We start from the raw sequence: 72,089 nt of genomic DNA on the forward strand, positions 1-72,089 counted from the left end.
GGACTACAGCGCATGGGTCCATGGACCGCAGACTCGATCCGTGGTGGACCGCATCCATTCCCTCTCTCTCTCCCTTTGGCCTATGGTGCAATGGGTGCACGTGGGTCTAGGTGGGGGCACAGCGGCTCCTTCTCTCTCGACGGCGCTCTCACCGATGGTGAGCTCACGCATTCTCACACTATGGTGGCTCGGCGGGGCTGCTAGAGGACTCTACGGCTTTGTGGACTCACGACGAGTTCACCAGTGGGCTAAAACCGGTGCCTTGGTGACCTTAGCACCCTACGTAGGCTCCATGGCGAGTGGCAGTGGCATGGGGTCGATGGCGTGGTTCCATGGTGCGTCAGGAAAGGCTCCAGTGAGCTTTGCTAGCTCCCTTATGCTTCGATGAACATGACTATAGCTCCAGACATGTCTATGGAGGCTCAACTAAGGCTGGCCATGGCAGCAGTGGTGAGCCAGTGGTGGTGGGCTATGGCGAGGCAGCCACGGCCTCACTTGGAGGGCTTCTTTCCTTCACTTGTGGCCATGGGTTAGGCGAACGACTCGATAATCAAGACCAAAGGACACGGTGGAGTCCGCACCATGGCAAGGTGCGTGGTGGAGCTCCGGCGAGATCATGGCTACGGTGAACTAGGGCAACGCAAGGGCTTTCCATCCATCTAGCTACATGACAGGGTGCGTGGGGTCATGACGAAGCTTGATGCCTAGATCTTGTCATGTGAGGCTGCCGGAACTGGGTGGAACACCCCCATCACGGTGGCGGCATAGGCGCACGACGGTCTACGAGGCAGACATGACCAGCAGCCCCTGGGGCTTCTCTTCTCCCATCTAGCATGTGATGTGTCCCTCGGTGAGGCAAAACTTACCGAGGGGCTCGTTCTACCTCTATCGGACTGAGGTTGCAGGAACGAAGCTACACCATGGCAGGGTCTGGCCATGGCGAGCACGGCGGTGCATCACGGTGGCACTAGTGTTCCTAAGCCCATATGGCTCAGCAAGGCTGAGCCTTGGCTTGTGTGCATGTGTGTGGTGCATCACAACAGTGAAAAAGGCCGGCCTTTGGCCCTCCCAAGGGGGAGAACATGGCGGTGCGCCCATGGCATGTCCATGATAGCGAGCAAGGGGCTTTGGGTGCTCACCAATGGTAGCAGGGTAGATAGGCTAGTGGTGTTGTGATGAGGTGAGGCCGTGTCGAGTTGGTACAGTGTCATGCCAAGCTGTTACACCGGTGTAGACAATCGGGGTGTCATCTTCTTCTTCAGCGAGCTCAGGCAACTCTGGCAGTCTCGGCTCCTTCCCTCCCTCCTTCCCTCCTCCCTTCTCCTTTCTTCTCTTAGTCTTGGCGTGCGGTTGGTGAAGCCACCAGTGGTGGTAGGGTCGATAAGGGAGGGCTAGCGCACCGGGTGTGCCCCCTTTATAGGGAGGCCACGGCCATGGCAAGCGGCGAATGGCGGGGAAGGGTAGAGGGGATACGTGTAGGGCTGATATGGCCTCTAGGCTAGGGTTTTGGGAGCATGGGGTGATCGTGTGGGCGCTGGCACTCCTAATTCGAGCGACGTCTGGTCAAAAAGGCAGACGGGGTGGTGTCATGGTGATGGGGCCACGGCAGCGATGTCATGTGGTGCGGTGTGGCTAGGGGAGGCATGGGGGTGCTGTGGATCACGAACATGGCATCCATCCATGCACCCTCGCACAATGGCTTAGAAACAGGTGGTGGAGATGTGAGGCATGGCCTTGGATACTCGTCGGCGAGGTGCTTTGCCTTGGCGGGAAAAGTAGAGGAGAGGGGGAAATAGAGGGGATGATAGGCGAGGCCCGCTCGTCAGCGACTGTGGGGAAGGTGACAGTGGCGGTGCGTCGCGACACTAGGCGTGGGCATGTGCCATTCCTAGGCCACGCGGCTACGCGCGCACAAGCGTGGGCACGGGCGGGGTGCTGGGCCGCATTGCTGGGCTAGCGGCGGTTCACACGTGGGAGCGGAGCTAGGCTACGGCGCTGGCTAGGGCTGGGCTGATCGTTGCTATTGGGCTGCTTTCCCTTTTCTATTTCTTTCCCCCTTTTCTAATTCCTTTTCTATTTCTATTTCCATTCTATGCTATACCATGGGATCCTATGCATGTATACATGTGTTTCCAAGCATGTACACATCCTTATGGGGTCCACTAGGTGTCAACTAGAGTATTAGGGTCAAAGCCAAGGGTTGGCAAAACACACATAAGTTATTTATAAAGGTTAAGTTGATTTTATTTCATCACATAAAATCAAGAAGATGGAACTCACATGTTGATTAATATGCAAATGCTCAACCATGCTAACTTGGGATCTACTTGTGCAACTACAAGGGTGGTTTCCTAGTATACACACTCACCATGCATGTGTTTTGTTAGAAAAATTTTTAAGTTGGTATTTTTGGTTATTGGAAAAACCTAGGTTGTTACAATTTGCTAATGTGGCGGTGTTAGTGTACAGCCATAGCTAGGTCATGCTCCAATGCGAGGGAAGTAAGGACCTAATCACGGATGGATCGTAAGCCAATCGGCAGTGTTAGTGTACACCATAGTTGGTCCTAGATGGCGACGATGAAGGCTATGACCATCACTATCGACAACTTAGTGCCGAGGCCAAAATTGGACTGCGATGTGGGTTATGACGTGGCTGTGAAAGGTGCGAGTGTAGTAGTGTCTTGTCCAATCTTGAGATGAATTTGGTTGAGAAGACTCACAAGATATAATTCCCATTCAATCCTCTTATCAATGCTTCTAATCTTGTGAATTCTTCCAACATAGCTTATCCAACTCAACCTCAAACTTTATTTTATTTAATCTCAGACTTTTGTTTCTTTGGCTTCTAGCAGCAACATCTTACTTTAGGTGAAGAGTAACCTTTAGGCTTGTGACTTATGCAATTAACCAAACATAACCTCTTCTTATTGATTTTCTATGCAAGCTCAACACAAGAAGGCATTAGTAACACAAGCACTAGTTTCTCATTTAGTAACCCTTTATGTGTGGAAGGCAAGTGGACTACCAAAATAGAGAAATCTCATAATATGAACTAAATCTCCCTTCATGCCTCATGCACACTCTTTTGAGTGGAATGGAAATGTGAATGTGCATGGTTGGTCAATTAAGTCCAAAGGGTAGATTTAAGCCATATTATGGTGACTGGCTAAAATAGATGAATCAAGGCCAAATTAACTAGAGAGAATACATCACATTGTTTTGGATTGATGGCCTTCATATGATAGCACACTCTATTTGAGAAACACATTCTCATTTAGTGAGACTACATAAATCATTTAGAGAAATGGTTAGTCTCACAACTCTAGTTATAGAGTAAATTCCCTTTTGGTAAGTGCTCTAAGTATTTGAATTTCTCACATAGCACTTTATTCATTTAAGAACTTGGGATTTCACTCTATGTCTAGGTCATGGTAACAATAGAGTAATCAAATTGAACTATGCCAAGAGATACTTACAACCATTATAGCATGTAGATGCCCATAAGATAAGACTAGAATTTGGCAATCTACCATAAGACAAGATTCCATCAAGTAGAGAGTTCTTGAATTGTGAGTGATAAGTGCCTCTACTTGAGCTTGATTCTTTATTCTTGTCTTTCTTGAAAATCTTGGTTTGAAATCCACAAAGGAAACTTAGGTCATCTATGTTGCTTGTTGTGGATGATCAATTCAATTCCAATCATACTTTTCTTTCATGACCAGCAACCAATGAATATCTCCAAGTGCTTCATTTATCCTAAGTGGCTACACAAGGCACAAAGGAGTAAATTTTGATAATATCATGCACTTGAGATTTAGTTGTTACCACCCCCTTTTGAATATAATGGACGAGGTGATCTCTTCATCTTCATTTTGCTCATCATCATGTTGTAGGTTTTGTCCATGACTTGGACTACTATCAGCTGTTGATGTCTGCAGGGGCACAATAGTGCTGCTCACCACATAGCAGTGCTGCCCTACGGTAGTGTTGCCTACCGAGCGGCACTACTGCTCGTACTTCAACAGCAGGTTGCAGATCAACTGCAACTTGAGGAGCCTCCACCTCTATAGCCTATACTTGTTGTAGTCTTATATCACCAATGGTCATTTGCTTGATTGCCTCACAAGGTGGTTCCTCATTACCTACAACATGAATAAGATCTTGCTCCACTAGAGAGCCATTAAAAGCATCATATGACAAATGATTCATTTAAACTTGAAGTACTCTAACTACTCCTAATAATTCACAAATACACACATTTATGAACTACTAGAGACTACACAAGTTAGTGGCTAGCTAGCAAGGGTTAGGTACTAGCTACCGAGGTAAGAAGAAGTTAGAAATATATCCATGATTCATCCTTGGGTCAATCTTGAGAGAATAGGCAATATGAATAAGATTGATAGCTTGAGATGATATTTTCAATAAACTTGCTCAAGCACCCCAAAGCTTCATATCACCTTAAAGTACCTACAACACTCATCAAGCATAACTTGGTACCCAAACTATGTTGGTCCATGAAGGTTAGTCATAAGAGACTTAGGCACCCAAATGGCCTTTGTGCTAGCACGTGGTGAACCAATCACCTTTCTAGCACAATTGTCATTTTTGGGCTTCCTAAGCAAATTTGAATTCATTAAAGAGTTGAGCTTAGGAGTGTTACCCATGGGACAATCCATACTTAGACGTCCCTTTCCTCGGCAAGTGTAGCAAATGCGATGCTTGATCTTGCAAGACATCTTTTCATCTTGCTTCTTGTTTGCTTCCTTGTTGATGAGCCTCTTTCTTGATGATGCCAAGCCTTCATCCTTCATGGAGGGGCATGATGCAATTTCATGACCCTTCTCATTGTATCCATAATACTTCCTCTTGCTTCTTCTTATCTTCTTATTGGGAAGTGTTGCTTGGTCATCAACCTTGTTGGAACACATAGAGGCATTATGTCCCATGTTGGAGCAATTGACATGAGCCATCTTCTTCTTTTTCTTGGATCTTGTTTATGCCATTCTCTTCTTTCTTCAAGGAGCAATCTCTTACATGGTGACCCTCCTTCTTGCACTTGAAGCAAGTAATGAGAGTCTTCTTTGGTTGAAGTTTCACCTTGGTGGCCTTGGGGACTTTGATGTTCTGTCTAGGTGCGGCACTACCGCTCTAGGATGCAGCACTGTCGTGTCCTAGAACCTCCGCACTCTTGAGCGAAACTGCTACATTCTAGACAGATTACACTTCTCCAAATTATCCCTTGACTTTGCCATTGTTGGACTTGTGACCTTGTCGATGGGGTTTCATGCATGCTTTGTTTGATCCCTTCTCAAGCTTCTTCACCATGTATTTACAGTTATCTTGAGAAGGTTGAGCATTGCACTTTCCCTTCAATTGAATTATGTCCCTTTTTAGACTCTCAACCTCTTCCTTGAGCTCTTTATTTTCTTTTGTAATGGAATCATCATAAGTTTCCATAAGTACATGCTCAACAGGGGGTTGGCTTGCTTGAGAGCAACAATTGTTAGCACATGATAAAATATATGCAACTTGTGTACATGTGCACTTATGAGTGTGAGGTGGGCATGATTTTACCACTGTTATCACAACCTCATGAGCTATTTCTAGCATGAGATGAGAATCAATAAGCTTCTCATGAGAGCATAAGAGCTCATCATGACTTTCTTGCAAAGTCTCATTCTCGCTAGTAAGCCTTTCCACTTTGTCCTTGAGCATATAATTCTCATCTTCTAATTGAGCAACATATGATAGAGAGTTAATGGTACAAGTTTGCTCAATTGACAAGTTTTCATACCTTTTGACCAAACTAGCATGAGAGCACTTAAGCTTTTCATGCTTTTTGGTCAACTTCTCCAAGCATTTGATCTTGTTAATGAGAAACTCTTCTTGGTCATTAAGTGCTTCTTTTTGCTCTTCAATTTTCTCTATGAGCTTGAGCACCATCAACTTGTCTTTCTTGCTTAGACGTGCCAAGTGTTGATTGAACTCATCATCACTTTCATCTTCACTCTCACTTTCACTCTCACTCTCACTTTCACTCTCACTCTTACTTTCACTTTCACTCTCACTCTTACTCTTTCTTTGCCATGAGACCCACATGTGAAGTGGCATAGAGAGTTGAGTTTCTTGGTGAGGTGGATTCATCATTTGGCCTCCACCGATCACAAGCTTCTTCTTCCTTTAAAATGTTAGTCTCACAAGAAATAGAGAAAGTAGAAATACCACATGTAAAAGCATTGTTCTCACCAACCATTTCATTACCTTCCATTAAGTCATATGTTGATGAGGAAGTGGATGGGGCATGATCACTTAGACCTTTTGGGAGAATCACTTGAGGCTCTTCATTTGTCGGTGAAGTTGAGCACTCCTCAAGTGGTTCCACCAATGAGAGCAACTTCTCATCACGTTTGGACTTGTCATATTTTTCTTTGAGTGTGCTCCAAATGATATGAGCATCATCAAGTGATTCACCATCTCCAAATATGATGGTATCAAAAATATCTTCACTTAAAGCACTAAATAAGACATTAGTAGCTTGAGCATTGTGTTGTAAGTATTTCACTTCCTCTTTAGATAAGATGGCCAAATCATCACTAGGATGTGAAATGCTCACATCTACAATCTGCTCGATATGAGGACATATGGCCCTAAAAACATCAAGCACACTAGTGGACCAAGATGCATAATTTGAACCATCTAAAATTAGAAGTTCTAGAGATACCTCATCACTTGTCGATATCGTCTCTCAAGGCGATTAAGCCTAAAATTGAGAGCCTAGCTCCAATACCAATTGAAAGGACCTTAATGTCATCTAGAGGGGGGTGAATAGGCGCTTCTAAAAAAATAACAACAAATAAAACTTGCAGCGGATTAGTAGAGTATGTGCTACACTGCCGCTCTAAAATTGCGGTACTGCCGTACTGTAGCACTGCCTCACTCAAAGTGCAGCACTGCCGTGCCTTTGCAGATAGCTCAACACAAGTTGTGCCTAGAACTCAAACTTGGATATGTGCTTGGAGATATCCAGTGGCAAGTCCACTAAGTACCTGCACTCACAAACACGCACAACCAAGTAGATCGAGTGGAATAGAGAATGCAATTCAAAACATAAAGGGACAAGACATAATATTTATCCCGTGGTTCAGCTCGCCACCAAGGCTTACCTATGTCCACGTTGTTGAGGAAGACACTAAGGCTTAGGCTTTGCAACCCTTATCCTCGTTCTCAAGTCAAGAGAGTGAACTCTTGAGATGAGGGGTTTCCACTAGATCAATGGATAATACAAACTTTCTTGTGGCTCACCACAAGCACAGGAGCTCGTCAGACGACGCCTAGCCGTCTAGGAGGCTTCACCTCCAAGAGTAACGAATACGCAACGAGAGTGTGATGTAGCCCAACAAGTGCTCAAGGATTGGCTTGCTCTTAATTGCTCTCTAACACTTAATCAAACACTAATCACTCATTCTCACAAAGACAGGGGTTAGAGAGAGCTCTCACAAGGCTTGAAATGGGTTGGGAATGATTTGAACATCAGCAACATCACTAGGAGGCGTGGGGTGGGTATTTATACCTACCCCACACAAACTAGCCGTTGCAGTTCAAAAACTAGCCGTTATGACCTATACAGGTGTGGCACTGCCGCGCCGACCTGCTGCACTGCCGCGACGCGGCACTACTGTAAAAATTCGTGGCACTGTCGCTGCTCCCAGAAACAGCACAGGTCATCTCACTGAAAACGCCATAACTTTTTACTCCAAACTCCGTTTTTAGTGATCTTGGACTTTTTAGAAAGCTTGTTTCGAGGGCTATCCAACCCTGCAGAGAAGAAACCCAAAGATCAACAAGTGTAGGTGCAGTGCTAAGTGTTTTCTCTCATGTTGCCATTTGGGTTCGGTTAGTTTGAGCACTTGAGACTTGTCTATGATTCATATTGCATCCCACTTGATAGTATGGTATATCTATACTCAAGATCAAGAGAATATAAACATTTCAACCACTTGAGTCTTCAATGTCTTCATATGCCATTTCTTCTCAATATCACTTCATAAAGGGTTACAATCATCTTTGTCTGATGTCTTCAAGCAAACATACCTTGAGCATGTGACTTAAACCACACATGTGAGTTCAATCTATGGCTTCAAGTCACTTTCACTAATGATTTGATTCTCAACACAATATGACTTCTCATAGCTTGATTAGTTCATCGACTCAATACAAGTATTCTCTTCTTTACCTTAACCATGGTACCTCGGTCCTCGAGCCATCGCTTGCCCTTCACCTCTACTTAGTCCCTCAAAGTCCTTTTCTTGTCATCTTCATCTTGTCAAGCCATACTCAAGTGCCTCTCAAAGCAGCCCGCACACTGCTAGGTGCTAGCCGGCCTCGCCCGCATGCATGAATTGCATACTGCATGGAGTAGGTGCCATCCGCCTGATTGCTGCTCCACGCGGCTCATATGCCAACCTGGATGTATATAGCCTTGCGGCCAGCACGCCATCTGATGATCGCACAGGTCATGGACATTGCCTGCAGCACAAAAGGCTACTAAGGCACATCGTGCCACACGAGGGCACTGCTACCCGGCCCGCATGCCGCCACAATCAGCTATGAAGAACGCTAGACCTTAGCCTAGACGATATTCGCACATGGAAGCCACTCACCAGCCGTTTGGCCTCATCTATGGCCCGCGGGCCATCATTACCATCTATGATCTGAACTTGCATGATGAGATCCAAGTTTCTATCCACGTACGGCTCGGAGCAAATCTTGTCGGCAAGCTTGCAGCTTGCACACCGTAGCTAGTGGTCCGCATGCCATTGCTGGGATGTCGCCACACCTTGCAGGCATGCAGCCAGCAAGTCGATGCTGTTCGTTCAGAATTTTTAGTTTTTACAGCAGTTTTGTGAATAATAAACCCTAGACCTGTATTTTCTTATACTTGCATGTATAAGAGTTTGTATACAACATTAAATCTGTGGTTTAATTGTTGTTTTGCCTAGCTTTATTTTTTGAATTAATAGCAGATTAATTATAAAAATATTTCTATGCTTTGAATTTAATTCTAAAAAATGCTAGTGCAACCTCGTAATGAATGGTATGCCATGTATTTGCAAGAGTAATTTTTTGAATGATTACACTAGAAACATGGTATAAGGTATATGGGCTCTCTAAATCCTGCAGACCTTAGACTTATCACCTTTGAGAGGTTCATATTTGTTTTTTCTTAGCATAATGAATTTTTGAGATGAATGAATGGTCGATATTAATTCTGAAAATTTGTATATACCATAATCCTAAAAAATGCTAGGATGCTTCTAAGAATATTTTGAATAACCATCTACTACTTTTTATCACCTCTACTTGTTTACTGTAATAAACTTATATGCACATGGTCCAGTTTATGTTGATATATGCATGCCTTAAAGGAAGAAGAAATATTTTGGAATTACTCTGAATAGTAGAATTATTTGTTATGGTCATTATTAAATCCATGTAGGATATTTGCTAATATTCAGGATATATATTTCCTAATTATTCTCTAGAATGAGTATATGGCCGAGAGAAATAACAAATGCATTGTGGGACTCACTGCATGAGAAAAATCCTAAATTATGATTATAGAAGAATATTGTATTCCATTGAAAGTTGGATTTTCAAGCTTGCATGCCTATAAATTGAGGTATAATGCTGATCTATAAACAATAGCTTGAAGCTTTGTATTAAATGTCTAGAAGACAAGATGATACATAAGATTTTATCAATATATATATTCTTGAAGAAATGTCTCTTATGTATAGAATATCAAAGAGTAATGTAATACATAAAGTATTTGAATTTATCATCGATATTACTTAAAAAGAAGTTGAGTTAGAATTTTTAGACAGCTCTATGAACCAGGATATATAACTTGCATATGTTACACTCCTAGAAGGATCATGATTACATATCACCATTATAAAATAAAGCATGCATGAAACTACTAAATATCAAGCATAGAAGCTAAGACATGTAAGAATGTATAAGAATTAGAATATTTAAAGTTTTTTTGAAGAAGAACTTAAACCATGTGCTTCTAGACTTGTTTTGTTTATGGAATAACTATCCTGAAGTATTGGTGGTGGCCGTGATTTAAGTTTTAATTCTCATTGAATTAAGTGGATTTTGTAAACTCATAAAAGAGTTAATGGTTACTTTATTAGCTTGAAGACTAATATGAAGCATTTAATATTCTTAGCTACAATTTTTGCTTGCAGTAATATGTGTTAATTTTGCATGGAATGAATTAGATTTATATCATATAAACAATTGCCTATTTTGCCTATCTAAATAAGTTTTGCATTATTTTTTATCCACAAAGAAGCCTTAATTAACCACGAATGTTATAGTTCTTTGTGCACCACTACCATGTAAGTAGAAGGGAAACTTAATTTTCTAGAAGCACATGAATAATTGGACTATACTGGCATATGAATTGATCTTAGAAGGACAAATTTAGCCAAGAAATGGTATAATCCTAAAACTAAATATCCTTCAGCCCAAAAACTAGAAGTGCCAAGTGAATATGTTGTTGTACACCGAATAATACATTGGATATGTGAATTTCATGCCAGAACAAATGAATACTAGAAGTATGATTGGCTTTTAAGGAACATTAGAAATGATTATTCATGGATGATGCATGAAGCAAATTACTACTTGAAGTAATTGTGGCATGAAAAGGGAGAGAAATTTTGGGTAAAGGCATAAGAAAATGTGGGTGATATATAATTAATAGGCATAGCCTTCCTAAATCTATCTTCAAGTGCATGTATTAGGACTTGAAGCCCTAGCCGCGTCCCTTCCGGACGAGTTAACTTTCTCTACATTGCACTAATTGCAAGTAAGCTTGTAGCTTCGTATTTTGTTGTTATCTATTACGTTAGATTAAATACCAACATTCCACATTACACTTGAATGTGTATTACTATGTTGTGCTCTCATTGAGCTACAACTACCTATACTCCTGCATGAATATTAGCATAGCAACTATATTTGTAGCTAGTAGCTACCTTTGCACTTCCCTCGTAATTGAATTGGCTAGCTAGCACGCTATGTCTATATGGTTCTCATTGAACTAAGGAATAATTTGCTTTCAATGCATCGTATTCATAAGCAATAGATTGGTTTAGGGCCAAGCAGCCTAAGATTAGGGGGAGTGAGTTAATATGAAATTTGCTCAATGGAGAGAAACCCAATTGATGGGACGAATAATTATGGAATTAAAATGGTGGATAACACACTATATGATTTGGGATTTACGAAGAAAATATATTTGGGAATTTTGCATTAATGGCAATTAGAAAGTCTAGAAGAAATTCCATGTGAGTTTAAATGTTGCGTATTCTATACTTTTGAAGTATATGGTCCATTTCTTATGTATGAGTACTTGGATCGATTGTTTTTGGCTTAACAATAAAGAGGCTAGACAATGAAATAATTTTTTAAACTATGATATGTGCAAATCAGGGGGAGAACACCATGGAGTTTATAGGAATGATGAACATTCTTTATTGCACTTTATGTATTCTAGCTCACTACATATAATGTATAATAACCCTCGTATTTAAATATGTATGTGAATATTTCCCATAAAATTTTATCATAGCATACATGAATGGACCTTCGCTTGTAGTCGGAGATACATAAATTTGAATTATTTTAAGCCCATGATAGTGGATATCTTTTGAAGTATGCTATTAAAGATCTAATATTGGCATTAGGGGGAGAAAAGCCTATTTTCAATGCCAAGTATTATTTTCATAGAAGGAAATGATCTTAAGAGAAAAATATTCCTTGAAGCTTGAAGCGGAAATAGTATCACGCACTAAATCAAACAATAGTTTGACTAATGCCCTTGTTAAGCATGAAGCGGAGCATATGCCAGATATTTTTTAAAAATAAGAGGAGTAACTTGAAGTTGTAAAGCAGAAGCTATGTTTACTAGTAGTAAACTAAATGTTGTATACTATCAAGCTAAAATCTATGGGGATACCTGTGGGTTCTAGTTTAGTGTATAGTTGTTAAATAGAAATAAAATAAAACTCCTCCAATCTCATGAAGAAAACACCTCATGAAGAAGGGTTTAAGCACCTCATGAAGAGGATCATCATGAAGATGAAATCCAACACACTTAGCGCGCGCATCATTAATGTTGGGTATGCAGAACAACAAACCATCTCTTGTTTGGGAAATAACAAAGAGATAAAATAATCTGATATTATAAGAATATTGGGAGAAAATAATAGTTGTCGACAACACTACCTCTATAATTGCAAATGTTTCTCTTATGAGAACCCGGATCCGGAAAACAAAGTCCATGGCAAAGTCGCCTATAGCGATAATATTAGGTCAATGAAGAAAACAACTGAGGTTGAATCTCCTACTAAGAAGAAATAAATGTTCTGCTCTAGCAAATGAAATGAATGAATATGAAATATGCAGTTGGTAAGTGGATAATGAAAATCCATATAGTTCATGAAGAATAGAAATCGCAACATATGGAAATTAAATCTCATACTAAGTATTAAAAAGTCTAAGGTAGAATATATATTCCTGTATGAATATTGAAGTCTCAAAAAGAGCATGTCCTAGAAGGAAAAGAGTCATCGAACGACTTTGTAGTGAATAACACTGTCTCATTGTGTATATCACATAATGACCTCTCTTGTAGTCGAGAATATATCTCATAGAAGAGAAATAGTATTCACAGAAAATGAGAACATCCTTGAAGGAGTTAATCCATGAAGGATTTATCAGTCAATTCTTGAATAAACATCAGTAATCCCTGAAGTGAATGTAGACCCAAGAGAAATAAAATGAGAAATTCTAAACACCATGAAGGTGTCATACAGACACTCAAAAAGTGTATCGTAAAGCTAGCAATGAAGTATTAATATCCTCTAAATACCATAGAAGGTATAAGAATAATAATGGTGATTTTGGCAATTGAATTATGCCCTAAATACCAAATGTAAGACTGGATTTATTATTTAGTGATACAATCAGAATCCTAAAGATTTATAGAACATATAATTTAAAAATCCACTGAGAAAGAATTATAAGTATTCAAACTCTAGTATAAGTTTGATGCACTATCTAGAAGATATTGAATATTGTAAATTATTTACCCCATAATCCTCTGAAAGGATTTATTATTCTGAAGGATAAATTTTATTTGTTTTACACAACTAATAAGTGATCATTTATGCATGAAGCATATTGCTCTTGTTTACTCATCATATTATAATCCATAGAAGAATTACGAGCCAACATTTTGAAAAATATAGTATGATATGGCATACCATTATTAAACACATATTTATGAAAAGTGTGGTTTGAACAATGATGTTCAAAGGATGGCTTTATGAGGGGGGAGCAATTTGATTGAATCCACTAATTAAAATCACTAGAACTACAAAGATTAAGTAGATCATATTTGCTAAAACATCGAAGTTTATGCGTAGATCATGAAGATCAATATCTCTATTTATAAAGAATAAAATATCCTGAAGAATACATGACCAAGAAGGTTAAATATTGTACTCTTTTTTCCTATTTGAGTTTTTACTCGAAGGTTTCTCACACAAGGTTTTTAATGAGACAACATATACAATGCAATTAACGAATGCGATGTGCTCTTTTCTTCAAGAACCGTTTTTCCACTGGGTTTTCGGATGGAGTTTTTAATGAGGCACGTGCATATCATGATAATCGTCCAAGGGGGAGTGTTGTAAAACATACGGACTCTATCCTTGAAGGAAAGGAGAATGAGTCGTTTATATGTGGGCTCTTACCAAACTCTTAGGCCTTGGCAGAACTATATATACATGGGAGCTCTATGTTGTAATCACCAATATTTAGAGAAATAAAGAATAGTCTCCCCTATCATGTCTATTTGTTCTCTACTTTTATCTCTTGTGTTGATTATGAGAACAGAGAGGGGAAGGTCCTAGCCACTGGCAACATGTTTTATATAACACTTGCTAGAGCGCAATCCCAACCACGGCACCACCCCCGTTCTCTTGCCTTCCACCGCTGCTCCTCCTCACTCCTCAATCCTCCCCAGCTCGTGCTACTGTATATCGAATAATGTATTGGCAGAAAACAATGCCAACATTTGTTTAAACCTACAGTATGCATCGACCAATGTAATCTTTGTTTGGTGTTTCATCTTTTCTAGTAATTCTTTTGTAAAAGCTATGTAGCTGAGATCATAATTCATCATAATCGCTTTGCTCTAGACATTCACATGCTGTGTCTTGCTTTGTAATCATTCATCTATATGAAAAAGGATAAGACGTTGCATCACATGTGAGATAACAACCGATGTGCCATTTGCGTTTGATGACCTAAGATAGTTTCGCGTTGACAGAGGAACATATACATTGGCTGATGGATCCTCCGGCATACACCTGCAAAACAACAAAACATGTCACGCGAACGAACACCTTGGAATCGAAAAACTCTTATTTAACATTTAAAGGGCCAGAGCTCATACCAATGAGAACCACCTCTTATGTTAGCCGGCCCGCAGCATAGCTCTCCTTGAGATTCTGCAGTGCTTCACGGATGTAGTCGCCTTGGTTTGAGTACTTCAGGCAGATAAGCCGCTGCACAACCTGGTACGTCATCTGAAGCGACCGGTACTCCTCGCAGTTGGCATCCATCCTTGTCATTTCCTGCAAGAGGAAACACGAAAATTTTACATGCAAAATTGAGACAGAGATCCCCCCACCCCCAATCAAGTGGAGTAAACAGGCAGCATTGGTAAATTCCTTAGTGGTTAGTTAAGGATAGTAATGCTATTGTCCATCCGTCTAGCAACTATTGTCCAATTATAGCAGTGTCAGTTAGGACTGGCCTGCCCTGTCTGCTTCCTCGATAGTAGAGAAGGAAGTAGAGAGGAGCCAGATTTCTATCAGCAAGTGCAAGCTCAGTTGTTTGTTTTGGGCACAAAGCCCTGCTCTCCCCAATCAAGGTATAATAGTTGGGCGGCTAGTGCTACAAGCAAGCAATCATCATTTTGTTCACTTAGTGAATATAGAACTGTGACTGGGAGCCATAGAAAGATGACGATATCTGGTTGCAAATGATCAGCAGTTGGGTACATCCCTACATATCATATAGGTGTCAGGTTACCTGCTCCGTGATCTGTGAAGTGATACTTGTTGAGGTGTCGATCACCGAAGTAGGGATACCAGCTACTCTGGCCAGCAGAAGCCCATAGTGCGGTACACGTCGGACGCCATCCTTTAGGCGGAACTGAAGCGGGAGTTGGTATAATGTTAATACAACAGACATGAAGGAGCAAATTCCTGAAATCGCTAGTATGACAGGTAACTGACCTTGAAATCCAAGCGGACATTTCTTAAGTCAACTTCAAAATGGAGGATCTTCACATTTGGATACATTGTTGCAAGTTCTGACAAGCGTCCCATGTGCATGGCAAAAACAGTGTATCTACATGGGTCAAACACACAATGTTACTGAGGAGCAATAACATATCACTTTCGACCCAAAAAACAGTACAATCACCTTTCTATATTTTTAATGAAATCTCCATTTACAATGAATTGAGTATTGCAGAAAATGAATTGTGTTAAGAGGCAGGCTTAAGACATGGCTAGTGCCTATGGCTTGATGTATAGCTACTTCTGATATCATCTAACCATGACAATACTAGTATAACTAGTTTAATTGACAACTATAATTTGAAACCCAACAGTGCAGAGCTTGTCAGGAAGACAAATACACACTCTTGATATGCTAGACTTATCAAAAGCTGTAAGCAGCCTAGAGGTTAGAAAGTACATTACATTATACATACTTGATCAAGAAGCCAGTTTACTATAGAAGGGTGCAGGAAATGCACCAAAAGTCAAGGATGAAGAACAAGGAAAACCATGCATTTACAGCAACAATGAACACATTTCCTGTGAATCCTGAGACCTAATAGGAGGTTACTAGTTCTTACGCTTTCACAGAAAGAAGGTATTCACAGCAGCTCCATGTGATTGCCAACCCATCTGAGGAAGATTTTGCTCTTCCAAGCTCATCCACAACAACCAAGCTCCTACAAGTTCATGAACATCAGAAGAAAACAAGAGTAATACAAGACATCGAATTTCAGTCTTCAGCAACGAGGTAGAAATACCTTGAAGAATCATTTTGCATGATGAAAGCAGTTTCTTTCATTTCTGCCATAAACTGTAAAGACACATTAAGGTACTTAGATACATCAAGAATAATATCATGCGTGACAAACAATAGCTGAACTCAATAGAAAATGGAAGCTGCTATGTACTAACTCCATTCAAATTATAGTTCACTTTGGTTTTGTCCTAAGTCAACTTTTCTAACTTTGATCAAATTTTTAGAAAAATATATTAGGATCTACAAATTTAAATAAATGCATTATCAATTCAAAACATAGTTCATGAAGAATTTAATGAAGCTAATTTGATGTTTTTTTTAGGGGAAAAGCTAATTTGATGTTGTAGTTGTCAGTGCATTTTTTCCTACAAACATGGTCTAAGTTAGAGAAGTTTGAATTAGGACAAAGCCAAAGTGAACTAGAGTACGTAGGAAATCTGTGTACTCACTAGTTATGAAAAGATATAAATAAATGACACGCTTTGCTAAATCATATCAGTTTGACAAGAATCAACTGTTGCAGACTACTGTACTGATAAGTGTGGCAAACAGACTACTGCCTAGTGCCTATTGATGAATAGTCTGGCCTCTGGAAGAAACAGTACATGTAAATTGCTTCTTCAAATAGTCCTATATAATAATCAGGTGCCATAAGGAAGCAGACTGCAATTGGTAAATAAGAACAAACTTAAACCATACCTCAGTCTAAATTTCGTAAAAAATACAAATACAAAACCTAGTCTCACCAACATACTATCCAACCAATTATTTTCCTCCTTCATAGTCCAGATGTGTATTGAATGTATGACCAATGAGCTTTTATACCGTTTCAAGAGTTTCATGCTCCAACCCAGTCTCACCAATGTACTATCCAGCTATTTTTTTTCTACTTCATATTCCAGATGTGTATTGAGAGTTGAGAGGTGGTAGCCAAGGAAAGAAATGTGAAGAATTCTAAGTAATTGTCAATGTCATTATCATGTTCATTTCAAAAAAAATGTCAATTATCATGGAAATATCATAGAAGTTAAATTTTTTGTGCATAGTTGTGGTATGTTAGATATAAGGACAGTACTATTCATGTATTTCCATAATACTTTGTAACTCCATGAACAGTTGCATAACAGGGCACAATAAACAAGGTTGATAACTTGATATCACGTAGAAGAGATCCGGCTTATCCACTTCAAACACATACCATACCGTACTCGAGTTGTTTTCAACATTGTCCCCGTTACCAATCCGAGTGAATATACGATCAACAACTCTTAAGGATGCAAACTGAGCTGGAACATAACAGCCAATTTGTGCAAGAATGACAATTAAACATATCTGTTGGAGATATGTGCTTTTCCCGCTCCTGCAACAGCAAACAATCAAGATATTAGATGAACTTCCACAGATTAATGAATAGCCTGCAGCATCAACTAAGGTCCAATATTATACCACTCACATATTTGGCCCCATGACAAGAACCATATTAGATACTTCAGAGAGAAAGATATCGTTAGGCTGTATAGCAGAAACAATACTTAGGCCATGGATATAATCCACATAATTAACAACGAAAGCGATTATGAAGTATACATGGAGAAAATCAACAAAAAAAAAGCAACTTACAACAAAATCAGTATGCAAGGTCTCAAGAATAGGATGTCGTCCAGCATTGATTGCCATTGGACCATCATCTGCTTAATTACAAAGAATCAAAATTCATGAACTAGAGATGGATACCTATAGCACTAAAATGAAATAATTCACACTTGCAGTAGATCTTTCCACTAAGTTTGTCCATAATCTTGGGAGTATTCATTTCAAATATTGTCCAGAGTTTAACTTTGGATGTCTTTTTGAGATTCTCCCTTTTATGCCTATCATAAAGTCCAGGGAACAGAAACTTTTTTTCAACAAACGTTTAATTCAAAATTACAGCACGCATGCATGTATAGAGCATTTAATTCGCCCATGCACAACGGTTGTCTTCAACAAATATATATTAGCGAAATGGATGGTCTAAGAAAACTACATGACAGGAGCTAAATTGCACACCTGTGAACTCTGGTCTTGTGTAGCGATCAACGGGCTTTGTAGATATTGTATGTGCAAAAGAATTTACAATCATGTCCAAAAGACATAATACTTCGGCGAGCAATGTAAGGATACCAATGTCTCCTGATTTCGTCAATAAGCCCTGAAATGATAAACAAGCAACTCAGGCAGCTTAAAGATACTTGCATCGTAGTCAAAATGTAGCATTGCATGAAACTCAAGTGCTCCAGTGCCCACAAGCTTCTTTTTAAAAAAAAAATGTTACAACACTGTAAATTGATTTGCATGGAATTTTTCATAAGATAATTACAAACAGCAACAGTGCATTCAATTTTGTACATCCAGCTGTTCATTGGCATGATCTGCAATGCTGAAAGGTATAGACATATGGTTTATGTAATCTTATTACCAAATTGCTGACTAAAGGTATCACTCCTAAATTGGAAGCATGGGAACAGAAACACAAATTCAGAATAATGGCATGCACTCTTTAGTAATGGTTAACTGCTGCCGTTTGCTTGGAGGATGACAACAAATATAAGATCTCTCTGGCTCTCTGCAATAGCAATATATGGAATAGGGCCTAAACTCGCTCATCATATTGGGTGCATGGATTTTGTCGAAACACAGAAATAAATGTGTTTAATGGTGCTACTCCGAACTTATTTACAGTCTTATCTATCACTGGGGAAGAATCACAGCTCTGGGGTATGGCAGGAGCTAAGGGGCTCTCCTGGGTAGCTAAGTTTCTAGGTCGGGTCGTTCTCTTACTCATTTGGATAGGCGCTAATGTAATTGTTTTTTCATTGGGGTGTGTATGTTGTAACTCTCTTCTATTAATGCACTGATACACACCTGTGCGTTCCAGAAAAAAAATGGAACATGTTATATAGCAGTAAGTAGAAGCTTATAATTTTATTTCCTCAGAAAAAAAACTAAGTTTTAATTAAGTTGAAGAACTGCTTGATCCTTGTGTTTTTAAAGTCAACCAAAAAAAGTAACAGAACACTACAGATGACTAAGATCAAGAACTAAATGAAATAAAAATATCAGTGCTTAATTGCTACAGAAACCTTCCAAACAAAGTTCCGTGTGTGAGAAGCACTCAGCAGCAGCCGACTTGTTCCTAACATTCAGCTGCAAAATTGGATAGAAAGTACTTGATCATAAAGCTATCTTTTCCAATAGAATTGTGCTTGCCAGGGTTATGTGTCAATTGATAAAAGGGAAGTGTAGCTTTTGAAAGAAAAAAAAAGTAGTAGTGATCCCAAAGCTATGTAGCCAACAAGCACATTCTCAGTTACAGAACAATGTAAGGGAAATGGATAAAGTATACGGGGTAACGGGGGTAATCATGTACTCTTGACTAACATTTATCACACTGGAAATTTGAGGGTCAGCAGAAAAACTTTCGTGGTCAATATTAAGATGTCTAAGAATAATGCAGGGAAGTTAAACTTACTGAAGCAAGCTCCAAAATTGAGCAATGGATATTCTTCCCATGTCTAACAACCTAATTCATCATCAAGAATTCAGAAATACTGGTTAGCATATTACAGCTAACAAGCTGATTTTGGAAGATCATGTTCATATTACCTGGATAAATTTATTAGGAAGCCTATCGGTGATGTCCTTTTGGGGTATAATAAAGTAAAATCCTTGCCTAATATTATAGGGCATCTTCAAATTTGGCATATTATATTCTTCCCTGTACTTTTTGGCGAGGTTATGTATGGCTGCAACACAATTTGTTAAGAATGTGAATAATACGAATTAGAATGATGTACATAAGAAGCATCACCTTCACTGGTATCACAGAAAGATCGATGAGCAACATCAAGCAGCCCATCAATTCCTGCCTTAACAGCAAAACATTCCTGAGTGCAGGCTACAAATGGAGCCCTTGAATGAACCACATCCTCGTCAATGACATCTCCAATTCTAGGACCACAAAAGGAAACATAAGAACATTAATATGTACATGACTGTGTAGCAATAATTATAAGCAATACCAAGGAATATAACTGTGGTCAGCGAACACTGAAATACAGGCATTCTGGCCAAGAACTAGAAATCTTACGAACCTGATCTAAGGATGCTTCTGCAAGGTGAAACAGTAGAACTACAAGCAGAATTTGGAACAAACTGGTACAAATCTTGTTTCGAAATTTAGTTTAATCCATAGAAGAGCCCTTGCTTTAATCATTAATACTTGGAGGAAATATAGCAAGATATATTAGTGAAAATTATTTATTCGTTATTCACTATTAAAACTCCAAATCTGTTTTCAAGTGTAAAGTTACAGAAAAGGATTTGTGAAATTCTGAAGGTAACCGAATTCTTCGTGTAATTTACTTATCATGGTGCTACTGGATGATAGTCGCTACATATTCCGTGGATTGAAAAGATCATATAACTTTCTCTTTGAAGCAGGAGGTCATAAAACTACCTCTTTCTCATATTCGCATACCTGGGGTTTTCACATACAGTTTGATAAATGTTGTGAAGAAGAAAACTTTTTGCCCCCTTCAAAACCTGGATGATGGAAAGAGTACACATTAAACACACTGATAAGTAGTTACAATTCCAGTGATGATGTGCATTTCTTTTTACAGAAGGAAAATGAAATGGTTTATCAGACCTTGGATAAGAATGGTATGGCGTCCAGAGCAGTTTTAAGAACAATAATATCAGAAATCAACATCTGGCTCTTTCTACCATTGGCAGGCTTCAATACCTCATATGTAACCTTTTTGGGCTTGAAGCAGAAATGACAGAGAACCTTATCTAATGTAAAGCAACAATAGTACAGAATTTTTTGTGTCAGTGAGAACTAAAAGAGTCGTATTTATTTACAGAGCAGGATAACCAGAGAGCACTTTATTACCTGATTCTTTTGGAAATTTCCGTAGACCTTGAATCAAACCAAAAAACAGCTCCTCATTGCTCATTAGCTCATCCTGGAAACAATTGATATTTTAGATCAGGAAACATGGTGCTAGTGTAACATATCATTGTCTGCTTCTGGGTCTTAACATAAATGATAAGCGAATACTTATGAGATCCCAGATTTCAATTTAATTGCACAATCATTGTTATGGGCTTGGGCCTGTGCAGCGGCGGCGGCATGGCCAGGGAGCAGCAATGGCAAGACCTAACAGCAGCAGACCGTGGTGTGTGTAGCAGTTAGCACATTGCAGTCTATAACTTCTAGATGCATAAATTAGTTAGCTAGTAGCCGCATGCAGATTAGCTTTGTTCAATGGCTAGCCTGTTAGATGCTTAGAGATAGAGTTTCTTAGTTGGACTTTCAGCATGCTGCTTATTTAGGGGCAGCTGTGCATCTATCTTGCTAAATGCTAAGCAATAACTAGCCGTGGTTTATGGCCTTTTCTTGACCCTGCAGAAGAGAATCTTCTACCTTTCAGTCAATGCGGCAGGGGAGGTTACCCCTAGGGGTCGAGTTTTTTTAGTATTCGCTTATCAAAGCCATAGGTAAATCAAGTCTGACATACTCAAAACTCATTGCTATTCACATCAAGACTCAAAAACTTCAGCTACAAGCCAATGCAGATGTATGGGAATGGGACAGTATTGAATTATGCTTACACAACAAGAGAGTATTTCTGACAATTGTTTAGAAACAAAGCTTAAGAAAAAGGGGAAGACAATATGCTTCAGACTTAAGCAATCTGAAACGTCTAAACTGCATTCAGACATCCGTTAGTTATATGACAATTAAATTTAGCCCTCAGAACACAATGCTGCATTCAGATGATTTTCAAAGAAACCGACCTATGGATTCAGTCAAGAGCTAAGCGTCTCGCCGTGCTGGGATGACCGATCGATTGGCTGCAGGGGTTACATATTCTAGATAGTAATCACAGTACTAGGCTCAAGCATGCGTGCACCATTTTGGCCCATGTTATAAACAGTAAACTATTTTCTTCCTAACGAAAAGATACACATGTCTCCTGCGTATTCTCAGGGGAAAAAAAGAACACAGCACCACAAGTAAAGCCAATGGGAGTATGGGACCAAGCACGTGATACATATTCCAACATTAACTTAACAACATACAAATCAGAAGCTTTTACTATACTTCGATTGTTTTAAATGTTAAGCAATGATGAACCATAAATAAGCCACAGGTATTCTTCCATAAATACATCTTAAATCTACTTACCAAGCAGTCTAGATGAGCATTGATGGTCTGAATATCTTTTAATGGTTGTAATAAGTTTGCTCTCAGCAATCTAGCCCTGGAATAAGCACGCCAAAGAGCTTCATGTTCTCCAATGTACAAGTAAAATAAAAAAATGATTGGTGAATAGCTTACACTAGAATGATTTCTAGAGTACACAAGATAAAAGTAGTTCTAAATTGAAAATTAGCATGATTGACCCTACTAGAAAACTATCAAGTGTCAACAAGTGTAAGAGGGAGTAATTGGTAGTCTGAAGGCATACCCTCCTGTAGTCTTTGTAGTCTTCAGCATCTGAAAGAGGCTTTTCTTTTTGTTGCTAGTGCCCCATAGTTCAGTATGGAGAGGATCAATAATTTCCAATGTTTGAACACTGTTGAGTGCATATAAAACAATTAAGGCAATTCAGGTCCATGCACAAGTTTTTGAGTATATTTTATTCTTTCTCATTCAGTCATTTGGTGCAGGATATTGAGCAAAACGGCATTGATACAACTTTATTTGACTCAAAGGTGCATTATCCCAAAAGAATTACCTAGTTGAGTCGATACTCATATGGTCAAATGACCCACTGAATGTAACCTGACAATAAAGAGAGATTTTCAATAATGATGAATATGGTTCTAATAGATAGAAAAGGGAGAACAATGTAAAAGCAATCCGCTGCCCTCCCTGTAGCTGCAGCAGGGGCAGGCGCCGAAAGGCTCTCCTGCCGCACTGTAGCCACAGCAGGGGCAGGCGCCAAAGTCAGCCCTGCTGTCACATCTAGTCACTGTAACAATATGGCAGCCTGACATGTCTGTGCAATAGGATTAGATGGGTAGAGTTGTATATATAGCTTCCTACTATAAAGAGAGCGAGTTTAGTTTTGTCATCTCCTCTGCAGAGCTCCGACCAACGTTGATGCTTGTATTGTGTGTGTGTGCTCTGTTCTCCTTCCCTTCTTCTACCTCTAGCCATAGTGTGTGGTCGGCAACGCAGGGGAGTGGTCGGCTCACCCGTTCCGAAGATCCAGAGGCCAATAAGTGGTATCAGAGCCGTACAAGAGCTGTCACCGGACTAACCGCTGGCGATGACGAACGGTTTGGAGATGGGCGACAGCAGCGGCGCTGTTGTGACTGCCCAGCCACGACAAGAGGTCGTCGTGCGCAAAGTGCGGGAGGTCAGCGGCACCAGTTGGCCGACGCTGACTCGCACCAACTATGGCGAGTGGGCGGTGACCATGAAGGTCAAGTTCAGAGCCCGACGGCTCTGGAATACTATTGACAAGGGCACCAACAACGAAGAAGACGACGTGTCAGCATTGGAGACTATTCTCGTGGCTGTGCCAGCGGAGTACATGGAGCCGTTGGGGGCAAAGAACTCTGCTAAGGAGGTGTGGGAGGCCATTGCAGCGATGCGCGTCGGTTCCGACAGCGCAAAGAAGGCGACGGCCCAGCTGCTGAAGCAGGAGTACGCCACCCTCAAGTTCAAGGATGGTGAATCGGTGGAGGACTTCTCCCTCCGCCTGCAGTCGCTTATCAGCAAGCTGAGAAGCCACGGTGTCACCATCGATGAAGAAGAGGCGGTCTCTAAGTACCTCCACTCCGTGCCAATGAAGTACATCCAGATCGCTCTTTCCATAAAGACGATGCTGGACCTGTCCACCCTCACCATTGAGAATGTGACAGGTCGTCTGCGGGCGGTGGACGAGCGCATAGAGCAGGCCACAGCAACGACGGACAGCGGCAAGCTGCTGCTGACAGAGGAGGAGTGGGCTGCCCGGAGGAAGAAGTCCGGGGAAGCCTCCTCCAGCCGCGGTGGCGATGGCAAGTGCCGCTGGAAGGCTTTTTCGGAGATGAAGAAGAAGGTCGACCCCAACGCCTGCCGGCGCTGTGGGAAGACGGGTCATTGGGCAAAGGAGTGCCCAAATCGCAAGCAGGAGAAGAAGGCTGAGGCTCATCTGACGCAGGCTGATGATGATGATAAGGCCACTCTCCTGATGGCAACGTTCTGTGCACTGCACGATATTGAGGCCAAGGAGAAAGGAGAGGGGATGGCGGTGGAAGGGCCTGGGAAGGCTCTGAAGGCTGTCTACCTCGACAAACCGCGGGCGCAAGTCCACCTCGGACGTGTGGGCGGCGGACAGGAGCAGCGGTGGTACCTGGACTCCGGCGTCAGCAACCACATGACGGGTTCCAAGGAAGCCTTCTCCGAGTTCGACAGCAACGTGACCGGCACGGTGAAGTTCAGTGGCGGCTCAAGGGTGGTGATCCGAGGGCGCGGCACCATCATCTTCAGGTACCAGAACGGTGAGCACCGCGCGCTGACGGATGTGCACTACATCCTGCAGCTGCGTTCAAGCATCATCCGTATTGGCCAGCTAGATGAGCGAGGCAGCAAGGTACTAATCAAGGACGCCGTCCTCAGGATCAGGGATCGGGAGCAACGGCTTCTTGCCAAGGTGAAGAGGTCCCGGAATCGGCTGTACCTGCTCGACCTCCTATCTGCTTGGCTGCACGGCGCACGGAGGAGCCATGGCTGTGGCATGCCTAGTATGGACATCTCAGCTTCGACGCTCTTGATCGGCTGGAGAAGATGGTGACTGGGCTGCCTCACATTGAGCACGCAGGCGAGCTGTGTGACAGCTGCCTGGCCAGGAAGCAAAGAAGGCTATCGTTCCCGAAGACGGCGAAGTACCGCGCGGCATAGACCCTCGAGCTGGTCCATGGTGACCTCTGCGGGCCGATCACACCGGCGACGCTCGGCGGGCGCAAGTACTTCATCTTGTTGATGGATGACTGCAGCTGGTACATGTGGCTGCAGCTTCTGACCGCAAGACCGAGGCGGCGGAAGCGGTAAAAAAGTTCAAGGCGCGCGCTGAGGCGGAGAGCGGCAAGAAGCTACGCGTGCTGAGGACTGATCACGGCAGCAAATTCACTTTGGTGGAATTCACTATGTACTGCGCGGATCAGGGTGTGGTGCGACACTACACCGCGCCGTACTCGCCATAGCAGAATGGCGTGGTGGAGCGGCGGAACCAGACGGTGGTCGGCATGGCTCGATCCATGATGAAGGCAAAGGGCATACCGGCAAGGTTCTAGGGTGAGACGGTGACCACAGCGGTGTTCATCCTCAACCGTGCGCCCACCAAGGCCCTGAAGGGTAAGACGCCATTTGAAGATTGGAATGGGAGCAAGCCGAGCGTGTCCTTTCTCCGGACATTCGGCTGCATCGGCCATGTCGGGAAGACGAAGTCGGTCCTCACCAAGCTGGAGGACAGGAACACACCGATGGTGCCACTGGGCTACGAGGAAGGTACCAAGGCATACCGGCTCTACGACCCACGCGGAGGCAAGGTGGTTGTCTCGCGCGACATCGTGTTCGACGAGAAGGTGCCCTGGGATTGAGACAGTCCGGGCACGGGGAAAGTTGACGGCTTCACCAGCACCTTCGTCGTCGAGCACTTGGTCATCCACGATGGTGGAGACACTGGAGAGGAGGTGCCGACCACTCCAGCAACGGAGCCGAGCACTCCTGGGGTGGTGTCGAGCACTCCAGGAGGGGTGCCGAGCACTCCAGAAGTGGTGCCGAGCAATCCTGCAGTGGTGCCGACTAATCCAGGATGGGTGCCGAATGCTCCCGTAGAGGAGCCGAGGAGCCTTGCAGTGGTGCCGACCACTCCAAGACTGGTGTCGAGCACTCCTACAGTGGTGCCAACCACTCCGGGAGTGGTGACGAGCTGTGCAGGAGTAGTGCCGAGCACTACAGCCGGGGTGCCATGCACTCCGGGTGTTGTGCTGACCACTCCAGCAGAACAGGGAACTCCATCGACGCCGATCGAGTTTGCCTCACCTCCAAGCGACATCACAGAGTTCGTGGATGCTTTCCACGACTGTGAGGAGGTGCGGCTTCACAGGCTGGATGACATCGTCGGTGGCACAAGGTCCTCAGGCCTGGCGGGTCGGCTGCTCAATGACCTAGAGCTGCTTCTCATCAGTGTAGAAGAACCACCCACGTTCACGCTGGCCGAGCGCGATGCAAATTGGCGATGGATGATGCTGGAGGAGATGAAGGTGATCGAGGAAAACGAGACTTGGGAGCTCGTCGATCCACCTCCAGGATATCGTCCGATCGGCCTGAAGTGGGTGTACAAGGTCAAGCGGGACGAGGACGGCACCATTGTCAAGCACAAGGCGCGCCTCATCGCCCGAGGCTTTGTCCAGCGCGAGTGCATCGACTTCGAGGAAGTCTTTGCGCTGGTAGCGTGCATGGAGTCTATCTGACTGCTGCTGGCTTTGGCAACAGCGAAGGACTGGCGCGTCCATCATCTGGACGTAAAATCGGCCTTCTTCAACGACGAACTGGCGGAGATGGTCTTCGTCAGGCAACCTTCGGGTTTCGCCGTCAAGGGAGTGGAGCACATAGTGCTCCAATTGCGCAAGGCGCTCTACGGGTTGCGGCAAGCCCCGCGAGCGTGCAATGCCAAGCTTGACGCCACGCTGGGCGAGCTTGGGTTCACGCGGTGCGCAACCGAGCACGCTCTCTACACGCGGCGACGGGGGAAGGAGGAGCTCGTCATCCTCGTGTATGTGGATGACTTGATCGTCACCGGTGCGCGTGCGGAGGACATCGACAGCTTCAAGCGTGAGATGGCGGCTCGTTTTTTAATAAGCGATCTCGGCGCGCTCTCCTACTAGCTCGGCATCGAGGTGAGACAGGGGAAGGAGGTGCTCACGCTCGGTCAGAGCGCGTACGCCTCGAAGCTGTTGGAGTAGAGCGGCATGGCTGAGTGCAAGCCGTGCGCGACTCCGATGGAGGAGCGGCTGAAGCTGACGAAGGCCAGTATCGAGGCAAAGGTAGATGCAACACTCTACCGGAACATCATCAGTGGTCTGCGCTACCTACTCCACACGAGGCCGGATATTGCTTTCGCCGTAGGCTACGTCAACCGCTTCGTGAAGGATCTCTGAGAGGATCACTGGGTTGTAGTGAAGCGGCTGCTGCGCTACGTCAAGGGGACGGTGGAACATGGGATCATCTTCCCCAAGACCGGCAAAAGCAGGCTACAGCTCACTGTGTTCAGCGATGCAGACATGACGGGGGACATCGATGGACGACGGAGCACCTCTGGCGTGCTTGTCTTCCTCGGGTCAGCTCCAATCTCATGGCTGTAGCTGAAACAGAAGGTGGTGGCGCTGTCCACATGGGAGGCAGAGTACGTGGCGGCAGCCACAGCGGCGTGCCAAGCTGTGTGGCTACGCCGACTGCTGGGCGAGCTGACTAGTGTGGAAGCTCACCCACCAGCACTGATGGTGGACAACCAGCCCGCCATCGTCCTCGCAAAGAATCTAGTTCTCTACGACCGGAGCAAGCACATCGACATCAAGTTCCACTTCCTCAGGGACTATGTCGATGGAGGACAAATCGTCATCGAGTTCGTCGAAACTGGTCGGCAACTCGCGAACGTCCTCACCAAGCCGCTCGACCGTCTTCGATTCACGGAGTTGAAGAAGATGATCGGCATGGTGGAGGTTCTAGGGTTAGCAGCAGAATTAGGGGAACAATTATAAAAGTAATTTGCTGCCCTCCCTGTAGCTTCTGTAGGGGCAGGCGCCGAAAGGCTCTCCTACCGCACTGTAGCCACAACAGAGGCAGATGCCAAAGTTAGCCCTGCTCTGTGCAATAGGATTAGATGGGTAGAGTTATATATATAGCTTCCCACTATAACTTAGTAAAGAGAGCGAGTTCAGTTTTGTCATCTCCTCTGCAGAGCTCCGGCCAACGCTGGTGCTTGTGTTGTGTGTGTGCGCGCTCTATTCTCCCTCCCTTCTTCTACCTCTAGCCATAGTGTGTGGTCAGCAACACAGAGGAGTGGTCGGCTCACCCGTTCCGAAAATCTAGGGGCCAACAAACAACAACTTCCAACTCTCAGTTTCCTAGTTTAGTAGTAGGACACATGATTTAACGGGCACACCAAAAGTTGTAGGAAACAAATAAATCTTTGAGAGCATGTTAGTTTTGAATGGTTTAGATTCATTGAATCGTGTTGTATTCTGCTTCTAAGTCTTGGAAACAAAATAATAAAGGGCATTGAAGTAACAAAATAATATGTCTGCTTATTTTTTCTAAAAAAATTGCTCCCTAAAGCAAACATCAAAATCCCAATGCATACAGAATGTAATGCATCAACAATCACTAGAATAATTGTTAGGAATTGAAACATCATAAAAGATACACATAATTAACAATCTGTTGCCAATAGCAACCGGGATTCCACGTAGAGTGAGAACTTTCTGGAGACAGTGCATATACAAAGAAGGGGTCATCCATGGGAACAAATAGTGTGCATCAAATTTCTGCCTGTTCATAATAATGAATAAAAAAAATAATGAACATCAAGGTGAAACAACAGTTCTCTTCTTAATGAAATGACACACAGCTCTCCTGCATCATTCGAGAAAAAAAAAGGTGAAACAACAGCTTCAAAATAAGACCTTCCTGCCTAAGAACTTACTGATAATGAGTGATTGGTAATGAATACGCCCTTTTCTGATTCTATCCTGTAACAAAGTTTAAAAAGTTCGACATAAGATTCATGTAATAGTAGATAGACTTGTAATTGCAAATGAACTGAATTCCAGAAAAAGGTGATATGACCATATCAACATCAGAGCGTAAGTGAATTTTTTATTCAAAGGGAGATTCAACTTGAAACAGTTATTAAAAAGGGAATGATGGAACAGAAAAAGAAACAATGGCTGAGAAATACAATTAAATTAGTAAGCAAATGGACAATAAGACCAACTTACAATATAAAGGTAATCAACTGTAAATGTATGAAAAATCAAACCAAGTATTGGAACAACACCATCTTTTTCAAGCTTATAATAGATTACTAGGACTACTGTTCCTGAGATATTCTCTCCACAAAAAGACTCGTAGTTATCTACTCCCTCCGTTTCAAATTATAAGTAGCTTTAACTTTTTTGGTACATCCATTTTGCTATGTATCTAGATATAATAATATGTCTAGATACGTAGCAAAATGGATGAACCAAAAAAGTCAAAGTGACTTATAATTTGGAACGGAGGTAGTATAACTTAAACTAAAGAGAAGATAAGGTGATATAACTTGAAGTACACCTTTATGTTGAAATTTTCTAGATGAAGCCATGTGGGAAGCCCCTTCCTGGAGTTCAGAACTTAAACTTAAATCTGGCCCTTCAAACAGACCAAGTAAGAATGAATGTACAGGAACATTACTAAATTGGTTATCGTCAATATCAAATGGAAGTGCTTAGATATGAGTATGATCCTTGTGTTATGGACGGAACAGTAAAGAGCATGATTTTATGGGTTTATTACGATATTTCAACAACAAGAAAGCCTTTTTGTGTTATCGTATTCAAATCCGATCCAAATAAATATGGCAACACAGAAAACATCTCTATTGCATGGCCTAAAAATGAGTTGATTTTTCATGGAGTTGCAGTAACTTTTATGCTCCAGTAACCATTGGAACAATTGGAAAGTGGAAACCAGGCCTAACTTGGTAATTGGCAGCATGAACAGATACTGAAGCAGTATTGCATTATACGCACAGGAGATATATTACAGTAAATAAACATGCAGTTACTTCAAAAGTTATTACTATTCCTTAACAACCACAAAAGTTCCTGATGCTGTCATAGTGTGTTGAGCACACATACCATTTAATTGTTGCAGTGGCAGCCGCAAGACAAAGATAAACCAAGTGCAGATGGGTCTCTAGCTGAAAGACTTTTCACAATGACAGCACCCTTAAAAAAAGAGGAACATGTACGGTCTTAAGGGGAAGTTATTCAGCCTCAACAATAGAAAGAAAGAGAGTGGGGTGGGGTAAAAGAGGAGAAAATGTACCTTTGTGTCATCAAAGCAACCACGTGCCATAGTGACCTATAAAATTCTCTGTTATACTAGAACACAATAGTATTACTGAAAAAATATAGATAATAAATCCAAGTTAATATCAAATACCTTTTTGTTTGCTGGGTAATGTTTATCGATCAGTTCTGAAACTCCAACCATACCATCTGCTGCTGTTTTGTTCGGGGGCACAATGACAACCATGGGATCATAGAAATGAAGTAGTGTCTTTGTATTGTGGTATGAGCAACTTGTCTCGATATACTGATATAGGTGCAATGAGGCTGATCTTAAATCAAAGGCTGCAACACCAACCTATAACAGTATGTCGTCTTCTATAATTAATAGATCATACTTGGTTTCTTCAAAAAAGGATGACCAAATCATTAAAAGGATAAATCATTTCACAAGATAATTCTCTATCTACGTATACTTTGAATTGAATTATTTTGTTTATCATCATAATACATATCAGCTTATGCGTGAAGGCATGTAAACAGAAACAACAGTACATGTCTATATTCATAACCACAATATTAACAGGCTACAAAAATAATTATTTCCAAAACTGTCAGTCTGTCACAACAAAGAATTGATACAATACAACATGGGATGGGAGTCATGGGACGCACAAATTCAGATGCAACTTAAGAAAAGACAAATTAAATATAGAATTCTAAATACTAGGTTTGATGTTTCCCATGAAAACTTATTGCATATTCCTCTTTCCTGCTTCCTGCAACCCCCGCTGAGATGCGGCCCTTTCGCTCACTAGCATGCCATCTCAACAGGGTTAAAAAAAGTGTTCATGACATTTGTGCTTTTTCCCAGCTAATGAAGAGCTTGTAATCCATTATCAAAGTATAGTTACTGTAGGCAACCTTCTCCTATAGGACTTTCTGCTTAACCGTAGTTATGGTGCTGCCCCCTTGTAATAAAATGGCAATGAAACTTGTGCTATGTACTACTAGGAAGCAGAATAAACTCTGAGACAACGAAAATTGGAATATCTGACCAATTAGCGAACCATTCAACTGCAGGGTACTGAAATAGTTTTGCCCTCCTCGACAGTTGTGTTCATCTCAGACACAATTCGACTGTACAACAGCTGGATCAGCCCGAGGAAAATCGTACACCGATAAACCAAAGGCCAATCCTCAAAACCCCTAAACCCTAGAAGAATAACTCAAGCAAAATGGAATGCGACGCTTGAACCGAATAACTAACTGCAAAAGTCCTACTCGAACCAATTGAAGCAAGCAATCGGACGAAGCAACAGCAGCGAACCAATGGAAGCAAGCAATTAGACGAAGCAGGTACATCAGCGAACCAATCGAAGCAAGCAATCCGACGAAGCAGCAGCTCACACAGTTGGAGCGCCCCGACACGCAAGCGAATGACGAACTGGGAGAGCGCGCGGAGGATAACGGGGTCACGAGACGAATCAACCCAATTCGCGCGGATTGATCGAACAACCGAGGAAATGCGGAGGGGACTTTAGAGCGTGACTGACCTCCTTGGCACGGTTCTCGATGAGGACGATCACGAAGCTAGACCGCTCTCCGCCTCCTCCTCCGTCAGCTCCGGCGGCGTCGCCCTCCATCTCCGCCGCGCTGAACCAGGCACCGCAGCTGCGCCCGCGAGTGTGCGCGAATGCCGGCTATTCTCGGGGGATATGTGCCGGAATGCAATGCAAGCTTGGCGCTTGACCGTTATATAGTGTGGGCCAGTCCAGGCTCATGAGGCAGAGGCCTCATATAGGATGGCCCGTTCTAAATCGAGCCAGCGGCCCAGCCCAACAGAATCCCGGAAAGAAAAGGCAGCCCTAGGACGCTAGGCAGCGGAGCTGCTATGCGCCGGATGCTCGGACGGAAGTAAATCGCCGATAAACTAAGAAAAAAACTCCATATTACCTTAATTTTTACAAGTCTACTTTTTCTCCCTGGACTTTAAAACCAGCTAAATCATCTCCATGAACTTTTAAAACCGTTCAATTTTACCTCCCTGATCGGTTATAAGCTGTTTTCAAAAGTGCTTTTGTCTTTTTCTTTTTTATTTATTTTGGCTGAATCTTTGAAAAATCATAGTAAATCATAGAAAAATCATAAAATAAAAATTCCAAATTTTTTGGACTTCACATGAGTATATCTACACAGTGAACATATAATATGGTATGTTTTAGTACAAATTTTTTATTATAGTTTTAGATTTATTTTATTTTTGTGATTAATTCATATCTGCAGTTTCTATGGTCTAATTATGGTGAAATTTTTATGGTGGACTAATTATCATATACTTGAACTATAATAAAAATGTCATGTTCATTAAACCATGTATAACTTAGTTATATATTTATAAATACTTTTTAACAAGCATACATCTAACTATAGTAAGAATTTTATACAGACTTTTTTCGGAAATATCCCATGCGGCCACGTCCTCACAAGCCCAGGCCCAAGAGTCAATCGGAGTCCACGAGCCCAGCTCTCCTCCAGTCCTTGAAACCAAACTCTCGAATCCAACGGGATTTTTAACTTTTTGCCATCCAATGGCACTTCTTTGTTTGTCAGTTTTGTACATGCTCCTACATAATTACCATCATAAACAGTGAACCTCCTACGTTTTTGCCACTTTTGCTGATGTGGCACGCCAGGTGGACATGCCAGCGTGACAGCGAGGCTGGGAGTCCTAACTTGGCATGGAAAATAACCTATTTCCCCATGGTGCTTCTCTCCCTCTACTCTGTGACATGTGGGTCCCATATGTTAGCTTCATCTTCAACCTCCAACCATCACCACGCAGCGAAGGGAGTGGAGGAGCTCGTGCGGAGTCCCACGTAGCGAGGGGAGGGGAGGAGCTTGTCGGGGACCAATACTAGGGTACCCGAAGAGGAGGAGCTAATAACCATCAACATTGACACGTCCAAACAGTAAAGAGCGCGACTACAGCTCCAACCGACCTCCAGGTGCGCAAGCTTCGCCTCGCCCGACCTCTAAGGGCTGGTTCTGTCTCGCCCGACCCCAAAGTCGTGGGCTCCGCCTCACCCGAGCCTTGGGTCTACGCTCCGCCTCGTGCCAGCCTCTGGGGGAGGACTCCGCCTTGCCTGACCCTAAGGCTACGGGCTCTGCCTCGCCCGACCCTTGGGTCTACGCTCTGTCTCGCCCGGCCTCTAGGGGAAGGCTCCACCTCGCTCCGTCTCTAGGGGAGGACTCCACCTCGCCCAACCCTTGGGTTTGTGCTCCACCTCGCCCAGCCTCTAGGGAAGGACTTCGCCTCACCTGACCCTAAGGTCGTGGGCTCCGCCTTGTTCGACGAAGACTCATACCACCGCCAACCACTCCAGGTCTAAGCGAATAGGCCTGGGTCAAAGCTCTAACACTAGGGAGGTGACCGGCACACCCTGATATAACTCGTGGCCGTGACGGGCCATACCTAGGGATTCACATCAAGAACAGCGTCGGGCGTACCGGTGTGTTCTGCATAACCCTCGTACGGGCACTAACAGGCTCGTTAGTTCACCATGACGTTTGTCGGGATGGAGTGGAACGCCACGACCGGAAGACGATGCCTGCGTGTGGCGCTAGTGACGAATAGGGCCACAACGTGGAGCTATCCCTATTGACGTCTACAGGGTCGGCGGGACCCACGTGAAGAAAAAGAAGGACCCGGCGATCCTGGAGGACTTCTTCTCCTTCTAGTTCTCTCCTTTTTCCTCGACTGTAATCCATGCTTTCCTTTGCCCTATAAAAGAAAAGGCAGAGCGTTCCATGAAGGGGACTCAAATGAATCGCATCGCAACACATCACACCGATTCGGACTCGAACCCCGAACCAATTAGAACACACAAGCACATAGCAGAGAAGCGATCGAGCCTTCAGCGCCCGTTCGCTCCTCTCACCAGAGACTTGGGACATGTCCCTTTCTCGACCATTTATAACCCCTACTATGAACTTTTAGTGCTAGTAATACGAGCAGCAGCAACGAATTAGATGTAGAGACATTCTGCCCAAACTAGTATAAACCTCATGTCCTCTTAGCACACTATCTAGGCCAGACGCGCAATATTAGGAATTTACTAGCCGGTGGCAACTCGAAACATCGATAGAGCTCGTGCGGAGTCCCGGCCGTAGCCTGGCCTCCTATGCCTCCGTAGCCTGGGCTGGAGTGCGCCTGAGCCTGCGACTCAAGCGAGCTCAAGTCGGCGAAGGCGTTCAGACTCAGAGCGTGGCCTACAACTCCAGCACGAGAGGCGACATGGTGCGCTATCTCCTTGAACATGTGAAAGGTCCTAATGGCTAGGAGGGGCGTGAATAGCCTATTAAAAAATTTCTACAACAACACTTAACAAACCAGTTAGACAATTAAGAGGCGAAGCAAGTGTTGTGCTAGCCTACTATACTAGCAAGCCACCTATCACAATTCTAGTTTATATAGTTTCTATTCACACAATAGCTATGACACCACTAAGTTAGTGTGCTCTCAAAAGCTAACTAAAGAGCCACACTAACCAAACTAATAAGCTCTCACAACTAGCTACACTAAAGAGCTTAATAACTAGTTTACGGTAATATAATGAGAGTGAGCAAGAAGGTTATACCGCCGTGTCGAGGAAGGAGCCAATCAATCACAAGAATGAATAACAATGAAGACCAATCACCTCGGAATCAAATGATGAACACAATGATTTTTTATCGAGGTTCACTTGCTTGCCGGCAAGCTAGTCCTCGTTGTGACGATTCACTCATTTGGAGGTTCACGAGCTAATTGGCATCACACGCCAAACTCTCAATAGGGTGCCACACAACCAACACACGATGAGGATCACACAAGCCACAAGCAATCCACTAGAGTACCTTTTGGCTCTCCGCTAGGGAAAGGTCAAGAACCCCTCACAATCACCATGATTAGAGCTAGAGACAATCACCAACCTCCGCTCGACGATCCTCGCTGCTCCAAGCCATCTAGGTGGCGGCAACCACTAAGAGTAACAAGCGAATCCCACAGCGAAACACGAACACCAAGTGCCTCTAGATGCAAACACTCAAGCAATGCACTTGGATTCTCTCCCAATCTCACAAAGATGATGAATCAATGATGGAGATGAGTGGGAGGTCTTTGGCTAAGCTCACAAGGTTGTTATGTCAATGAAAATGGCCAAGAGAGTGAGCTTGAGCCAGCCATAGGGCTTAAATAGAAGCCCCTATGAAATAGAGCTGTTGTACCCCTTCACTAGGCTGAACACGGGCCAACCGGATGCACCGGTCAGATCGACCGAACGCTGGACCTCAGCGTTTGGTCATGCGATGCACGCCACGTGTCCCTCTCTTCAAATGTTGTGTGCCCAATCTCAATGGTCAGAAGACCACCGGATGCAGCAGGTAACAGTAACTGGATGTTGAACCCCCAGTGTCCGGTCGTTTCTAGTAAGCTTCCAGAAATGATTTTTCCCGACCAGACACGTCTGGTCATGCTTGACCAGACACAGCCAGCATTCGGTCACATGGTGTCTTCCTCTATGCTGCCACGTCAGCATGACCAGACGCAGCCTTCCAGCGTCCGGTCGCTGAGCGACCCAGCGTCCGGTCATGAGACCAAAACGCATGCCCTCTGCTGCCACTGATCGGACGCGCCGGTCCAACCAAGGCCAGCGTCCGGTCACTTACAGTGACCTCCATCTTTTCTGTCTAGGGTGCCGGTGGCACCGTCGGACTGTCCGCACTCTACAGGCGGACACTCCACCGGTGAAGTTCCTAACCCTTGCTCAAATATGCCAACCACCAAGTGTATCACCTTGTGCACATGTGTTAGCATATTTTCACAAACATTTTCAAGGGTGTTAGCACTCCACTAGATCCTAAATGCATATGCAATGAGTTAGAGCATCTAGTGGCACTTTGATAACTGTACTTCGATACGAGTTTCACCTCTCTTAATAGTACAGCTATCGAACCTAAATATGATCACAATCTCTAAGTGTCTTGATCACTAAAACAAAATAGCTCCTACCATTTATACCTTTGCCTTGAGCCTTTTGTTTTTCTCTTTCTTCTTTTCATGTCCAAGCACTTAATCATCACTATGGCATCACCATCATCATGTCATGATCTTCATTTGCTTCACCACTTGAAATGTGCTACCTATCTCATGATCACTTGATAAACTAGGTTAGCACTTAGGGTTTCATCAATTCACCAAAACCAAACTAGAGTTTTCAACATGTTGAATCGACAGAGCTTCTCCATGGGGTCGTGTTCTACATTGTAGCGCGTACCCCACCACTGGTAAAGCCCCCACAGTGACGCCTTGGAGTTGAGGTCATCGGTGGTGAACTTTACGCTGGTGGTGGCGGCCAGCTTCAACAGAGCTAATAGTGCTAGCAATGCCACCATGCCTGCTAGCTTGATAAACTGCTGCTTCATCATGGTCATCTCGGTGGAGCTAGCGATTGGCCTGCTTGCACTACTACTCTCTGGTTTATTTGGCGATAGATATTCTATGAGCTAGCTAGCTACGTACATACATGTTTGTGTTGTGGAAGAAGCGATGGATCGAAGTGATAGATATGGGTCGGATGGTGTCGCGGTGCCTCCTTTTATAGATGAGCAGCCAGCCAGCGGTGCGCCACGCAAGTCGAACCTCGTAGAAGATGCAGGTGCGCTGCGGCAAGCTAGGGATCGGACGAGCTAGCTGTCTAGCTACTTGTTTGCATTGGCGTTGTTTGGGTAGCTGATCTAACAACCGGTGGTTAGGCTAGCTGCTTCGGTCAGTTCAGTGTACGCCGACCAGATCTAACACGACCAACTCACTCCCGAGACAGCTCATGCGCACATGTCGAGATGGTACTCGCCGCTCATACATGGCCAACTGGCCTGCTGCGGGCTGCGCGAACCCGCAAGTTATTGGTTGCCGTTGTCTCAAGATAAGAAGGGTGGCCGAGATTAACATGGATCGAATCGAAGCACCTCGAGCGGCCCGATTGGCGGCATGCAGTTTTCACGAGCTCCTCCCCTCCCCTCGCTATGTGGTGATGACCGAAGGTTGAGGATGAAGCTAACATGTGGAGCCCACATGTTAGAGAGTAGAGGGAGGGCAGTAGCATGGGTAAATAGGTCATTTCCCATGCTAAGTGAGGGCTTTGAGGCTCGCTGCCACGCTGGTATGCTCACCTGACGTGTGACATCAGCGAAAGTGACAAATGCTTATGAATTTCATTGACCACAGTTACATAGGAGCGTGATTTTTTTTAATTTTAACATTTTTTGAAAACTAATTTTAAATCTAACATGGTCGGTTTTTTTAAAACTAACACTTTTGGTCGCGCCTATTGCCCTGGCGTGGCCAAATGCCTATGCCACGCCATGCATGGTGGCGCGGCAGAGGGCTGACATGTCAGCGACCAGAATCGCTGACCGCTGACGGGGCAGGGCCTGCCGCGCCACCGATCTTGGCGCGGCAGTGCCACACCATGGCACATGGCGCGGCGGTACCTAGACGGTTTACCGCCTCCACCATGCCTCGTGCTTGGAACTGTGCCACTCGCCACGGCCACGCGCCCATCCACCTATTGTGGCCACTACCGAGGCCTATGCCGCCAATGAACTTCACACCGGTGACCACCCCGTCACTCCATGGCATCAAACTCTGCGCCGACGTCAAGCTTTGTGTTGACGAGCCTTTTGTAATCGGATGTTTCACGCGTTTTAGATGTATGTTTCATGTGTTTTCCATTTCAACAGCCGTCCATATTAACCACCGTAATGACTGGTCTTCATTTCCCCCTTACACGCCTCTCACATTAATTATAGGTGAATCAATCGATCACAAGCACTCGTGGACTCGTGGTGTTGCTCCTTAACAACTCATAGGATATATACGTACGCACTCATCGTGGAAGTTCATCAGATGCTTTCGACTTCTGGCCTCCTCCTCCCTGTCTATCTTTTCAACTCCATAGAATAGATAGAAATGCAACTATAAAGCTGCGATCCCCAATTGTTATTCGGTGCTCATCTGTTGTGTAGTATCTTGGGATGCCAGGAAAGCTAATCATGACGGCAGTGCTGCCGCAACGCATAGAAACGAATATGAAGCAAATAAATAAAGTTCGTGCGCAAGTTGACCACATAACATTTTCATTGTTTGACATAAGTTTGGCATAACATAACCAAATAACCCCATAAGTTTCAGACGTCAATATTCGTTTGACCTAACAAACTAAGACCTAGGAGTGTAAGGATCCCTCGGACGCCTCTGTCCCTTTGGATTTGTTGGCAACACATTGGGAGTGTAGCCAACGTCGGTATGGTCGCATCAACGGTGCGTACGACTCGTACCCTACAAGTATATGATACGCATGATTACTTATAATTCTTTATGATCGTTAGTTCATGGAGCATACATATTTAAAGAAACTACCTTTGTTAGTACCTGTGAGGCTCCTTGGGTACCGAGCGGGGCACCACCTAGCTGAGACATGCTGATCTCATCCTGCACCCAATTGTCCCACTGGTCGTGCTGTCTGCGGAAGCCCGAGGGGTTGTCGTCGTCGTCATCGTTGTCCTCGTCGTCCTCGGTTGTAGGGTCCTTCCTAGCGCTATGATGTGGTGGTGTACGCACCGTGGAAGTGGCACCTATCATCTACTGAGAAGAGCCAGCTGGTGTCCTCAAAGAGGCTGAAGATATGCCACCCGACCGCGCTAGGAGTGGCGGTTCCTCATAAAAAGTGTCCATGCAGCTCAGCTTCTTAGCTAGCTTCCTACAGCTCTTCTTCACCTTTTACATAAATAGACATTAAAGTTAGTACATTTCCCAAACACATATACACTGAACAAACATTTTCGAAACAGATAAGTTTATGTTTACCTCCACAAAAGCCGCGAGAACGCCTGGCCCTAGCCCTCTAGACTCGTGAAGCCAAAACGATGCTTCGTTGGATAGCCTTGACAATTGTGTCGCCTGGGTACAGAAACGCGGTTGGACGATTTTAGTACACATACTTAATACCAAAAGGATTTCAAATTATACCATTCAAGTATCTTACCACGTATCTTTGAAGTGGGGCTCTCTGTAGCTGTGTGTCCTCCCTAGTGGTAATGTCATACACATCTTCGATGACATCTTCCTCTAAGTCCTCATCAATCGCCTCCTCAGTGTACAGGGGTTTGATATGTGTCCTCATAGACCTGTGAAGCCACCGTAGGTACTCGTTGAAGGTGTGCTGGTTGTGTGGAGGAACCACATGGATCGGATGTCGTACCCTATTCTGCCACAAATGGATGTGTGCGCTATGTGTCATGTGCTAATCCTTGGTCTTGTACCTCTTCCTATGGTCATACCTACAACAAAACGATGTTAGTTGTACCACACACCTCTGAATTATAGCTTTGTTATTAATCGATAACACACCTGTACAATGCTTGGTTGGTGGAGTAAAGCGGTGGTGGGCAGCCTGTCATTCTTCCAAACTGTCTATAGACCCTGATGGGTAAGTGAATCTCGACCACATGGAAGAAAATAAGAGGGACGTCGCAGCGATACTCGTTTGACTCATCCCTAGTGACAGGACTGAGATAGTACTAGAGCTCCAGAGCATCCCAAGGACACCAATGCACCTAAAAATTCATAATTGAGTTAGGTTGTGATATAGTGTACATCGAACAAGACACAGGTATGATAGTAAAGAGGGCGTAACCTGGTGCTATGTCAGGACATCGAGACCGTCCGTGTACTCCCTGTACTTGCGCCTCGTATTCCCTCTAACTAACTCTGCTTCCGTCTAGATATACAAAGCTGTAGGGAGTGTATCCTGTCTGTTTCATTGCTGCATTGAACACGATAATGAATTAGCCATTAATAATCTCATCATATGTAACTGCCTTGAAGAATATAGTGAACCGAAATACTTACTGGTAAACTATTATTAAGGGGCCTCCCAATGGGCCATCGTTCCCAACACTAAACCTGGAGTAGGTAGGAGCAACCCCAAGGTTCATATATCCCGAGGTGCGACGGCAGGCAATGCATAGCTGTCGATACGTCCATGCCAGGACTACACTGCCCTAGCTGTACGCCGCTATGTTCTCCCATGGCTGACGTAGTATGTCAAGGAAGATCCAGCTGATGGTGTTGCCCGAGGCATCTGGGAAGAGGAAAGCACCAAGAAAGTGCTAGAGCCACACTCGAGTAAACCTATCGATCAGAGCCTCCACAGCCTATGGGTCTAAGTAATCAAAGCGCTCTATGATCTAGGACGACGAAACACAGGAATTTTCCCGAAAATTGACCAAAGAAAATGAGATCCGATGGCTGCAGGAAAGCAATGCAAGTATTACATAGGCTTGAATGACTCACTTATTTTTCTTGAAAGCCTCATCGTCTGGTGGAAGAAAGCTAGTAAACTGAGCCACCAGCTCCTTCCAGTGATCGTTGTCAACTATTCCTGTCACTGGAAGTCCCCCCAACTGAAGGCCAAAAATAGCCTTCACGTCCTACATGGTCAAGGTCATCTCGCCACAAGGTAGGTGGAACGTGTGGGTCTTAGGGCTCCACCTGTTATAAGAATAGAACGACTGTTAGTTGCCTCAAATTTGTTACAAGAAAGTTTACGTACAAAGAATGCACTCGCACCTGTCTACAGCTGCAGTAAGTAGTGCTGGGTCAAGGAGCGGAAGACCATGATTGACAACACGGACAAGCTCGAGGAAGCCGGCACGCCGTATGTATGGTGCGTAATGCTCGTCCCACTGGTGCGCCCTGGTGTGCGTGTGTGGGGGTATTAACCCCTATACCCTTACGACTATGCTTGGGTCGGCCCAGATCAGAGGGTCTGGCCCACTAGAAGACGATGCGTGGTCCGGACAACCTGTTCAGAATCCCGCATAAGGAATCAAGGCAGATTTGGAGGTCAAGCAAGATCCTGGTCGGTTAGAATAGGAATCCTTATCCGGCCACCTATGGCAATTGTAATTGACTAGGATTAGTTTCCAGATCTGTAACCCTGCCCCGGACTATATAAGGCAAGGGGGACCCCTCTAAAAAACATCTCTCATTGACATACAACAATACAATCAGACGCAGGACGTAGGTATTACGCCTCTACGGCGGCCAAACCTGGATAAAATCTTGTGTCTGTCTTATGTCACCATCTTGTTTGTAGCTTGCACATCTATCTACCGATAATCTACTACCTTGGGCATACCCCTAGGTAGACTACCGACCATATTTCGTCGACAGTGGCATGCCAGGTAGGGGGTATGCGTACTGCTCTCCAGGTGAACAAGATGGTCATCATCCTCGGTTCCATGGCTACGCCGAATGGCCTCACGTTCACCATCGGCCACATCACCTGGACCATCGGCTCTGACGACTTCATCGCCATGACCCTGGAGGAGGTGCGGGTTCAATCTACGCCGACCACTGCTTCACCTGCATCGGCTACGGCTCCGACCATGCCAGCGTTGTCTTCAGCCACACCGACAACCCGTCGTCCGCTTCCTCGCTACAAAAGGAGGCAGATCGACAACACCGACTTGCTCGACTCCATCGATCGGGTCGGCACCAAACTTGTCGAAACCCTGGCTCTGGTAAGTTCAGTTCAAAGTCAATCTAATGAGCAGGTAACTACGACCCATAATAGATCTACCCGACCAGCTCAGGCTAGTCGTCCTGCACGACTCGGTACGGATCTCGTGGTCACATCTACTCCTGAAGGGCGCTCCATTTGTTGCCGGCCAGCCCCTGTGACGGGTCTTCGGCTCTCTGAGTATGAAGCCTCGATGGAGAACCACTAGGTCCAGCCCTACGGCCTACGCAACTTCGTCAACATGGTCCGAATTGAGGATTATCAAGAAGGATCGGTCCACATAGTTCAAGAGGGTGGCTCAAGCTCCTCGTCCGGCATCGCATCTAATGCCTTTGTTCACACCGAGCTCCAACATCATGACAATGAAGGCGTTGAATACAATCTGGATATCCTAGACCACGCCCTGGGATTCCCACGATTCCCATCCTTCCTACCAAGGTGAGGAGACTTGGTCAATGTCGTTAGTAATGACGAACCACCAGCAGTCGGTGAAACAGAACAAGAAAGGCTAGCACGCGAAGCACGCAATATTGACCAGTTTAATCGCCGATAAATTGAAGCCAAGGCAGAAGAGGAGGCCCGACGCATAAGGGTCTAGCCACGCGACCTTAACAATGCTTTTGATAGGGTGGGGGACAAGCAAGTCTTCAAGACTCCAAGCACCAACGTAGTTGTTGCTATGGCGATAATGCAACGACTACCCAATACCCCGGAAACACAGGTAGTTCATGATGACATACAAGCTTACCTGACGGCTGCTATGGCCCAGACCATAGAGATTGTAAATCAAGCCCGAGCTCCATCCGTCTCAGTCGAATCAAGCCATAGCTGCCAGTACTCAAGTCGCTCACAGCCACCCAACCAACGTGGCTCGCGCAACAATGACCCATCAGACAACCGTCAAGGCAGAAACGGTGGCCATGGTGGTGGTTGGGACGACAACCACCGTCGGGATGACAATCACCGTGACTTTCAGGACAACAACCGCCGAGACAACCGTGATAATCGCCACGATAACCACGGTCGCAGGGTTAATCAGGATGGCAACCAAGATCACCGTGATGGCAATAGCGATCTCTGCCATTACCTCGGAGGACGCGATCTACGTGATCGCATCAACCAAAGAGCCAACGATCATGCATCCCACGAAACCTATCACCATATGGAATATGATACTACCCATGGCCCTTTGGGTTTGAAGCAGTTCACTCCGCACCTTCGCCAAGTCATATGGCCCAAGAACTTCAAGCTCAAAAAACTTTAGAAGTACGACGACAAAGAGAACCCCAAGTTATGGGTCATGCTCTACGAAACTGCGTGCGGATCAGCCATGGCTGATGAGCACGTCGTGTCTAACTACTTCCCAGTCGCTGTTGGCCATGCAGGTCACCAATGGCTGGTCAGCTTGTCGGCGAACTACTTTGATTCTTGGCAAGAGCTCAAGCAAGCTTTCATCGACAACTTCATTGCTACTTGCGAGCAACCCGGCAACAAATATGATCTGCAGCGGATTCGAGACCGGAAAGATGAGCCACTATGCGAGTACGTTTGGCGTTTCTTGGAGATGCGCATCAAGGTCCCATCAATCTCCGACAACGAGGCAATCGAGGCTTTCATTACTAGTCTCCGCTTCCACGATGCCCTACGGGACAAGCTCCTTCGCAAGAGACCTAAATTAGTCACAGCGCTCCTAGCCACTGCTAAGAAATATGTAGATGCCGATGATGCTAAAAAAGATAATCATTGAAGAAGCAGCAAGGGTGCCACACTCCGACCACCCCCCACACCGCGATGACTACCGTGGCAACCGTGGTCGGAACGACAATTTTGATCACCGCAACCAGCGCAACGACCCTCGCGACCACCGCGACCAGCGTAATCAGTGGCATAATCGCTGTGACGATTACAGGGGCAAGCGTGCTTGGGAAGACGACGGCGAGGTCAACACTGTTAAGAAAGGTGGCGGACGTCGCAACTACGATGAAGACTACGCCAAAGCATTGATAGGACCCTCCCAGCTCCACCCCAAGTCAAACCATACCATGGAGAATTGCCATGTTCTCAAGTCTATCTACACGCATCAATAGGCTCCGGATATATCCGACAAGCCTAACAACACAGGGGAACAGCACAACGAAGACAACGATGATGAAGATGTAGATCCCCGTCAGAAGTACGTCAAGCCAACCAATCGTGTCCACACCATCATTGGAGGCAAAGTGTCCATCGAGACCAAACGAGAACGCAAGCTCCTTGCCCACGCCTGTTTGAATGTGGCCAACATCGACAACCTCATCGTTGATCCGTGGCTCCCTCCTTGGTCTTACCGCGAGATCTCCTTCAGTAGGAAGGACCAATGGGCAGCAATACCTGGGCCAGGATGTTTTCCCCTGGTCCTTGATCCTTGTATCAACAAGGTTCAGTTTGATAGAGTGCTGATTGACGGCGGCAGTTCCATCGATATACTGTTCAAGAATAGTCTGCCAGCCCTGAAGATAACCCAGGTGGATCTCAAACCATACGAGGCACAATTCTGGGGTGTTCTCCCCGGTCAGAGCTCTACACCTCTTGGGCAGATCACGCTACCTATGCAGTTTGGTACCCTGGACCACTTCCACACCGACTACATCAACTTTGTGGTCGCTGACTTCGATGGCACCTACCATGCTATCCTTGGTCGACCATCGCTCACCAAATTCATAGCCATACCTCACTACAGGTATTTGGTGCTCAAGATGCCTACCGAGAAAGGGGTTCTAACTCTCAGGGGCAATGTATATGCAGCTTATACCTGCGAGGACGACAGCTTCAAAATAGCAGAGGCTCACGACCTCTCTATTCATAAGGCTGAGACTATGCTCGACGCCAAGAAGACCTTGGCCGACCACCTGGAGATCCCAGAGCTCGAGGCTCCATGCAAGAACATCAAGTCCAAGGAGCACAAGGTGATCCAGCTGGTCGATGGTGATCCCAGCAAAAACGGCCCTTATCGGGGCCAACCTGGATCCTAAATAGGAAGACGCGCTCGTCAGGTTCTTGAGGAGCAACGTGAGTGTGTTCGCATGGAAACCTGCTGACATGCCCGGTGTACCTCAAAACTTGATCAAGCACTCCTTGAATGTCAATGGCAAGGCCAAACCTATCAAGCAGAAGCTACGATGGTTCGCTCGCGACAAAAAGGAGGCAATTAGGGTAGAAGTTACATGACTTTTGGCAGCTGGATTTATTAAAGAAGTGTATCATCTAGAGTGGTTAGCCAACCCAGTTCTTGTACGCAAAAAAATAATGAATGGATAATGTGCGTTGATTACACTGATCTCAACAAACACTGCCCTAAAGACCCCTTCGGCTTACCTTGCATAGACGAGGTCATGGATTGCTACTCTGGTTATCACCAGATCGCTCTCAAAAAGGATGACCAGATCAAGACATCTTTCATCATGCCTTTCGGTGCCTACTGCTACATGACCATGTCGTTCGGGCTCAAGAACGCCAGGGCTACCTATCAACGCGCCATATAGGCCTGCCTCAAAGACGAGATAAAAGATGACCTCATCGAGGCTTATGTTGATGATGTAGTTGTCAAGACCAAGGAAGCACATACCCTTGTTGACAACCTGGAACGCACCTTTGCAGCCCTTAATACATTCCAATGGAAATTAAACCCAAAGAAGTGCATCTTTGGTGTTCCTTCTGGTATACTGCTTGGCAACGTCATCAGTCATGATGGCATACGCCCTAACCCGGAGAAAGTCAAAGCTGTCTTAGACATGAAGCCACCCAAAAAGGTGAAGGATGTCCAGAAGCTTACCGGATGCATGGCTGCTCTTAGTCGTTTCATATCAAGATTAGGCGAAAAAGGACTACTGTTTTTCAAGCTGCTCAAAACATCCAAGAAGTTCAAGTGGTCGGAGGAAGCAAACGCTGCCTTCACACAGCTGAAACAATTCCTTACATCACCTTCGGTCCTCACTGCTCCCAGAGAAGACAAAACCCTCCTACTTTACATTGCGGCAACTAATCGAGTGGTCTCCACTGCCATGGTGGTCGAGCGCGACGAGCCTAGCCACGCCTATAAGGTACAACGACCAATCTATTTTATCAGTGAGGTACTCAATGAATCCAAGACTAGGTACCCATAGATTCAGAAACTGATCTACGCCATACTGATAACATCTCGAAAGTTGAAACATTACTTCGACGGATATCGTATGGTGGTCATGACCGAGTACCCTCTAGGAGACATCATTCGCAATAAGGATGCGAATAGGCGCATCGTCAAATGGGCAATGGAGCTATGCCCTTTCTCCTTAGAATTTGCAAGCCGTACTACAATCAAGTCTCAGGCACTCGTCGATTTCATCGTCGAGTGGACAGACTTAAGCACACCTGCTTCTCAGGGGCTCGATGAGTATTGGAAGATGTACTTCGACGACTCTCTCAACATCGACGATGCGGGAGTAGGAGTCCTTTTCATGTCACCATCCAAGGAGCAGCTCCGGTATGTCCTCAGGATTTATTTCCCAGCATCTAATAACGCCGCCGAGTACGAAGCATGCCTACATGGTTTGCGCATTGCGATTGAGCTCGGTGTCAAACGTCTCTATGTCTACAAAGACTCGTCTCTGGTCATCAACCAACTCAACAAGGACTGGGACACGACTAGCGAAAAGATGGATGCATACTGCAAATCAATCAGAAAGCTGGAAGGCAAGTTCTATGGCATCGAGTACACACACGTGGTCCAGGACAAAAATCAAGCAGCAGATGCACTGTCAAAGTTAGGATCATCTCGAGCTAATGTCCCACATGGCGTATTTGTTCAAGACCTGCTCATGCCTTCCATCGAAGAGGAAGATCCCACGGTCAACAAGCCTCCAGACCAGCCATTGGTGGCTACGGTTCCAGCGTCAAGCACCACCGAGCCACCTCCGACCACTAATTAGCCCGACTGGAGAGTACCTTTCATCAAATACCTGACAGATGGTAGCGGTTACACTGATCGGACAGAAAACGAATGCCTGATGCATCGTAGTAAGCAGTATCTGCTCGTCGATGGCAAATTATGGCGCAAGAACGCAAAGGAGGAAATCTTGATGAAGTGTATAACCCCAGAGGATGGCGAACAACTCCTGGACCAAATCCACTCTGGCTCCTGTGGCAACCACGCGGCTTCGAGAACGCTGGTTTGCAAGGCTTTCTAAGTAGGGTTCTATTGGCCGTCAGCTATAGCCGATGCAGAGAAGCTAGTCCGCCATTGTGAGGGTTGTCAGTTCTTCGCCAAGAGAATCCACGTACCAGCACACGAGATCAAGACAATACTAGCCTCTTGGCCCTTCATGTGCTGGGGACTGGATATGATCGGGCCCTTCAAACCGGCTCCTGGGAAATTTACATGTGTCTTTGTGCTGATCGACAAATTTTCTAAGTGGATAGAGTACATGCCTCTGGTACATGCATCTTCAGAAAAGGCTGTCACGTTCATCGACCAAGTCATCCACCGCTTCGGCATACCCAACATCATTATCACTGATTTGGGTACTCAGTTCACCGGGAACGCTTTTTGGGACTTCTGCGATGAAAGGAGCATAGTAGTAAAATATGTCTTGGTGGCGCACCCTAGAGCTAATGGATAGGTCGAGCGGGCAAATGGTATGATATTGGACGCACTTAAGAAGAGGATGTACAGAGAAAATGACAAGGCACCCAGAAGATGGCTCAAAGAGTTACCAACCGTGGTCTGGGGACTCAGAACCTAGCCCAGTCGTAATACCGGCGTATCACCATACTTTATGGTTTATGGTGCTGAGGCAGTGCTCCCAGCAGATATAGCCTTCAGATCAGCATGGGTAGAGAACTTCGACAAAGACAAGGCCAATGAAGCGCGGGAGCTAGAAGTGAATAGTGCATAAGAGAAGCGGCTCGATTCTTGCGTACGTATAGCCAAATACCTTATTGTTTTGTGCAGGTACTACAACAAGAACGTTAAGGAGCGGTTCTTTATGGTTGGGGACCTGGTCCTAAAGTGGAAGACGAATCAGGCTGGTGTCCACAAACTCGCAACTCCATGGAAAGGGCCCTTCATGATCAAGGAAGTTACACGACCAACGTCTTATAGGTTAGCTCACCTGGATGGTACAGACGTACCCAATTCATGGCACATCGACAAGCTTAGGCGTTTCTATGCTTAACTACTAAGATATGTACTCCTCTTGTACTTTCGATTTAATTCAACAAAGCTATTATGATTTCTCCGACCACTCTAATGTGTCACTTTGAAGTCTATTGTTATCCTAACTCAACCAGTCAAAAACGACCACCATTCCTTCCCGAGTTTTCAGAGTAGGCCCTGTCTCCGGTTCTTCCCAACGCGTGTATGGGATCTGCTCTCTACGCTATGGGTGATCGGCAGGTCCCCTCTGGTTTAACTTGTCTGCGTCTATGTGTGCATAGGCTACGCACCTCACACTCCGACCATAGGACAAACTAGGGCCATACAAACCTGACAGGATGACGTGTCGACTAAACTGGTACAACTAAACAGAATGCTAACATGTTCTCACTTAGTTACACCAACATGAGATCCAAGCTTAAATATGTTTTCCACAAAACAAACAAGCTTATGCTGATAAACAGTTACGTTATTACAAGCTTGCCTGAAAAGGTCTAAGTTTACAATAACACAACTACATCTTCTTCTATAGCTATAGCCTATACTATTGGTTGGTCGGGTCACGCGGCACCTGCTGCTCGAGTCCCGGGGACTCCTATACTGGTCGAGCTGAAGAAGATGGCCCTGCCGATGCCTGGCTGGTCGAGACCACAGGCTTCGCCGGTTGGCTCAAAACTGATGGCATTTCCAGCTGACTTGTTGATGGCGTTTCTAGCTGACTTGTTGATGGCGTACCCTGTACAGGTGTTGTCCCGCCTCCACATAGGTTAATGTCGCCAATTATCTTTGAAGACAAGTCTAGCTGGGTCATCCGAAGCTCCTCAGCCTTGTCTGGATCTACCTCCTTCGGGTATCTAGCCTCTAGGCACTTGAGATCGATCAAGGGGTAGTGAGCACGTACCATGCTTAGCACATGTGCACCTATGTACTCACCCGCCTCCTTCACGAACTCTTGGAACCATCCCCATGCCTTTCGGCATCTATCGACCAGTCCGAGCTACGGCATCCTCGGCACGTCCTCTGTAAGCGCTGGGTTGATAAGGTTGAGGACCAGCAAAATGCCCGTTGCCACCTCCTGGCACCGGTCTTTCCATGTGTCCTGATCCTCAGTGATCTCTTGGCACCACGCCATCTAGCCATCACGATCTTTCATCATGGCTTCTAGATGCTTCTTGGCATTGACTTTTAAAACTACAAACCGCACAAGCCATTAAAACGTCATATCACGACAAGATAAAGCGGGCAACAAAAGTGAGCAAAGGGGCTTGGAAAACTTACTTTTTAGTTCCTCTTTCATCTTGGTCGTGTGGTCCTAGAGCTGCGACTGATCGTGCGCCAGTTTTTTGTTGTCCTCCTTCAGGCGATCACACTCCATGACTGCATGATTGTTCTCCTCTCGGAGACGGGCCACTTTGGCTTCTAAGCCTGCACTACAGCTGTTACTACCAACAACGCAACAACACTTGTCATGCACTCGTTGTGATAAAGTGACTACTTACTTGTTCTTTCTTGCTCTTTGTTACTAAGTAGGACGACCAGGTTCTGGTTCTGGGACTCTTGTTCCGTCCTCTCACGGTTGGCGGCTTCAAGTTGGTGACGCAAGCGTTCCACTTCCGCCGTCAGCTCTTTGTTGCTTGAAGTGATCCCCTCGATCTGGTCGAAGCATTTCTTATGGTACCTTGCGGTCTTCATTAAGTCCTATGTGCAAAAAGCTAAGTAAGAAAGTTTGACTACACAGCAAGATCAGGTGATGAAGCAAAACATACCTGGACCTCCATCACCAGTCATTTCACCGCTCGTTCAACCTTCTTGGTCTCTTCGACCTCTGGGATTTCCTCATGAACAACCCATTGGTTGTTTCGCCAGTGCGACACATATACATGTTGTCGCCTGTCCTGTAGACGGCCCAGGACCTCTTCTACTTCGTCCTCTTTGGCCTCTTCTTCAGGTACCGGTGCTGGTCCGGAGTTGGCAGCTTCTGCGATCACTATGGCCTTCCCACAGGCTGCAGCATCGACAAACGTGCTCTATGCTCTTGACTCCGGCCGCTGCTCCTTGGTCTGACCCGTTACCCCTGGTACTGAGGTGTCGCCCTCTGTAGGGTTGGTGCTCGGAGCACTTGTGCTTGGCTCAGCTCTTCCCTCGACCACCTGCTCGGGGACTGTTGTCTGGCCGCTTGTCTGTTGAGGCTCCGGTAGACCTTCTGCTATGGGTTCCTCCATGGTCGGCTACTGGGCAGTCTTCTCTGACATTGCTAGCGGAGTCACGCCGCTCCTGGCTAGTTGGTCCAGATTTTCGGTGGACGTCGACCTAATATATCTGAGATAAGTTCAGAAGGCAACCGTAATCAATATAAATTGCAAGCTTACATCAAGGTTACAAATACTTACATGTTGGAAGCACGGAATGATGTGGTGAAGGCGCATCTCTTTGCCCATGCTTGCTCCACGTGCTGCGCGGGTGACACCTGGTCTCCCTCTACGTCTAGCACCGACGCTGGGGCTTGGTGCTCGACCCCTCTGCCGCTTGTCCTCGGCGCTGCAGTGGTATGCGATGTGAGTCCCACCGGCACGAAGGAGCCACCTTGCTCCATTGACTCCAGTTGCCTCCTCCTCTTTCGAGGGATGAGTTGAAAGATGTCTGCATCCTCTGTGTCGTCGTCCGACAAAGTCAAGATCGTCTGATGACGCTTGCTGGTCGCTGGCCACTTACCAGCAGCTTTGGCCGCTGCCTCCTCTCCAACTCCGAGCACGGCCCAGTCCACGTCCTCGCCCCCGATGCTGGTCTAGGTGGTCAGGTCAGCAACTTGTGGCCAATCTACACTAGGGGTTGGCGACACAAACAATGTCGCTCTATCCCGACCATTAACCTAGGAAACAAATAGGAGATCACACAGTAAGTTTCTACTACAATATAAGACTACGGGTACAAGGCAAGATGAGTTACCTTTGGGGGAGGTTGGACGAGCTTGAAAGCATGCTCGATGGCACTCAATCTAACATAATTTGGATCAGCTAAGTTAAATAGCTCTCCAATTCTGGCTCTGACTTTGATCTTGTCAAGTGCCTCCTGCCTCGTCCTCGTTGGGTCTACGCTACCTTGGTACTCGTAGCCGGGATGTACCCTCCTCTGGCAGGGCTGGATCCTTTGGCTGATGAAGTTCCCAACCACACTGGGACCATCTAGTTTCTTCCACGGGATCATCCCAAGTATTTCTAGAATCTATTCTAGGCTCTCGGGTTTCTCCAATCAGCTGGTCCTCTTCTCCGGAATGAACCCCACGTCATACAGTGTGATCGTGTTTAGCTCTTTGCGGATGTAGAACCACTTCTTGTACCAGTCGTCAAGCGACGTGTTCCAAGGGCAGTGTAGGTACTAGGCCTTTATCCCGTCACGGAGGTTGAGGTACACACCACCGGCTATCTTCGAGCCACCGCTTCCTTTCTTCCGCAAATAGAAAAGATGGCGAAAGAAGTCGAAATGGGGCTGGAAGCCGCCATATGCTTCGCAAAGATGAATGAAGGTGGAGACAAGGAGAATCGAGTTGGGATGCAGATTGCAAATCCCAATCTCGTAGTACAGACAGAGCCCCTAAAGGAAAGGGTGCATTGGAACCCCAAAACCCCGCTTGAAGAAGTCTTCGAAAACAACAATTTCACCTGGTTGTGGATCGGGGTACCCCTCGCCCTCCAGCACGCGCCATCCTGTGAGTTCCTTGTTGTGGAGTACTCCCATGATGACGAGGTCTTCGATGGTCTGCTCGTTGCTTCTCGATTTCCACCACTCCTTCGCCATGACTCTTACTTTCTTCTGGGCATCACTTTTCGCCATGACTCCGGCCTTGCTGATGAAAGAGGATACGGTGGAGGATTGATTGGTGATGATTTCGGAGGTATTACAGTTGGCAAGAGGAAGAAGAAGGCTGCGGCGGCGAATGGTAATGGGGTTTGGTAAAAAGTAACGCCCCAATTTTATACTATATTTAGCCAAGAGTTCCATCGTTTCGTCTGCCCGAGATTCTTGGGAGACGTGCGCATGTGCCGTAGATGGTTGTTTTCACAACCTCGAGATCTATGCCAATATATGCGCCTCTTCGTTATCAGTGTATGCGCCTCTTCGTTACCAGTGTGAGAGGGCCCACGCTAACGCACCTCCTTACAAGTGCTAGGTGACTGTTTGCTTGAAAGGACAAGAAGGCAGTATGACGTACTATATCTGTCTACTTTTTTGACCAGACGTGTCAGATTAGACTTGACAGAGTAAGAAGATAAATAAATACACCAAATAATAGTACAAGTGGCATTTGGTTCTTCGCCGCACCTCTCAAGCTCAGGGACTGTCCAGACCACTACCGTGCTCGGGGACTGTCCAGACCACTATCGTACTCGAGGACTGTCTAGACCACTACCGTGCTCAGGGACTGTCCAGACCACTACCGTGCTCGGGGACTACGCTGACCACTACCATGCTAGAGGATTTTTCAGATAACTACCGTGCTCGGGGACTGTTCCGACCACTGCTCGGAGACCACTATCCTCGGCTACATGTGATTTGTATACACATACAGTCGAGAGGCATTTATTTAGACCTTGCTACAAGACTTATACTTCGCCTTCCAGCAAGCTCGGGGACTACATCGGTACGATGCACCTACCGGTGCATCTCGTATTGCTTGTACGCCGATTGGATTCTTAACTTCAGTGAAAATTCTTTTTAAACCCTGGCACCACGTGCCTATGTCACCTACTACCAGGCTCGGGGACTAAGTGGGCATACTTCACCTTGTGGTGAATGTGTTTATCGACCCCTACGCTTTGACTGATTGCCAGAATTACTATTGTCCAAGGGTCGCTTACATTTCTTTTCAGAAATACAAGTGGGCACACTTGATAAGGAAAGAAATCTTTTTCTTTTTTCTTTAGAGCACCATGCATTCTTCGAACAACCGGAATCTTCGGCTATAATCATGGTCTACTGCTTTCTGTTCTGACCAAAATACTGGCACATTTGATTGGTCAATGTTTCAACCAGTTGGAGATGATATAAAGACGGATCACATTAGTTGAAGGAGATCGAATGGCGTGTCACAGCATAATACATGGTGCTCGGGGACTAGCTATGGGGGTATTAACCCCTATACCCTTACGGCTATGCCTGGGCCAGCCCGGATCAGGGGGTCTGGCCCACTAGAAGACGACGCGCGGCCCGGTCAATCTGTTCGGAATCCCGTGCAAGGAATCAAGACAGATTTGTAGGTCAAGCAAGATCCTGATCGGTTAGAATAGGAATCCTTATCCGGCCACCTATGGCAATTGTAATTGACTAGGATTAGTTTCCAGATTTGTAACCCTGTCCCCCGAACTATATAAGGCTGGGGAACCCCTCTAAAAAACATCTCTCATTGACATACATCAATACAATCAGACGCAGGACGTAGGTATTACGCCTCTACGGCGGCCGAACTTGGATAAAATCTTATGTCTGTCTTGCGTCACCATCTTGTTTGTAGCTTGTGCATCTGTCTACTGATAATCTACTACCTTAGGCATACCCCTAGGTAGACTGTCGACCATATTTCGTTGACAGCGTGCGGGGCCTCAAAGGAGGCAATGCCACCTCTGCGTCGTTGTCACTCAAGATGTGTGCTCGGTGCTGGTCGTCGTACTCCACCTCAAGAATAGGGTACAACGGGTGCTGCGTGGGAGGGGTCATCCTGTTACAAATTGATAAACAAAACGTTAGAGTATTCAAATTAACAAAATTCAAATTAACATTATGTAGCATTGCAAAATTTGAACTACTTGTTATGCAATATGAAAGCACATGTATATATTCAAAGTAAAATTAACAGACATATCACGCACTAGTAACATAAACAATTTCACTAGGAATATAAGCATTTGACAAAACTTCATGAAGTCATCAAAATCAACGTATCATGCACTAGTAAGTACCGACATTTATAAACTTATATCTATACCCAAAATTCCTAACTAAATAACTAACTATAAACTAAATAATAAATACCTAATCAATCCCTAAACCCAAAATTCTAACCTCAAACCTAAAAACTACCTACATAAATCACAAACAAATTCACTAACCTAACTATCCTAAATCACTGACTATCCTAAATCACTATCATAAATTAATAACAATCATAAAACTCCAACTATCCTATATTACTAATTATCCTAAATCACTAATTATCCTAAAACAATAATAATCAAAATAACATGAAATCGAGAGGAAGGTACCTTAGGAGCGGACGGCCTTGACGCGTCGACGTTCGTGACGCGTCCGAGCGTGGCGTGGGCGGGCACGGCCACATGCGGTTGCTGGTGGTGGGCGGGCGGGCAGGGATGCGTGCAGGCGGGGGGGCTCGCTCGTGATATTTATTCGGCTCTGCCGCGCCACGGATCAGGCCGCGGCAGTGCCGCACCAAGATCGGTGGCGCGGTAGGCCCTGCCCCGTCAGCGGTCAGCGATTTCAGTCGCCGCCACGTCAGCCCTCTGCCGCGCCACCATACATGGCGCGGCACATGCATTTGACCGCGTCAGGGCAATAGGTGTGGTCAAAAGTGTTAGTTTAAAAAAAACCAATCGATTTAAAAATTAGTTTTTAAAAAGTGTTAAAATTAAAAAAAAATTTGCATAAAACTGGCGAGGAGGACGGCTAAAAGTTAAAAAGCCCGAATCCAACAAATAAAAACAGCCGCGGCGAACTGAATCGCGCGATGGCGACGGTGTCGATGGACGTCTCGAAGCCCTCGGCGCTGACGGCTGCTGGACACGAGGCTGCCACGGCGAAGACGAGGGGCGGCGGCGATGGTCTGGGGAAGTACTACAACAAGCACATCCACGACGTACTCCTCGCGGTCCAGCAGAGGACCAATGACCTAAGCCGCCAAGAGGCCCAGCGTAACGATCTCAACTCCCAAGGTAAGCGCGCTGGTTCCCCGAAACCCTGGACTCTCATCTCTATTCTAGCGCTTAGGTCGGTCTCCTCGCTTGCTCTGATTGGGGCGTGTCTGAAGTAGGGCGCCCAAAAGACGATCCACTGACTTTGTGTTTTCAGTTTTATTTTGGATTTGGAAAAACCGGAATTGTACATGTTTGCAAGTCATGTTTAATCCAAGTACCCATGGATCAGGTTTAGAATTGAAGGCCCCCTTGCCAAAGGGAATTTGATCTTCGTACTTCATGTTGGAGATTGGAGATTGCTGAATTTTGCTAGTGTGTAGTCCTGATGATGGTTACACCTCTTTCAGAGTTGAAACTTGCCTATCACTCGGCTTACGCGGAGAAATTTCCCTGTTGCACGTTTGCATTTGTTTGCTCTCTGCGCTAGCATTCATGAAATCCTCTCTGTTAGATGAGGTGCTAATGCTAGATGTTAACTCCCTGCGTTTCAAATTATAAGACGTTTTGGCTTTTCGAGATACATTACTTTTACTATGTACCTAGACATAGTGTATACCTAAGTGCATAACAAAAGCTACAAATCTAGAAAAGCCAAAACGTCGTATAATTTGGAATGAAGGGAGTATTGTGTCGACAGAATTCTAATGAAGATTTTGGAATGAACTATGTTATTGCTTACAATCGTTGATAACTCTCAGCTTTTGTGTTGCAGTTAAACTGTGCCGGGAAGAGTTGCATCTGCTTCAGGAACCGGGTTCACATGTTGGTGAGGTTGTGAAGGTGATGAGCAAGTCAAAGGTTCTAGTAAAGGTACATCTCTTCTCTTTCTTTGGTTTTTAAATGTGGCTTATGAACATCCCAGTCTTGCTTTGGCATAATGGAAGAAGCTCAATATTTCATTCCTGGCTATATGTGAAAAGGAACAAATACATCCTTTCTAATCCAAAGTATGCTGTAAAAAAATAATACACGCGAACAAGGATAGATGTTATGCAAATATCTAGTACTTGGTCTATGCAAATATTAGGGAATATAATAGAAACTGGAATGGTGCTTATCATAGATTTCAGGATCGGACACCCATTATTTGTCATGACATTCTACTTATAATTTCCGTGAAAAATAGCAATAATTCAAGCTGATACCAATTTACTGTGCCTCTTCTCTCTGGTTTCTTTGTTTTTACATAGTCCACAGTATGATCATTATGATAGCAGATGTATTTGTATTAGCATGTATGTTTTGAATGGGACTGAGTTTCCACGTATCCTACTGTATCTAACTGGTTATGGCAATCTCTCAGGTGCATCCAGAAGGCAAATATATTGTTGATGTTGATAAAAGTATAGATATTGCAAAGCTCACACCTTCCACACGAGTTGCTCTTCGAAGCGGGAGCTATATGCTTCATGTTATTCTGCCCAGCAAAGTCGATCCACTAGTTAACCTTATGAAGGTTGAGAAAGTTCCTGATTCTACATATGATATGATTGGCGGTCTTGATCAGCAAATTAAAGAGATCAAAGAGGTGTGTAAAGAATTTCATCGTACAGTACATTTTGTTGTTTTGCCCTTCTGTTAGCACTCTGGCTTAATAACTCAATCTTCAGGTAATCGAGCTTCCAATAAAGCATCCTGAGTTGTTTGAGAGTCTTGGGATTGCGCAACCAAAGGTTAGGGTTTGTTTACCAGAACCTTTATATATGTTTTTTTTGTATCAATAAAGTAATTTATTCTGTGGATAATACTATATACTATATTGATATTTATCCTATTCATCTTTCAGGGTGTCATTCTCTATGGCCCTCCAGGTACTGGAAAAACATTACTTGCTCGTGCAGTTGCTCATCACACAGACTGTACCTTCATTAGGGTGTCTGGTTCTGAGCTGGTTCAGAAGTACATTGGAGAGGGTTCCCGGATGGTTCGTGAACTTTTTGTGATGGCTAGGTACACATTCTCAGTTTATGTTGCAGTCAAATCATCACTCATCACCATCAGTGTTACTTCAATGGGATTCTAAGATAAATTGTTGCGATAAATGCTGCATAGTTATATTCCAAGATGCTTAATTATCTCATTTTGTCTTGACAGGGAACGTGCACCATCCATTATATTTATGGATGAAATAGACTCCATTGGATCAGCTAGGATGGAGTCAAGTGGCAGTGGTGATAGTGAGGTTCAGCGCACCATGCTTGAGCTTCTGAACCAACTTGATGGTTTTGAAGTAACGAACAAGATTAAGGTTCTCATGGCAACAAACAGGATAGACATTTTGGATCAAGCCCTCCTTAGGCCTGGACGCATTGACAGGAAAATTGAATTTCCAAATCCAAGTGAAACTGTAAGTGATGCAGTACTTGGAATGCTAACAGTTTTTCAGCAATCAAGTTTTCAATGCCCACATGGCTGCTGATTTTGACTAACCTATAATCTTCCGGTCTTTCAGTCCCGCTTTGATATTTTGAAGATTCATTCAAGAAGAATGAACTTGATGCGCGGCATTGATCTGAAGAAGATCGCTGTGAAGATGAATGGAGCCTCTGGAGCAGAGCTGAAGGTTTGTATGACGATCCTAGTTTACAAAGCATGCCTTACCAAGAGAAAATTTGCATTCAGAATGAAACAATAGACAGTAAAAACATTAAACAACTTCTTTAAGTATCTGCAGAAATTCAGAAGCCTCAGGTTGTTATCATGTTAGTCCATGTAGTTAAAATTCCATCTGCGCAAGATTTGGCCTGGGTAGCAAGGTTAAATGTAGCAGTTGTCTGGATTCACCCTCATCATTTTAGCCTCTGCAATTAGCCATTTAGGCAGAACTTCAGTCAGATTTATCAGCCATCACTTGCTCACCCTTTGTGCACTGAAAGTGTCAAAGGTGCAGATACCATAACGGTTATGGTACACTACTCACGTTGATTCTACCTTGTGGTTTTGCAGGCTGTTTGCACAGAAGCAGGAATGTTTGCCCTTCGGGAGAGAAGGGTGCACGTCACCCAGGAGGATTTCGAGATGGCAGTGGCGAAGGTGATGAAGAAGGATACAGAGAAGAACATGTCTCTGCGGAAGCTCTGGAAGTGAGTGGCTCATGTCTCTCCGCCAGGCTTACACTGCCATGTCCAAGCAGCTGAAGCGGGTGGCTGCGCGGATTTTCTGTGAGACTCTGGAAAAGCATTTCTGGATCTTGGAAGCTGAATCTTAACAGCGTCGTTGCGTAGCAGCTTTATTATAAGTTAAATTATTGGTTTATTGAATCATTATTAAAGAGGCTTGAGACGGAGATCAGTTATGCTCATGTGCTTCGCCGTCCTGTCACTCTTTATAGCCCAAACTAAGGTGCTGTTTGCTTCGGCGGTGGGAACGGCAACGGTAATGCAACGAGTAAACGGTGTGATCTGTTAGCATGCAACTGAAAGAGCGATTTGTTTGGATGACTGCTTATTGCATATTTGCATGTGGGCATGCGGGGAGTGGCGGCAACAGATCGCGCCCGGTGGAGAGCGGTAACCAAATTGCATGGGCCCGTATCGGTTCACGGTGTGATGGATTGCGGCTCTATCCAACCAAACGCCGACCAAGGAAATCTACGGCCAAAAATACGTGGGAACTGATTACCGGAATCGGATAGTGAACTGATTACTGGCAAAAAGTTCCAAAACAAACAGCACCTAAATGGTATGGAATGGAAAATGATCAAAGGAGAGGAACTAATAGTCTAACAGAGATACGTTCTCTTATTCAAACTAAAAAATGTTACATTCCAGGACAGTGTAGATCCTTTTATAGGACTCGCAAACCACAGAGGGATAACACTATCCCATATTCTAGTGCATATACTGTATTACAATTTAAAGTAAAAGCAAAATTGGCCTGTTCACTACTGTCCTGCTGACTTTACTACTACAGCCGACGCCAAGATGACTTTACTACTACAGCCGACGCCGCCAAGAGCTCACTTTGTCAGGATGGAGAACACAACTAATTGAAACCCTGAATTTCTCGAGACAGAGAACACAACTAAAAGACGTTTTGAACCTCCAATCTTAGGATGGAAAACTCAGCTTATCGATATCCTATACATATTCACTCTTAGGATGGAGAACTCAACTAATTGACATCATGGAGTTCCTTGGATGGAGAACTACACTAATCAACACCCAAATTTAAACAAGCTGAACTTAGGACAGTGTACACATCTTCTCAATGCCCTGAAGTTGAGTTTGCATGAAACTGATGTCAAAGCAAGCAAACCTCGGCCATAAGTAAAGCCGGCTCATCATCATAATCTTCTTCTTGCTTCTCTGCAATATATGCCTTCCCTTCTTTCTTCTCCGAGGGACAATCATAAGAGTAATGACCAAAGTTCTTGCATTTTGTTGTAAAAAAAGTTCTTGCATTTAAAACACTTCACCTTCTTCTTGTAGAACTTTCTAGTGCGTCCATTAGCCTTTGCTTCCTCGGTTCTCCATTCAGCTCGAGTCAACAGGAGATGCTCCTCCTCATCATCAACATATATTTTTTTTTTAGAAAATAGGTTTCCCCTGCTTTATTTGCATAAAGCACGTCAACATTCGGATTACGTTCCAGCGTATTCTAGGCACACCCGCCATTTTAGCTCTTGTTTCTAGACTCCACAGAGAGATTGCCAACTAACAGATTATTACAAGTATGTGACACCACACTCGGCTAAGGCAACAACTCTTCATTCTGATGTGAATTTGAAGTTTTGTAATCCTCCTCTCAACTCCCAAGGTTGAGCGCCAATTGTATCCCACCTGATATTTGTATCGCTTTCCTGGCCATTTCCCAGCGTAATCTTGGAGCTTGATTTACTTTTCTCTCCAAACTCGTCACCAGACCCTCGACCTCAATTTGCGTTTCCAGCTTGAGCAGCACTAATTGTTTCCTTGAGTTCCAGCTATCTTCAGTATCAGCTTTTTCTCTCCCATCCGTGCAACTACCTGAAATCAAAGATCATTTCGTAATTTTTTTAAAAAAAAAACGAATCAGCCAGAAGAGCTGACCACTATATTAAAAAGGAGGAGTACCCAGACCAGGCAAAACAACAGAGCTACAACAACAACGACAGGAAGTAACGAAACCTAAAAAACAACAGTAAACAACTAGCTCAACTATCGACAATGGCCGGTTGGATCGAGACCTCAACACGTCCAAGCAACACCACTAAAAACCACAACTGGCCGCCACGAAGCAACATCAACAAAAGGGCGACAAAGCGACATGATGATACACCATCGTCACCGCCTGCGTCGTCGTTTACCAACGGTGTACCACACCGAATCAACCACTACCATGCAGGGCTAACTGCCATGATCCGCTGCAAGCCATGTAGTCGTCTTGCCATCGCCTCCGCTTGCGCCACTTGTCGACGCTGTCCTGCACCAGACTAACCCTTGTCGTGCAAGGCTAGCCATTGTAGTCACTGCAAGCTGCCAAGCCGAAAGCACAAACAACTACCTCTTGTCGTCGCCAAGCCGCCCGCCACCTTTAGCAACCAAGCCGCTTCGTTAAGATAGTAGAAAAGTCAAGCAGGGCCTCAAGCTGCCATCAGACACCACATAAATCATCAGACATTGCACTTCTACTGGCCCAAATTACCGCGCCGGCCTCCTCGCCAACTTCGCGGGCACTCACGACACACGGTCGAAACCGTTGCCCAACAACAGCTGCATAGAAGTCAAGCCCCGAATCACCATGCGAATGCCCTCAGCTGCCTTCCACCGTAGTTGACTCATGCACCTTGAATCCATGCCTTGGCCACCACCCGCTTGCATCCCTGTGCTGCTTCCGCCTCCTCGCCGTTCTCGCTGCCTCCATGCATCACTCGCCGTATGCGAGCCTTCGCGCTTGCGAACATAGCCCCAGCCACTCCGCGCCGCTGACGAGCTCCACTAGAGCCGATCTGGCCCGAGGACCACCAGATCCAGCATCGGAGGTGGCGGATCTGCGGCCTCCACCCAGGCCTGGCACCGCTAGCTGTGCCACCATGGCACCGCGGGCGTGCCATCACTAGGCCGCCGCCAGGCAACGGGCACCATGGCGCCGCTGGAGCACACCCAGCCACGCCACCATGACGTCGCCGACGAACTGCCACATCACTGCCGCCTCTGCACACACTGCACCTAACAGCTCGTAGTGCTGTAGATGTGGGCGACCCGTCTTCCACCGCGCCGCTGCAGCCGCCATCCACCACCACAGCCGCCATCCACCACCACAGCTGCCGCCGCTGCTGCACCATCGCGCCGCTCGCGCGCCGGAACTGCTGCCCGGGGCCGTCCCCAGCGCTCGCCATCCACCCCGCAGATCTGGCCCCAGAACTGCCGGATCTGGCCGCCGTGGAAGGGGCCACCCATCCTAACGCCGCCCGGACCGTCGCCGTGGCCTGAACGCGACGCCACAGCCCTCTGCAACTCCGGTGACCGAACTCCCTGCCGTTGCCGCTATGGGCTTCGCAGATCCGGCATTGGGGCCGTCGGATGCGGACCTCGGGCTACCGCTGCCGCCGCCGTCGCCGACGACCCTGCTGTGCCCCACGTGGCCGTGAGCGAGCAGGGCACCGCCTTCACCGCCTGCATCATGAAGGAGCGCCCCGCCGCTACCCTCATGGCAACCCACGCAACCATGCCGGCGGCCTGCTCCGGCAGCGGCGCGACAGAAGAGGTGTAGAGAAGGGGAGAGCGGATGGGGTCTAGGTCACCGCCCGTGTCGCTAGCGTGGGAGCGACACGGGGGCCTTCGGTTCGTGGCAGTACACCAAAGCACAACATATGTCACAATGTTAGTAACAACTAGAAGTATACCCCGCACGTTGCTGTAGGAATGTGGGATACTTTTATGTACGTGACACCAGTGGCGGAGGCATAGGGTATGCCGGGTATGCACCGGCATACCCTGTCTGACCGGCATGTACTAATAATATATATGTATTATATATCTATATTTGTATTAAAAAAGGAAAGAAATCACTTGGATCACATATGACACTATATCCATCACGGAAGCAGGAAGTTAAAAGGCCCAGGAGGCCAGTTCGCGACAAGGTTATCCTCGGACCTTCCACTTTTTGGCTGATCCGTCGATTTGTTAAAAAAAATCTTGATCCGTCGATCGGAGCTGAGGAGTCACGGTTCACGGAACATGCCGCCCCCTGCCGCCCCTGACTGATTGTTGACGCCGGCGTGACGGTGACGCCCTAGTTTTGGTGGCCGGTGCCCTGCTGCCTCCAGTCACTCGTGTGCAGTTTGCAGTTTGCACGACCACGTAGTAACAGAGGCTCGCTGATTCACTATTTCTCCCTGGTAAAATTTAATCTTCTACTCTTCGTCTTATTATAGAAAATTATTATCTACTTTCATAGCTTCCAATTTATAAGATATTTTGATTTTTTTAGATACATTACTTTTATTATGCATAATCTAGACGTAGTGTATATATAAGTGCATAGCAAAACTTATGTATCTTGAAAAGCCAAAACGTCTTATAATTTGAAATGGAGGGAGTATTTGCTAACATCACAAACAACAAATTGATTAATTATTTAGCATTGTGTTTTTTAATATTTATGCTCTTCTGAAGAGAAACTCTCTCTCAGTTAAGCTTTTTGAAATAAAGAGGCACAAAGTGTATCAATGGTTTATGAGCATCTCAAATTGGTGTTGCTTCTACTCGTGGCAACGGCAAGTGTTGAAAGTATTTTCTGCAATGGTTTTAGTGACAACAAAGTTACGAAATATGGTGGAGATAGTCTTTTAGATGATTGTCTAGTCACTTTCACTGAGCGGAATATTTTCTTTAAAGTTGGTGAAGATGATATAATCAAGATATTTATGTCCCTTCGAAAGCGTCAAATAAAATAGTCAGAAATAGAGTTGTAAGTCTCTTTTGTACTCTTTTACTCATATATTTCAATTATCGGTATGACTTTTGAACTATTTATATTGTATTTAGTGGATGGTTTTAACTTAACTAATCCATAAATTTAAGTCTTATTGTGTTATTTAGTGCACTTATACCGAATCATGTAGTCGATTTTATAATTATTACTGAATTACTAATATGGATTTACCGAATTATATATGAAAATTTTTAGGCGGCATACCCTGATCTAAAATCCTAGATTCGCCACTGCGTGACACCTTGCGCATTGCAACATTATTTTCTTAGAAATAAAATTGCTGTATTATGGAAGAATATAATAAAAAGGTATTAGAATATTATATCAAATTATAGGAGAACGTAACGGTCAAACAAATATTATGATATCCATATGCCATGTATATATTGATATATATTGAAAATAGTAATTATACTTAAAATGAGTTTGCACTTAGTGGGAATCGATTGGTAGCCTCTAGTGAAATAGTATAAATTGCACAGTTTAATAGAAAGATACGCGATAAGAATATGCAAGGAAAAGATTGTCACCTATATGAATAGTTTGAGGTAATTAGAGTAAGGCAGTAAGCAGCACGGACGACAAACATCAGAATATTAGTAAGCTTGTGCTTAGTAGAATAAATAATACGGAACAATTCGCTGCATGCTGCACCCAATTCTGACGATCTGCTAGCTAGCCTGCGGTGCTAATCAAAAGGGAAGCAAGTCAGAGTCAGTCTACTCCCCCGTCTCACCTCTCTCTCTATTCTCTTTTGCTGATCTCCATTTCTTCGACCTTCGAGCATGTTTCTTCTGCTCGTGCAACTCCTTCTGGACTCCGTCGCCACTGGTGACTTGGTGAGCGGCGAGCAGCTACAGGCGGCAGGGGAAGACGCCCCACTCACTATGGCCGTAGAGCATGCGGTACCGCGCCATGGCCTTGAGATCGATGGATGCTTCCTTGCCGCTGACGGGCCGAGGCAGCATCATATGGAGGGCTCAGCTGCGAGTGCTACTTTCTGGAGGTGTGGCGTGGGGATGAGATGCCGCACAACCATACAAGTGGTATATATATGAACCACGAGGAAAATGAAGAGATGCAACTTCTTGTATTCTTGGTTAGAACAATACACACTCCAATGGTTCTGAAGCATTTCACTCACTGCGGATGGGAGAGGAAGAGACAGGTGATGACAGTTTCTTAGACCTTAATGATATCAATCAATGGATTTGTTGGGCACGTGAAGAGGTAGGACTGGAGACGATCGGACATCGCGCATGCAGGGTTGAGTGGATGGAAAAATTAGAGGCGTTATCACTGGAGGAGAACATGCGTGGCTCGAAGGAAGTGGATGACGTGGCTTAAGGATATGCTAGAGAAATAAGCTAGTGGAGTTTTGCTTTATAAGGGTATAGGATAGGATATGTTTCTTATTTACAATCCAAAGATGAGCCACTAATTCAAAGTCAGGCCCTAGGCTAGGTTGATAAGCATCAGTTCAGAGATCAAATTCCCTCATCGCCACACAACACTTGGAAAATAAATGGAAAATAGATTCCAACTCAGAGCAGAACAAACAGGTTGCATCTTTCACTGATCTTCTTTTAGTTGAGTTATCCCTGGTTAGCCTTTTATTATTTGTTAGGAGGCAGAAAAAAAAACCTACACCCAAGCTGGACATGAATTTTCCCAACAGTGTGTACAAAATCAGGTTTTACACCCCTATGAGGCTATGGCTATTGCTGCATGAAGGGCTTGCACCAAATAAGTTCCATTGGAACTGAAGTTCCAAATATCGTGGTCCTCTTTAGTAGATAAACTCAAGCTTTCATCAATACTTTCTCATACTGTACCACATGTTCCCTTGCTGGTTATTAATTACATACAAAGGCCAAAGTCGAATATCCAAACTTGAATCCCCAAACCAGCTATCTCCCTAAAATCTAACATTTTCCTCATTTCCAACCCAAGGAAATTTGCCTATATGGGTTGCTTGAACGGTCCAATTGAAGGTTCAGAGTAAAGGACCCTTTCCAAAAGGAAGGGGCACCCACGTTAGGACACAAAAAATGTTTGGTCTATTAGCTCTATATTTGAAGTCTTTATAATTCTAGTCCATATGGCATTGGAGTGTAACTGGTATCTAAATATCTAAGAGCATAATAAGCATAAATTCAAACTATACATGACAATTTCCTCTATGTGCACACGCCATCTTTACTGTTCAAGCTTGATATTGCCAAGGCTTTCAACTCCGTGCGATGGGATTACCTCCTTGTGGTTTGATACTGTACAATTGGGTGAGGGACATTAATCTCTTGTGGTTTGATACTGTACAACACTTCATCCAATTTACTCGCCTTTGGCAAGGACTACAGGAAGTGGAACTAAATCCGGAAATTCGGGATCAAATTACATGGAAGCTCACTGCATCTGGGGAATACACAACTCGCTCAGCATACCTAGCTAGCACAATTCATAGGTGCAGTAAACACAGATTTTGACAAGTTAATTTGGAAAACTTGGGCACCTCCAACTTGCAAGTTTTTTTGCATGACTAGCGATACAAAACCAACTTTGGACAGCTGATCGGTTGGCTGCTCGTGGTTGCCCCAACCAACAATATTGTCCTCTATGCATGCCCACAAATGAATCGGCCATCCATCTTTTCGCCCATCGCAGATATTCAAAGCAAATATGGGAAGCAGTATGATCTTGGACACAAGGAAAATTTCCTAGCTGTGAAGGATGGAACAACATGGACTGTGTGGTCTAGTGGTGGCATCCGGTTGGGACGTCAACAGCGTCTCCATGTAAAGCAGTAAGATCGATGACGCTTCTTGTCACATGGGAGCTTTGGAGAGAGCGAAATGCAATGATTTTTCGAGCATCAATATAAATTGCCGATAATGTTAATTGCAAAGATCAAGGAAGAGGCTTGACTATGGTGTAGTGCGGGAGCCAAATGATTACAAGAAACTTTGTCTATGGATTAGGCCATTTACCTCTTTTGTCTTAAGGGCCTAAATCCCTTATTTGGGCCTATTGGTTTGTTATTTTAGACTTTTCACTTGTACTTTGATTGTTTCCTCTTCTCTATCAATATATTTGTCTGGCATAATCTTGCCAGCAATTTTTGAAAAAAAAAGATCTAGGATCCCCATACCTCCCAACTCTTTCTACAGTTGAATTCACTCACGATGCCTCTTCCTTCGACGTATTTTCTCCATCCTCCTTTATCCCACTCGCCCGCTGTACCCTTGCTCTAGTATACCAAAAGTTTAGTTTTTTTGAATGACCAGAATACTTTTTTGAATTTAATTTCGGAGACGGCTAATGCACGACCGTGCATGCTTTAAGCAGGCCGTACACACACTCCAATTATGAAAACCAATAAAATACACTTTCTGTTCTGGGCGTGGGGAAAGCAGCAGCCATGCGCGCGCACGAACATAAGCAGATCTGATCCTAACTGATAAGCAATTTCAGTTCTTTTGCATAAGCAATTCAGTTGTTTTACACAAACAATTCAATTCTCTTGCATCACAAATAGTACTACAGTTCCTACTGCATAAGCAGATCTGATCTTAACTTGAATATGTTAATAACTAATGTTGTTACTGCACATCTTACTACCAGATGTTGTTCTTACTAGTTAACTAGGATATATGTTGTATGCACCACTCCTATAGATATACATTTTGCTGCATTAAACCTTCTTGTGTTAGCTGCTGCACATGGTTACTCCTATAGATATAATAACATGTTCATTTTGATGCTTGATGGCCTCACACCTGCAATTAAATAGAATTATAGGATAAGCACATAGATGATCGTGAGAACTGAGGAAAATGTTTAAATCAACTGAGTAGTTGAGGATGACCAAGCCTCAAATTTCAACTTTCTCCAAAAAGTAGGAAACACAAGAACAGCAGATTCATTAAGTTGAAAAGTTGATCAGGGAATAAAATACATTTTATACCATGAACAGTCTCAAGTTTCCAAAACTCTGATGTGTCCATTTTACAGGCTGTAACATTTAGGTACAGTGTTAAGGGTTTATAAAAGTGCAAGTCAGTCTTTAGTCTCATGTGTACATAGTGTAAATGTGGAAAACTGATAGCCAGAGGTATTATGAAATTTCATGTACTGAACAAAACTGATAGCATGTACTGAACAAAACTGATAGAGGTATTATGAAATTTCATATACTGAACAAAACTGATAGCATGTACTGAACAAAACTACATAAGTTGGTGGCTACAGTGTTAAGCAGGGCAGGCACAGGGAAAAAGGAGGACCCAGCTCCCTCAAAGGACCTTCGATACCTTTGATATTTTCCTCTTTCTCCTATCCGTAACCCCTGCTCCCCCCTTGGTCTATAAAAGGGAGGGCAGGGCCCCCCGCTAAAGGGACGGATGCTTGAGGGATCAGTTCAGCACACACAACGCATCATGCACACAGCCAAGCAGCGACCGAGCTCTTGATACCCTTTCGACCATTCCATCAGAGACCTTGGACCTCTCCCTCTCTCGACCGTTTGTACCCTCTACTACAAACCTTTTTTGGTACTAATAACACGAGCAGCAGTAGACTAGACGTAGGGACATTCAGCCCGAACTAGTATAAACCTTGTGTCCTTTAGTGCATCATCCGAGCCTAACGTGCAACAATTATAAATTTACTAGCCGGTGTTTGTTCAAAACACCAACAATTGGCGTGCCAGGTAGGAGCCTTTGCGCGTTCCAAATCTAGCCTCGGATGGCTAACCACGCAATCAGCTGGGTCCTAGGCGCGCACGTGCGTTTCGGTGACCTAGACTTCATCGTCACGCTAGGAGGAGAGTTGGCGCTGGCCCACGCCGCCGTCCAGTCCCTCCCCCCTGTCAACTTCAACTACGGGAGGCTTGAGCGCTAGCCCGACGTCTCCCTTAGACCACAACCATCTAGGAAAGACCCACGCCACCTCACCCTCTCTTCGGAACACTCCGCACAGAGCGCCCCGACAGCGCTTCCACTCTGTCTCCACAACGTTGTGGCAACCGTTAGCCACCTTGTGGCACAGCGTATGATCCCGTCCCTCGCGAACAATGAGTTCGTAGGGATGATCAAAAGCGTTACAAAATCCCTCCACGGCCTCCTCGCAGAGGGGCCAGGGTCGGACTCTAGCTTTGACTCTAGCAGGGGGATCCATCATCCCTCCCGGGAATGTTTCATGGCAGAAACCTTCGAGGGACACGTCGAAAGCGTCTCCGCAGAGGAGACTACCCCGACAGGCAACCTCGGCGGCACAACCGAGAGGGGGACAGTGGCCCCACGTCACATAGGGGTGGAGCAGCTGAGAGCCCGAAAGCAGGAAATAGACGAGGTCGGACAACAACTTGTTCGGGAGTACGTAGAGGTCGATGAGGAGATCAGGCACCGCGGAGATGGTGGGCACGCACGCGCCATGGCCCGCGACGTAAATTGAAGGATCATCGCCGATGGTGAAACCCTTCCTCACTTTGTTCGGGCAAGCCAGAACATCGCCACCGCAACGCCCCTACTTCATGGCCTTCTAGAGGCCGCGACGCCCGAGGATTGTTGGGTCCACCGTGAAATTCGCACGCTGCTTGAGCATGCGATAGCGCAGCAGGCGGAGAGCTCGTTGTCTCGGCGACATGAGCCCGACGCCAGCCAGCGTACGCCCTCGATGTGCCCCGCCAGGGACGCATCAGTCCACCAAGCACTGCGAGGCGGTGGGCAGCGCGCTACAATCCCGGTACATCAATGTCTCGGCTACAACCCCGACGCCTGTAGCACCCTCGACGCCCGCAGATGCACCTATAGTGACTCGAGGGAAGGATCCTGTCGCGGCTATCATCCTCGACGCGGCGGACACTACGACAGCGGCGAGGACCAGAGCCTGAGCCCCAGCCTCCTAGGGCCTCAGGCCTTCAGTCGGCACATCCTTAACGCTGTGTTCCCGCCAAGGTATCGACCACCTACTAATATCCCTAAGTACTCCGGGGAGACAAACCCCGGGCTTTGGCTTGAAGACTATTGGCTTGCCTGTCAAGCCGGTGGTGTGGATAATGATGACTTCATTATCCATAACCTTCCACTATTCTTGGCCGATTCAGCTCAGGCATGGTTGGAACACCTGCCGTCCAACACGATCCAGAGTTGGGCAGATCTGAAGGAGATCTTTGTGGGAAACTTCCAGGGCATGCACAAACGCCCTGGGAACCCATGGGACCTCAAGAACTGCTGCCAGAAGGCCAGTGAGACCCTCCGTGGGTACATCCAGCGCTTCTCCTAGCAGTGCAACGAGCTCCCTAACGTCGCCAACGCCGACATGATAGGAGCCTTCCTGTCCAGGATGACCTACGAGTCCTTGGTTCATAAGCTAGGACACAAGGGCCCATGGACCACCAAGGAGCTCCTGGACATCTCCACTAGCCACGCCTTAGGAGAAGAGGCGGTTGGAGCGATCTTTAATCACCTCGAGGGCAAAGCAAGGTGGGACAAGGGTGCCGGCGAAGGCACCTCCAATCGTTCTGCTAAAAGAAAAAATAAGAGGCAACGGTGCGAGGACCCGCTCATGGCTTCTGCTGACCGCAAGGGTGGCCAGAAGCCCACAGAGGGCGATCTGAACCACTTCAAAAAAATGCTCGAGGGGCCGTGTCCGAACCACGCCTTTCCCATAAAGCATCCTCTCAAGGACTACATCCTCATGCGGAAGTTCTTGTCTAGAGGCTCCAACAAAGGGGAGCAGGGGAAGGAACCTGCCCCCGCTGTGGACGACGCCGAGGAGAAGGATGATGACTTTCTAACGCTAGATGGTTGCCTCATGATCTTTGGGGGATCAACGACCTATGACTCCAAGCGTCGTCAGAAGGTCGCACACCACCAAGTCTACATGGCCCAATCGGCCACACCCCCTTTCTCCGGTGGTCGGAGTCCGCATAACCTTCAATCGGACCAACCATTCGGATGCTGTCCCACACCCGAGAAGGTATCCGCTTGTGGTTGACCCGATTGTTAGCCCAAAGCGCCTCACTAAAGTTCTAATGGACGGAGGCAGCAACCTCAACATCATATACGCAAAGACACTCAACGAGATGGGCGTCGACTGAACGCACCTCCGCCCAATCTGAGGGCCTTTCCACGGTGTCGTGCCTGGGAAGCAGGCCATGCCACTCGGACAGATCGATCTACCCATTACCTTTGGGGATCAGTTCAATTATAGGACTGAGACCCTCACCTTCAAGGTGGTTGGGTTCCCTGGAACCTTCCACGCCATCCTGGGACGTCCATGCTACGTGAAGTTCATGGCCATCCCCAACTACACGTACCTCAAGCTGAAGATGCCAGGCCACCATGGGGTCATCACCATCGGCACCTCCTTCCAGCGCGCCTACGAGTGCGAGGTCGAGTGCTATGGCCATGCCACGACAATCGTCTCCTCTGGGGAACTCGCCGCCCTCAAGGAGGAGGTCGCCGAAGAAGCGCCCGACGCAAAGAAGTCGACTGGGTCGTTCAAATCGGTAGAGGGCTCCAAGGAGGTCCTCATAGATCCCAGCAGCTACGAGGGTAAAATGGTATGCATTGGTACCACGCTCTCCTTCGAATAGGAAAGCACGCTCATCAACTTCCTCCGCGACAATAAAGACATCTTTGCGTGGAAACCCTCGGATATGCTAGGCATTCTGAGGGAGGTCGCTGAGCATACCTTGAAAATCTATCTAGGCTCCAAGCCGATGAAGCAACACCTGCGCCGCTTCGACGAGGAAAAGCGCAGGGCCATTGGTGAGGAGATAGCAAAACTGTCGGCCACCGAATTCATCAGGGAAGTACACCACCCAGAGTGGTTAGCCAATCCCGTCCTTGTACGAAATAAGAGCGGGAAATGGAGGATGTGTGTTGATTATACGGGCCTCAACAAGGCGTGTCCAAAGGATCCGTTTCCTTTGCCACGCATAGACCAAATAGTCGACTCTACCTCAGGGTGCGAAACCCTCTACTTCCTTGATGCGTACTCCGGCTACCATCAAATCGCGATAAAAAAGTCCGACCAACTCGCGACGTCTTTCATCACCCCCTTTGGATCATTCTACTACGTTTCGATGCCGTTCGGTCTAAAGAACATTGGGGCAATGTACCAACAATGTATGCTCAGATGCTTCGGGGACCTCATCGAGCGGACCATTGAGGCCTACGTTGATGACATCGTAGTTATGTCTAAATGGGCTAGCCATCTCATTGCCGATCTTGAGCAAACCTTTGCGAAACTCTAGGCGAATGGCATCAAACTCAATCCCGAGAAATGTGTTTTTGGGGTCCCAAGGGGTATGCTGCTCAGCTTCATTGTTTCCGAGCGTGGCATTGAAGCCAACCCAGAGAAAATCTCAGCCATCACAAGGATGGGCCCGATTCAGAACATAAAGGGGGTTCAGTGAATCACAGGGTGCCTCGCCGCCCTCAGCCAATTCATCTTGCGCCTCAGTGAACGAGGACTCCCCCTTTATCGGCTCCTAAAGAAAGCCGACAGCTTTGAGTGGACATCCAAGGCCCAGGAGGCGCTTGACATGGTCAAACTACTTCTGATAAAGCCCCTGATCCTAGTTCCTCCAAGCGACGGAGAATCCCTCCTGCTATACATAGCGGCCACCACGCAGGTGGTCAGCGCCACCCTGGTAGTAGAGCGGGAGGAAGAGGGGCACGCCCTCAAGGTCCAGCACCCTATGTACTTCATCAGCGAGGTACTATCCGACTCCAAAACATTCTACTCCCAAATCTAGAAGCTCCTTTACACCGTCCTCATCACCAAGAGGAAGCTACGCCACTACTTCGAGTCACATCCCATGATGGTTGTGACATCGTTCCCCCTCGGCGAGGTCGTCCATAGCCAGGACGCCACGGGAAGAACTGCAAAGTGGGCACTCAAGCTGATGGATCAAGGCATCACATATGCCTCCCGAATAGTGATCAAATCCTAGGTATTGGCTGACTTCATTGCCGAATGGACCGAGGTCCAGACACCACTAGCGGTCGTCGATAAAGAGTACTGGACGATGTACTTCGACAGATCCCTAATGAAAAGGGGGGCCAGCATGGGGCTAGTCTTCGTATCACCCCTCAGGGTCTGCATGAGGTACATGGTTCGGCTCCATTTCCCCTCATCAAATAATGTG

General features: G+C 45.5%; 1 protein-coding gene and 1 pseudogene across 1 annotated transcript; one reads left to right on the forward strand and one right to left on the reverse strand.

The window, feature by feature from the left end:
• Positions 1-14,363: 14,363 nt before the first annotated feature.
• LOC136529308 (DNA mismatch repair protein MSH4-like) lies at positions 14,364-31,951 on the reverse strand (annotated as a pseudogene).
• Positions 31,952-54,785: 22,834 nt separating this feature from the next.
• On the forward strand, positions 54,786-58,433 carry LOC136528387 (26S proteasome regulatory subunit 8 homolog A-like). Its single transcript, XM_066521344.1, has 8 exons — positions 54,786-55,030; positions 55,725-55,822; positions 56,316-56,540; positions 56,623-56,685; positions 56,799-56,962; positions 57,107-57,359; positions 57,465-57,575; positions 57,959-58,433. The coding sequence occupies exons 1-8, from the start codon at positions 54,826-54,828 to the stop codon at positions 58,097-58,099; spliced, it is 1,260 nt and encodes a 419-aa protein (XP_066377441.1). The 5' UTR covers positions 54,786-54,825; the 3' UTR covers positions 58,100-58,433.
• Positions 58,434-72,089: the final 13,656 nt, after the last annotated feature.

This window comes from Miscanthus floridulus, chromosome 19 (genome assembly GCF_019320115.1).
Source record: "Miscanthus floridulus cultivar M001 chromosome 19, ASM1932011v1, whole genome shotgun sequence".
Classification (NCBI taxonomy): domain Eukaryota; kingdom Viridiplantae; phylum Streptophyta; class Magnoliopsida; order Poales; family Poaceae; genus Miscanthus; species Miscanthus floridulus.

Bases quoted from the DNA above. Each gene is read 5' to 3' on its own strand.
- LOC136528387 (XM_066521344.1), top strand. From the start codon at position 54,826: ATGGCGACGGTGTCGATGGACGTCTCGAAGCCCTCGGCGCTGACGGCT. The intron at 55,823-56,315 runs GTACATCTCTTC...GCAATCTCTCAG, and splicing joins AGTCAAAGGTTCTAGTAAAG to GTGCATCCAGAAGGCAAATA. The intron at 56,963-57,106 runs GTACACATTCTC...TTGTCTTGACAG, and splicing joins GAACTTTTTGTGATGGCTAG to GGAACGTGCACCATCCATTA.